The 72089-nt window shown below is 39.9% G+C and overlaps 1 protein-coding gene and 1 long non-coding RNA gene across 3 annotated transcripts; one reads left to right on the top strand and one right to left on the bottom strand.

Annotated features, from left to right (window-relative positions):
* Window positions 1–16829: 16829 nt before the first annotated feature.
* LOC113948009 lies at window positions 16830–48114 on the bottom strand. The gene is made up of 4 exons (XR_003527950.1): window positions 47559–48114; window positions 36874–37185; window positions 29601–29687; window positions 16830–19077 (listed from the first exon to the last, which is right to left on the bottom strand). It is a non-coding gene; the product is annotated as an uncharacterized LOC113948009 (long non-coding RNA).
* Window positions 48115–64869: 16755 nt separating this feature from the next.
* SLITRK2 (SLIT and NTRK like family member 2) lies at window positions 64870–69419 on the top strand. 2 transcript variants are annotated; one of them, XM_027645225.1, is made up of 2 exons: window positions 64870–64989; window positions 65965–69419. In XM_027645225.1, the coding sequence occupies exon 2, from the start codon at window positions 66008–66010 to the stop codon at window positions 68579–68581; it is 2574 nt and encodes an 857-aa protein (XP_027501026.1). In that variant the 5' UTR covers window positions 64870–64989; window positions 65965–66007; the 3' UTR covers window positions 68582–69419. The 2 variants fall into 2 exon arrangements, with proteins under 2 accessions (XP_027501026.1, XP_027501025.1); XM_027645224.1 differs by lacking the exon at window positions 64870–64989 and adding an exon at window positions 65298–65499.
* The last annotated feature ends 2670 nt before the right edge of the window (window positions 69420–72089 follow it).

Raw genomic sequence — 72089 nt, 5'->3', positions numbered from 1 at the left:
TCTATAATTCTCTTTTTTCCCTTTATTTTGGATTTTAGTTTTCTCTACCTTATGCTTAAAAGAAACCACAGTTATTTAACTGGCAGGTCTTCAGAGCTTAGAGACTAAATTGCCTTGGAAACTAGAAGTTTATGCAAGGGTAATGGATTTCAGTTATTTGACAACTCAGCAATCTAATGATATAGTGACAGATATAGTTCTGATTAAATCTGAATTTATTATTGGTTAAAATTTCATTTTACAAGACTAAATTAATGATTAAATATCAAATTATCTGTAGATTTTAATATTTTTGATTTGCTCATCATTCCATAGATACAGATAATAAAATAAAAATTGTTGCAAGAGCTCATTTAAAAATTAAAAGAAAATTACATATTGAAAATCCAATCCTGAATTTTGCATGGGACACGTTTAAACTGGGTTATAAAATATTACATATTTAATCTCTCAGAGAAAAAGCTCCCAGTGATTATACCCAGGTTGTTCAAACTCAGTATTCAAAGATGATGTGAAAGTATCTGGACTACTCCTGTCAGCTAAAAGGACAATAGAACTCCTACAGCACAGCATGGGCAGATCTTTGGTATCAGAAATTGTACAGAAATTCAGCTGTTGCTCTGCATCCCTGGAGTCAGTGCTTTGTGCAGGATCTGTAGGACTTTCCCTACCCGTGCTGGGCTGCAGGATGTTGGGGGTTGTCAGTGAGGCGTCTAAAAAATCCATTTTCCCTCCTGCAAAGTCAAAGCAGTGCTCTTGGCAAGTGCTGTGAGGAGGAACAAACCGGGCTGGTTTCGTGCTGCAAGCTGAAATTCCTTCATGGCAACCAGAGAAAGAAACAACAAGACTAAGTTAAGCAAACTTACCTGGGAATCTTGGGGGAGAGGTGGGAAAGAACAAATATGGTTTGTTCTAATGTACAAGGAAACAAACAGGCAGTTCCTAGACCAGCTTGGGGATTTTTGTATTATCAGAGTACTGCTTGATCTTATTTGATTTGCCCAAGCCACAAGTTTTTCTGAAAGGAATACCTGTGACTGAAGGCACAGTTTGTGCCAAGGTTTGATGGCAGCTTTGCATTTTAAAATTTTCCACCACACTGTCAAAATTTTAAAATTTATTGGCTCTGCCAGGGCTCACTTCCTCCAAGGCGAAACTCTTAGCAAAAATATTTGTGCAGCAATAATCCTGCTCTCAACATGCAGTTCTTCACCTGGGCTGGGGATTACATAAGGATTAAAACAAATTTTAGATAAAATTATAATGTAATATAAAAACTACTGTTCCTGGTTTGGATATGCTTTCCTTGTTACTGCCTATTCCCTTCAGCTTTCTCTTTCCCCCATTACAAATTTAAGTCTATGTGGTATTTTATTTTTTTCTATGTTTCAACATGGTACTATTAATGTTTTAAGGTTTGATCAAAAGGTGAGTAGTGTGTGTAATAGAAAAAGTTTTGGAAAGTATCAATTTAATTAATGCAGCATATACACTACTGGACTCCTTTCCAATATCAATTCTATGTAGTTTTCCTCATAAATATTCACAGAAATCACTCTTTCTTAGCTTTAAAACTTTACTCCAGGATCCATGAGTCTTACCCTCTCACTAATGCTATTGGAGGGGGATTTTTATCTTTGTAATTGTAACAAGCACTGCCATGGTAATACCAGGTTCTATACAGTAAGAGGTACTCATTTATTGAAATGGACACCAGAATATGTGGGTTTTACACTCTTTCATAAATCAGAGCCCTCAGAGTGTTTTGCTCAAAATTTCCTCAAAATGTTACCTTTTAACGGAATTGAACACTGATAATTTTCTTTTAAAAAGGAGTTGAGATTTAGAAAATCTTTGAGCAGGGGCTTCCAAGTTTGGTTCACAAACAGTTGCTTAAACATGAGTGATCAGGTTAGGAATGCTATATAACAAAATCGATCTTCAATGCATTACCTAAATCAAATGCAACATCTCAAGCAAGGGCTTCTTTTGCAAGTCTTTTGCAGGCTGTGTGTGACCTTTGGGAGCGTTTGGGAAGCCCTGGCTCAAAGATCATGGAAATAAAGGTAAATTATATTTTTCAGCTTTGCTATACTACCTACCATTTTCAATGAAGTTGAAGATGTGGCAATAGCATAGACAAGATAAAGAAAAGTTCTTAACAAATTCCCTTGTCAATACACTTTCCTTGGTTAAAATTCAGAGTGGCAAATGATGTGGAAGAACATAGCTCAGATGCACTGTCAGATAAACCTGGCCTGGGCTGTCTGTGTGCCAGCTGGAATGGAAATTAGACTTTTTTTTATCACTGTCTGCAAAGGAAACCTGTTTTTCCATTACTCTTATTTGGGTTATTTCCTGCACTTATCACTTGAAGGTTACATATGGAGTAGTAATGAAGAAATACACCAGCTATCAAGGTAGAATGCCAAAAATAGAAGTCTGAATTCAGATCAGCCCTCTGTCTGTCCTGCTTGCCAGACCCCTGCAAGCATGTTACTCACTGGGAGATGGGGGATAAATCTGAATGGTGGCAATGATAAAAAAAACTCAGTGCAGACTCTATACACCCTTGTTCACGATCCATACCAAAGGTTAGGTAGCTAATGAATTCTTTGAGGCCAGGACTGAGAAGGCATGATGTGCAGTGCCAGACCTGCTAAACCACCTTGATTTTCATGTGAAAAAAAAATTTTCACAGGATTATTATAACCCAGTAAGCTTTCTGGCTTCCACTCAGGTCAGGCTGATTCTAAGGAGGGAGCTCCCTGTGTGTTGTTACATTTCTGTTGTAGAAACCACAACCATTCAGAGGAAGATTATATTAAAGAACAAACAGTGCCACCAGGTAAAAATAAAGGGCTGTTAAAAATCAGGAAAGCAAGCTAGAGTTGTTTTTTTGCACTTGACTCAGTCAGTTGATGTTAGGCATCATGTTTGTTGCCTAAAACTGCGTCATCTCCCCTCCTTCAGCAGAGAAGCTTCCTTGGGTGAATGTACTGAATGTAAATGTCTCTGGGCTTTTGGGTTTCAATCAGCCATTAGCACTGCCTTTTATTTTATCCCCTTAACATTTTTACACTCAGGAAGGGAATACTTTCTTAGCCTAGCAATGGGGGTTTGTATTTGCCTTTTTCAATCCTTGAGTACAGACAATAACCCCCTAACGAGAGTTGGGGGAATTTTTTTTTATTTGACGCATTCTGAGGGAAGAGATTTCGGTGGGAAAAAGGGATTGGTGATGGGTGATGGTTGTTTCTTTCTTGAAATTTTGCTGGAAGCCCAGGAAGGCAAATAACTGTTAAAGGCTGCCACATTCCTCAAGGAACAGTTTATCTCCTGTGTTAAGGGAGAGAACTGCTACCCCACACAAATGAAGATCACAATACTATTTTAACTATAGATTTGCTCAAGCTCTGTCCTTTAGCTTAAACTGTGTGTTGCAATGAGTCAGCTAATACAGAATAAGGTTTAAAGGAAGTTAAAGCACCCGAGAATGTGGCAGGACCTAATTCAGTTTGATGAACTAGTATGCTACATTCAGTGTGAAATATGGATTATCTTGGGAACACAGCTGGATACTTTGTGGACCAGGGTCTTGAACCAGAGCCTGGGAGATTAAACTAGCCTAATTAATACAATCCTCTTCTTGTAGAAATAGTCACTGGAGCTACTTCATGTCCTTCTAGGTGTCTGCCTGGATCTGGTTAACCCCCCTGTGAATTTTAGGAGAACAGGCCAGCCACACTCCCTGCTACAGACTCTCTTTTTAAACTCTCAACAGATCGAGCATTCTGGGCAGTTGCTATGAAACACAAGCAAGTGCCACTGTGTCTCAGTGTCATGTTTGCCAGATGGGGTTAAAACCATCTCTTTCACAGGAACATACTCAGAGATGTTGTGAGGAACATATTGCAGATCGGACAAACAAGGAAAAATTATCAGAAGCACAAAGATTTAAAAATCCCCAAAGCCCTGTACTCCACTCTGTCACTGATAAAGAAGTATAAGATTATAGTTTTCATAAACTTTCTAATTCTCTCAGGAAGATTACTGGAAGGTTCTCCTCTGGAATTGCTTATGTGGTGACATCTATAACAAAACAGAAATAAAGCTTCAGTTCTCCCTGAAGTTCTTATAGGTTAAAGTTGTAGCTCTAGTTCCCCATATCTGATGAATATATGCAGCAGTATTCTCAAATTCCTTAGGTTTTATAGAGACAATGATTCACCCTTAGAACTGCTGGTAGTTGTGCAGTAATTGAAGATAAATCTGAGATTCTGTGGAACAATCAAGAAGCAAGTACTCTTGAGTATCTTTTGATTGTTTTTTTTTTGTTTCCCCAATGTATTTTGTTCTCGTTAAATGTAGATTTAGATGTTTGTGTCAGAGATAGCAATCTGTATACTGTTTATTTTAGGGAGAAGTCTTGTAACAGTCTCTTCCTTGTAAATACTCAAAAGTGGTAGATCAGAATATGCCTGACTTTTATCAGTGTTTATATATCTCTACATCTTGCAAAGTGAGCCTTCTCACTTTACTACAGGTCATATAACTTTTCCTCTGTGTTTTTCACCCTCGTAAAATGGTGACATCTCTGGCAGTGCAGCTTGTGGTTCACAGCACTGACTGATGCAGCCTCAGTGGAAGATGGGGAGGCTTGGTTGTTACATTAATGTGACAATAAATGCGTGTTATATGATTGTGGTTTATGTGATGACAATCCTTATTTCATCCCTCCCCACTCCCAGTTTTGTCTTCTGGGGTGGTCTGCACAGTGCTAATTATCTTGAGCCAAACATATATAGGTACCTAAAAATTAGACTACTTATATTTACAAAAGTGAAAGTAATTAGGCGAATCCTCTAAAGGCTTTGACTCGAATTTCCTAATTATTTCTGCTGATGTCTTTTTTATAAGGTCTCCTTGGGTGCTTTTGTGAATATTACACTTTTAAATATCTAACTGCGGCCTTCCTGCATATTGGGGTGTTGAGTGAACCACTGTTGTGGATGTGCAATACAAAAATATGGTACATACCTTAATAAGCAACATGCTGTACCATAGATTCCCCATTAATAACCATTAAACACCCAAGCTTGAGTAAATCCATTTTTCTATTTGTCGTGTTACATGCCAGAGTCTCCAGGCAGGCTTTGTCCAATCTCCATTGGCAGCATAAGTCTGCCACTTGCAGAACAAAACAGCTTGAGCTTTTCACAGTTCCAAATCAGTTTTTTCTCTCAAAACCATGATTTTTAGAAGGCAATATATTCCTTTCTGCCTAATCCTGTTGCTCTCTGTATATTGGATAGAAGCAATTGAAATATCCTGGGTTTATCCTTGGATTTTCAGCTGAGGAAGAAATAAACACCCAAGCATTGTTATGTGACAATAGTTCTCTGGGGAAAAAAGACTCATACACAATTTTTTTCCCCAGTTCTGGGAAAAATCCTCAAGTAATTTGTCCAGGTCATTTTATACAGTCAGCATAGCTCCTGACATGTGTTCCTTTTCCCCCAGGCAGGGGACACAATAACTCATTACTACTGCAGGACTCCTCCTCAGTGATTTAGTCAAGTTGCTGTCTGACTCCCTGATTAATTCACACGACTTCCTCACAAACTCTTACTTAATAAAGTGACAGAGTTCTGGCTCGGCAGGTTGCCCCTCTCTAGTAGAATAATCATGTGTCCTTCTGCAGCATGCAGGCTGCTGGAAAAGCCTCTGGTTCTGGACAAGCTGTTTGAAAAGTGGTTTGGCTGCACGACAGAGCCACACAGGCTGAACCCCTGTGCTGTCTCCCGAGGAGATTGTCATGGTGGTGCAGATAGCCCATTTACAACCCTCTCTCTTTGCTTCTGTCTCACTGGGCAGCAAAAATACTTTTTCAAAGGCGAACACAAAAGGCTGTCAAACAGAAAGGGAAAATAAACCACTGATGTCTGAGAGTACATCCCAAGTCATGGATCAGTGGCCAAGTGTGTGTGTGCAAATCAACACAGGTTTAAGAGCTACTTATACAAAAATGCCACCTCAATTGTCCTGCCCTGCATACTCTGCACCTTGGTTTCATCAGCCCAGGAGTCCTCATGCCCTTGTACCACTTCATGTACAACCACTAACCCAGGCTGCTCTTTGCCCTTCCCTGCATTCTTCCAAATTATGTGTTTTCAGCTTCTGCCTAGTTGCCAGTTGGTATCTCAACACATATCTTTGAATGTTCTGTTCTTTATCAGCAGCCTTCTCCCTCATGGCCAATTTCTATTTCATGGTAATATGCAGAAAATGGATATATAGGTAAAAGAGCTAATTAGAAACTTTGAATTGAGTCTTTGGAGACCCAAGTTTTGCAGTTTGATTTAAAAAAAAAATAAATTGTCTCCTGAATATAAATCTGACAATATATAAACTTTCATAACATCTTAGATCAGAGCATAGAAAGAATCTGTTTCCTTCAAATGCAACAGAGTTATTTTTACCTATTGTAAAAAGGCTATTGGACAAGATCACCTTCAGAGGTAATTTCCAACCTCAATCATGCTTTAATATTTATACATCTGAGAAAGAAAAGTCACTTCTAAGGGTCTCTTATCTTGCTACTGTAATAATGCTGACAAATTCACCTCCTCTGTTTCATGCATGTTGTAAATGTATCTGAGAGAAGGCAAATTAGAAAGTTTCCATGTTTCTCAAAACAAACGAATCTGCAGCTGTGAGGTGGGACTGGGAATGCTGTAACATCAACAGATTGCAGTCAGTGGGTCTGGCACCTATTAGTTATTTAATTTGAAAGGAGTCTTTTGACAGGTACTAACAGACATGAACATGCTGTGTGCAAACTCTCAGAGTTTTTTTCTTATTCCTCTTTTACAGAAAATGTGCAAAAGGGAGTGGTTTGTTGATTGGAAATGGCCATTCCAGCAGGGAAACGTTTCCTCCCACAGTTAGACATTATGTCTCAGAGAATCTTTACAATCGCTGTGAACAGCAGTTAGGAACTCAAGACTCCATTTCTTCCTATGAAATTAATTCTTTCTAAAATGTAATCACGGCCAGGCATGGGCAAGGATCACATCTCCAGTATTGTGAAAACAAATAAGAGAAAAACATTGTCTGAAATAACTGCTAGTTATGCAAAGCATATTATATGAAATGGAATTAGTAACAATTTCAGTGTTACAGCACAAAGAACAACATTGTATTATTTATGGACTTTTCAGTTCAGTGTCTAATCCAAACAACCTTTGGAGGGAAGCGTTCCCTCCAAAAATACTTTTCTCAAAAATAAATTGAAATTTTCATTTATTCTTTTTGAGGTGATTTTTAACTCAGTTTGTAATTAAAATATTTTCATATTCTAGTTGAAATGGTTCTAAAATTGAAGGTTGAAACACTGTTTATAACATGCTAACATCAAGTGATTGCAATTATCCAATGGTACCCTCCCCATTGTTTTAACTGTAATTGTCCACAAATATTTTGTAGGCAGCATGGAGCAGGATATTGAAAACTTTTCTAAACTGTGCCTTCTCTTCCATGGATTTATTACAGGAAGGCTATCAGATGATAGTCACTAATATGAGCCAGGCAAAAGATTTGGGTTTTGTTCTTTCATACATTTACCCCGTTGTGCCACTTCCCACGTTTTAACAACATCTCTGATGATAAATAAGAAAACAACACCTTTGCAATGTCAGAATAAAAATGGAAGTAAATGTAAAACAATAGAGGCTTTTGTGAAAATTTAATTTGTGTGATTTATTCTTTAATTATAATAAAAAGTAGATTAGAGAGGGTGGGGGTGGAACTGGGATCACTTTCTCTGCAGGCTTCTGCTATCTGGAGCCTACAGAGAGTCAGTTTTGAGATAAAGTGGAAAGGAAAAAAAATATAACTAACTGTAAAAGATTGTTCATATATTCTCTTTATAGTTATCCTCAGAATTTTTCTGAGCTCTGATTCTGAAAATATTTTAGTTTGGATTTACATTTCTACCAAGCTTTTCTGCTCCGCATTGCTGACCTGATTTCAGTGGTTTGGGGACCTCTGAAAAACCTCAGGTATATGTTTTTCTGTGATAGAAACTCTGTCTAGCTGGATCTTTGTCTCCAAAGGCTTTGGATGAGGGCATAGAATACTTTGGGTACTGTAACAAGTTCTGCAGAGCATTCATACTTCATTTATATTACATATGGACTTTTATTTTATCGGGCAGATATTAGAGGTGGTAGTGGCTGCAGCAGAGGTAATTTTATGTCTCTTATATGAAAAATGAAGATCTAGGTAGGTAAATACTGTGTACTCAGGCAGTTATATTCTAGAGTCAGCTGGAAAACATTGTTTCTGTTCCATATGGATTGCTATGGCAAAACATTGCAATAAGATTGGAGTTTCACCCTGACATGTGTATCACTAATGAAATCTATCATACTTGGTTTACTCAGTCTCTTTTTAATTTTTTTCTTTTTTTTTTTTTTTTTTTTTGAGAGGTAGCAGTGATTGAGCACATTTTAATTTATTTGCTATAATGCATTTATTTTAGAGAAAGCCACATTAATGAAATGCACGGAGCAGTTCAAGCAAAGAGGTTTGTGAGGAACTGAGCTTCAGGGAGAATTTCACCTCTGTTCTCATATGACTTCTTTTGTCATGGCTGTGCTTTTCTTGCTTTGTAATGTCGTGTCATTCTGCAAAGGGACTGAAAACAGTCCAGAATCTGTGAAGATTGGGAGCAATGGAGCCCACAAAGATCAGGACCAAGACCCTGAATTGAGCTGAAGATCTGTCATCACTGACACTCAGTGTCTGCCTCCTGCACCTTCAGGTGAGAGTGTCATTCTTCAGTACCTGTGGATTTGAGCTGCAGAATCCAACCTTTACCTGCATGCAGCCACAGAGATTCTAATCTTGTATCAAAACTTTACTTAGCTTCCCCACCTGCTTAAAAAGTATAACACTGGGCAGTTGTCCTGCTTTCAGTTGAGATAATTTTCTTCCCAGTACCTGCTATAGCACTGTGCTTGATTTAAGTTGGCAATAGTGTTAAAAATACACTGATGTTTTGGTTGTTGCTGAGCAGTGTTTGCACCAACTCAAGGACTTTTCAGCTTTTCATGCTGCCCTGTTCGTGAGCAGCCCTGGGCTGCACATGGAGTGGGAAGGGACACAGCCAGGACAGCTGATCCCAACTGGCCAAAGGGTCATTCCAGACCATAGGACATAATGCTCAGCCTATAAATTAGGGGGAAAGCTGGCCAGGGGTCACTGCTTGGGAACAGCCTGGGCATCAATCCACTGGTGGTGAGCAATTGCACTGTGCATCACTTCTTTTTCTTGGGTTTTATTTCTCTCCTTTGTTGTTGTTTTCAACTTTTAATTTTTTATATTTATTATTAATTATTAATATATTTTATTTCAATTATTAAACTGTTTTTGTCTCAACCCACAAATTTTCTTACTTTTAACCTTTCAATCATCTGTGCCATCCCAACGGGAGGAGAATGAACCAGTGGCTGTCTGGGGCTGAGTTGATGACTGGGGTTAAACCACAATAGCAGTATTTTTCTGGAGCTGAATTAGGCTGGTGGTGTTCTGTATCATTTCTGGTCTCAGCTCCTACTATTATTCCACTTTCTTGCAGTACAGATGCTGTAAGTGGGAAACTTTCAATCAATGTTTGCACTAATGCAGCAAAAAACAAAGTATTTTCTTTTCTTTGCAGCAATATTTCTTGAACTGCTGTGAGCAGTCAGGGCTCCAGTCTCTTCCCATAACTCGCTTTTCCTCTCTCTCTTTCCCACTCTGAAAATCCCCGCATCACCTGCACCTTTTACTCCTGGCAGCAACTCTGCTCATTTGGGGACCAGGGGTGAGAACTAATTGAAATTACTGAGGCCAGTGTTGGAGGACTGAGCTAGGCTCAGCAGCACTGAGGTACTGTGATTTTCATGACTCATTTATGATCACTAAAGAGCTCTAAGCCACACTTTGAGAAATGCTGTCTAGGAACTCGTCTCTGGTCATTTACTCTAGAAACTAAGGTAAGTTATACTTAGTTAAAATCAGTATAAATAGTCTCAGACTTTTTGAGATTGGACCCAATTCTGAAAAATCTTTATTCAATACATTTTTAAGTTAAAACGCTAGTAAATGTTACTAAAGTGTTAGCTTGAAATGTCATCAATTCTTTCATTACCATCACCATTTTGTATTAAGTTTTTTTGACTTTCATAACTCAGCAAAAATGCAGATGTCATTCTCATTTGTCTCCACAGTAGGAAGAAAAAAACAGATAGAAGCAAGACAGACAAAAACATTTGCCCTGCATAGAACAGGGTAAAGAGACAACCAGAAAATACACATTTTAAAAATTAATGTTTATATTTGATTGAGAAAGGCTGACCTTTATCGTATGGGCATGTATTTTTCCTAATCTGCAAGAAAGCAAAGCAATGACTGCTGATAGAAAGATCTAATAGATCAGAGAACTTACATCTAATTTCCATATATTACTTTTTCCATTTATTGTTTATTTTTATCCCTTCTGTTTTGCAGCCTGCAGTTCAATTGGTTTCATCTTTCTATATGATGTCTGATGAGACAGAATATGAGTTACTGAGTAATTTCCATGTGAACTACAGTTCCCCAAATCTTCCTTCCAACCCTTTTTGTTTGCCAACTTCCATCATAATCGGTCACAGGTATGCTGAATTTATATCCATCTATACTTCCTTTCTTATACTGTTACCATGAAGTATCATAAAGGGCCATGACACAGGGTTTTTTCTCTATATTCCCCACAGTGGATTTCTAACCTGTGACTAGAACTGTTGTTGTTGTTGTGATATGATGCTGCAAAAACATGGTTTTCCTCATTTATCCAACACTGCCCAGTAGTCTACTCCCCAAATCCATGGAGCAAAGACATTTCTGGAGTAGCTTTCCCAGCTCAGGTGAAGATCGAAATGCAGACAAAGACAGATAGACAGTAGTAATACTCCTGTGGTAGTAATATTCCACAGGTATATTCAATTGAATTAACAGATCTCCAGATTTAAGGCAATGGTTTAGAAGGAAAGACATCCTCCCTCAAGCTACCCATATGCAAAAGTATAAGTAAAGAAAGTTCCCAGTGGATTGCATAATTTACAGGGTATCAGAACTCCTGCAAACCCAGGAGAAAGGAATTGAATTTCAATGATAAGATTAAATAGAAAGATATTAAAATAAGGAACAAACATGACCAGCTCATCAAAGTATTTATTCTGAAAGAAGTCTACAGGCCCATATGGGCATTAAATCTCAAGAGACTTATTAATGAATTCTTTTATTTCAATATTTTTGCCTAATTGCTTGCACAGTTTTCAGTGCACCATTATGCTCCATTGCATCCATGTTCTGAGAGTGGCTACTTAGAAAAGTAAAAACCAACATCTTCACATGATCAAACATACCAAGAGCAATCACTCTGAGATAGCAGCTCAGTCACACTTTATATCCTGAAAATATTACAAAGGAGCAGTCTAAATTTTACTGCTATTAAAATAAAGGGAAAGAAATATCTTTCCTCCATTATTTTTAAGCAACTGAAACAGTTTTCAGCCCTCTTCATTGGTGATCCTGAAAACAGGGAGCCTGATGCAATCAAAACTTAGAAATTGGGAATGTGGGAATAAAAGGAGGCAAAAGAGTAGGTGATGGCTGTGAAAGTGCCAATAGGGACAGCCTTTGTTCACTCTTGGGAATAACTGAACTTTAAAAACCTGATAAACATGATGGAGAAAATTGATTGATTTTAAATTTAACAGTGGATATCACAGAGTATCAAAGAGCCATTAAGATGATTAAGGGCTTGGAGCATCTGTCATAGAAGGAGACGCTGAAAAAACTGGAACTGTTCAGCCTGCAGAAGAGGAGGCTCACAGAGATCTTCTCCTTGTCATAAATAACTGATGGAGGAAGAAAAGAAGACGGAACCAGACTTCTTTCAGTGTTGCATAGTGAGAGGATGAGAGGCAACGAGCACAAACTGAGGAAATTCCACCCAAAGGAAACACTTTCTCAGTGTGAGGATGCCCACACTTTGGAACAGGAGGCTCCACGGAGGCTGTGGAGTCTCCATCATCAGAGACACTGAAAATCAAACTGGTCATGTCCATAGAAAGCCTGTTCCAGCTGCTCCTGCTCTGAGCTGGGTTTGGGCTGGATGGCCTCCAGGAGTGCCTTCTCACAGCATGCCATCCTATGAGTCTCTGAGCTGCCTCATTTGCTTAAAATCAATTAGTTTTGTGGCACTGTTTTATCAGTGATTTGAGCTGCTCAATTTTTCTGCAGTCGTATTTGCATGAGTTGACTCATTAGCAGGGAAACAACTCCTAAAGTCTTCCAGCTACCATACAGGTTTTTTTTTTTCTGGTCAATCTTTTAGAAATATCACTTTGGCAAAGCTATCACAAGATTGACAGAAGGAAGGTAGGTTTGGTTTACTTTCAGATGATGCTTCTGGGAAGCTGTAGCTGCTTCTAAGCTGCTTCTGACCCCTCTTTATTTTAGGGCAATTTCAAATTGAATTGTTTTCTAATAAAAATGTATTATTCATTTAAAACAATAGTTTTTCAAAAACTTAAATTTCCTTTGAGAATATTTTCTGGCAGATAAGTTTTGGCTGCCCTTAGCATGTTTTTCTGCTTTCTGCACTGTATTTGCCTATTTTCTCTCATCTTACAGGATAAAGTCTGAAACTAACTTTCTTTGGTATATGTTCATCCAGTATCTAGCAGGAAGTGCCCAATACCCTTACCCGCATTCAGAGAGAAAATTAATAGTGATAACAGTGATAAAGTTGATGTTTAACAGGTAAATTTTCCAAAATACTGACATTTATTTGCCAGAGTTTTTTAAGTAAGTAGATTTACCTGCCCTATTTGCTGTCTTGTTGTTTATTCTTGTTGTTTAACACAGATTCTATTGAACAGAAAGTCATTATTTCTAAAGTCTTATTAAGATAAGCTATACATTTTTATTTGTGAATGACCTTAGAAACAGGAACAAGTGAGACAGAAGTGCAGCTTATCTTTATTGCTACCTGAGGGGATGGATGGGAAGGGAAATGGAAACTAAAAGGAAGAGGTAAGAAAAGTACAGTTAAAATATAGTTAATATATGAAGTAGGTTCTATAGAAGGGGTGGAGACATAAGAAACATATTTAACGATGGTAGTACTTAAGTTTTGCTTAATAAACTGTCCTTATTTTAATAACCCTTTTTTTTTCCTGGGTTCAGCATTGCCCACCTTTGCTTCCAGGGATCATCAATAATCTATTCAGACAACCAGAGTGCATGTTAAAGTATAGATTAAAAACTAACAAGCCAACATTTGTATGGCTTATTTGACTTCTACAGACATACATGAAATCACAGCAACCTTGGGTGAAATCCAACCTTATTGATCAGCCCTCTTTAAGTTCTTTTTTAACTTAATAGGTTGACAAATTTTTGTTAGGTTCTCTGGAAATGGATTAATTTTGCTCATAATGATTAAAAATCAGCAAGGCTTTGAAATGTCCATGTGTACTTTGCCAATGCAAGGCAAGCATTACAGTGAAATTATCTCTGGGATTTTCAATCCTGTTAGCAGAATGTGATAAGGATACTTGATCAATTGTACTCTAATACACATTGATGAAAATAGCAACATTCTCATCAATTTGCTAGATTACTAAATTATGCTACCTACTATCTGAGATGTCCTGGGTACCACTGAAAATTAAATACTATTTGTGTATGTGGATCAATAGTTGAAACATCACTGTCACTGGCATTAAGTGCTAACTAATGTGAATCAGAAAACTGATGGCCCAAGGTAGCTGAGCACTTGAGGCTGGGACATGTGCTCTGTTCTATCTCTGAAATGTGCAGCAGAGTTAAATCAGACTCACAGTTCCCCCGAGGGGCAGCAGTAAAGAGCTCATTGAAGAACTGTCCATTTGCAGTGGGCTGGCTGCAGCAACCATCCCTGGGTGGGAATACCAACATCACCTACGTGTGCTTTCAGTCCCAACACCCAGTGAGGTGCCAGAGTGAGCTCTGCAGAGCTCCATGAGTCACTTCTGATGGAACAGGAAGAGTTGTCTGTATGTTTGCAAGAAGAAACAGCAGTCTAGATGCTGTCTACTATTTTCATGGTTGCAATGGAGTCCAGGGTCACTTGTTGTTTATATCTGTTTGAAGGATTTTCTTTATGCTGGAAAAAAAGTATTGTATTTGGAGATTTTAAAATGCCAAGAAGGAAGCAAACTGAGGAGAGCAGAATTAGTATCTGGACTACTATTTCATCCTCTAAAAGATGTATGCTTGGCTGACATCTACAGGATTTAAAGAGTGCAGGTTTCAATCTTTGGTGAAAGTTAAAATGGATTTGTGTTCTGGCACAAGCACATATGTACTACCTTTGATCCATTGTCCTCCATCAAGAGTATGATGAACATGAATCCTAATGACACACAGAAAATAAGATTAATGCTGCTAAGTAATTGTAAGTTTCTTTTGAACAGAATGCATTGTTTGCAAGTCTAAGTAACAACAGTCTTGATACTAAGGCTAGGCTAGAGAAAACTGGGAAAGGTGCTTGCACATTATAGGTATAAGGATCTGATTTTCTTTGTATTTGCAAAATAATGACTAGCTTTTGGCTGTCAGAGCACATATGTGTCACAAACAGATGAACTGAAGTCTCCTTCCAACCTCATATTTTATGATTCTATGAATTGTGGCTCTCTAGCTTTGCCTATGAATTTTCCAGTTCATTTATCCTTCAGATGTATGATATATATCCAGTGGATTTTAGCTATATGAAGAATGCAGCCTGCAAGATCAAGATTATTTGACATTTTTGCATTTGCTAAGTACTTTGGTCCTATAAATTTTTTGTGATACAGTCTCCCATGTAGTAGCCATGTAGCCTGAGTCTAAAGAAACTATAAAATATGTTACCTTCCCTAAGGATTATATTCAGCTCTCTGGCTGATAATGGTTTTTGCATCTGTTTGTGATAATTTCCAATGGAACCTGGAATTTCCAGGTGATAGGACCAGTTTACACATAGATTCTACTTGAATACACTTGAAATGAGAGCAGAGCTTTTTCAATCATGCTGGAGCTTTAAGACCAAAGACCCAAATTACTTGTAAATGATTTATCCAATGAAAATATAATTTAGCTTTGATTGCTAATCTCTCTGTAGGAAATAAAGAGGCTAATCTCTGGAATCAGAGCAGTAAACAGGGGTGAGCTGAACCTTGAAGCTGATTATCAATTCCTTGCTTTCAGTAATTTTTGTTTTCCAGTAAAACAAGTCTGTTGGAAGAGGATTGGGCAGGCACCCCACTGCTTGCCTAGAGTGGCTTATGGCAATATTAAGGTTTGCATGAAGATGATCTTTTCTTCAGGAGCCAACCTGCCAGTGGGTCTCAGTGTGATAGATGATGTGTGCACTGGTAAGAATGGCTTTTGTAGTGAGCTTTTGACTGTATCACCATGTTTATTTCACATGATGAATAAATTTTATTAGGAACAGGGGCTATGGATATGCCTGGTATTAGTAGTTCATCACGGAGATGTGTTTTGTGTTGCATTCCAATGCAGGCATAAATACATCCCTGATGATTTCAGAGACTGAAAACTGCTCCCTATTTTTATCAATTCTAACCCGTTTTTTTTTCTTGTTACTTTTTACTGAGAACCCTGGGCTGAAGAAACTGCATGTTTCTATCTCACAGAGCTATTCAAAATATGTGCATTTTAAACATAGATATTTTTCCTAGCTTCTCCTCTACCTTTCTTGTAAAAAGCTGAATTTTTTAGATAACTGATTTGGAGATTTAGGGACCAGGGAATAAAGTTTTGCTACAATTTACAGTTGCCTGCTCCCTGATTGCCCCGAAGAATAACCTCATGGAAGAGCATCCATTTCATATCTAATCCAATTGCCTTTGTGTAAGTGCCAGTTTAATGATGAGAATAACATTTTGCTCATTTGAACAAGATGTTAAAACCTTGTTCTGTGTAACAACATTTCAGACAGAAGAAGAGGAAGGCCTCACTTTATATTTATATACTTAATCATGACCTCAGTTCAAGAAAGCACCTCTACAAGACAGATTACGAGGGTGTGTTCAACATTAACCATGTTCTTGAAATCATAGTAACACCAAAGTCTTCCAACAAAGAGGATGATTACATCATTTTCAGAAGTTGCAGAGTGGACATTTCTGCTCTTTCTTTGGTTTTTTTCTTATTTTTTTTATTCAAGCTAGCATTATCACTGTGAGTTCAAATATTTGGCTTTCATCTTCTAACACCAAAAAACGTCCATTATGCCTAAAAAACCCTGAAATGGCTCTTTAGCATCTGTGCACCCTCATATGATGTCAGGGATTTTATACTGCCTATTGTACCAGAAGCAGTAACCTCATCATTGATCCAGGAAAATTATATATTGTTTAATTTTCATACTAAAAAGAAGTAAAAAGTAGAATTATGTTTGATAATGACTATACCTGGAAGATATTGTGGAAGGTGTTGTAATTCAATCTGCCATTACAGGAGTTAAGCTATAACGAAAAGTTGCAGAAATTGAATTTGCCAATTTTAGTTACGTGCAACTTAATTATAATTGATTTAGTGCTAATGCTGGATACCTCAAGCAGAAGGCTGACTGGGTAAAGTATTTCTTATAATCCAGAAAAACTCTTTTTCCACTCCAGTTTTATATTGCATGCAGTATACTTTTAACACTGATACTTTGATTATTATAGCTGTACCACGAGTATTGTCCAAGTACCACGTGAAATGTTGTCTTGTATCTACAGATCTCCCTTCCTCCCTCTCTTCATCAGATCTGGCTGTCAAAAATGGCCAAGTAATTGGGGCAATTAAGGTGCCCCTGAGATATAATTATCCTTCATAATTTCTCTATATGTTTAAGAAAAATGATTGGCTCACAAAAACAGGTCCCCTACGGTACAATGAGAGAGAGGATATCAGAAAAGAACAAATCAGCTTTAAACTCTTGCACTTAAATAGTCCCTAAAATAACTTCAGCCCAAACACTTCCTCCTGTGCCAGTAACTTACATCACAAAGCAACATTTTAAGTATGTGTAGACAAATAAATGAGGATCATCTGTGTTCAAAGTATCCTTTGGTGTATTAGGGTCCTGGTAATGACTCTCAGTTGCTAGTGTGAGGAAGATAAATGTGGCAGCTGTTTTCCCATGCCCCACTGACTCACTATTCATCTAGCTAAGTACATAGACAGTCCTCGGAGAACCTCTCCAGCCTCACAGCTCCTCTCTGGCTGAGCAGCCTTATTCCCACTGCCACAGAGCAAGAACTGATTTAGAAAAATAAAACATCTTACCCTCATTATTTGGCCAGTTTATAGGGCAGAGGCTGGATGATTTCCTCCACCATGTGACTGCTGGCCCAAGACTACTCACAAGGCTGTGGGGGCAGGACCATGTGCCTACAATTCACAGAAATGGTCCTTGGCCACAAACGTCTGGAACTCCTCAGGCATTTCATTGTCCAGCCCAGAAATTTTAATCTTCCACCCCTGCATCTCCATCTGACTATAAATTATAAATTATAAATTAAAAAGTTTGACTTCATATTGTGAAGAAAATATAGATTAATAATATGCATCATTGTTATTGCTTAGTTTGAATGAAGAGCTGGTTGTAAAACAGCTTTTAAACACCAGTGTACTAACACAGCACTCTCTTATTTCAGATTTCCAAATACAAATAAAATACTAAGGAGTTAATATTTCACTCAGACAATTGAGTTGTAGCCTTTACTTCAGTTTCCAAAGTATGCATACATTTAAAAGGATAAATATGATACAATAGTACAGGAATAGGTGCATTCATGAGAAAAATGTTTATATCACGTTTATATCTTCCCCTGGGCAAGAACATCATCTTTCCCACCTCCACATCTCAGCTGTATGTTTCTACAAATCCATATTTACACAATTATAGAACTGAGGAAAAAGGTGTTGTGATTGCTTTAAATTCATGTCCTTTCAACCCAGAAACGGTTCTTGTACTTTCTTCACTGTGGCTATCAAATCATGGAATTCCCTGGCATGAAATAAATTATCATTTAAAACACCTATCCCTACTGAAAAATTCAGGCTTTAAAGTCATAATAAGGCACTATCCTCTCATAGGGGACAGATTGGAAGGAATCAGTCAAACAGAAATGAGAATTTGGGAAAATGGCTAACTTCTGTCTCTACCCAGATCTAATTTGCCTTCTATACACCCTAAATACCATAGGTGTGCAGATTAAAGATTTCAGGAAGAATTTACTGTTGCTCAGCACCTTGCATATTCATATACATTCAGCAAAGTGTATGAATGCACAGTTTACACTCTCCCAACTGAATGAGATGCTATTTTAACATCTGCTTTGGCTGACTGCAACACATATCATAAGGCAGTTGATGATCCAGCACCCAACACATATGTCACCTTCGAATAAGCAAGCAGAGCAAATAGTAGCTACTTCTTTCACCCTTTTCTCACCTGGAAAGTATTCATGCTTGGGTGTTGAGTGAGATTGAAGTGCTGCTTACTGTTCCAACAGCAGAGAAAAAAGCTGCCTGTTAACAGCAGAAGAAAACAATGTGTTTTACAGAAGAGTTATGTCCAGATTCAGCCAGCCTGAATTATACCTAAGTTTTGCTCCTCATGCCTCTTGGTTACTTGGGTCTAGAATCATCTTATTAAAACCACAAGGCCCAAAGTGGCTGATCTGAGCCAGTCCCACATCTTTCAGTTGTACATCACACAAAGAGCCAAGAGATCACCTCCATTTTCCATGGCAACCATGGCCTTGAAACCCCTTGTCACCACCTACATACATCTTCTCACTCCAGAAATCCTCAGGGATTTTTAAGGTTTGGTTCTGGAAGATAGAAAAAGGTATGTGCTTGCCCTTTGTATTTTTACTTCCTCTGTGCACTTTCCTGGTGTCTTCTTATTCACTTGCTGTTCCTGGATTGAACTGGCTGCAAATATAAAAGGGAAAAGAAATGCAGCTGACTCCATTGGCAGGCATGGACAAGAGCATGAAAGACAGTTACTTGTGTAGTCAGCCAGGCTCAGATTCTTTAAACGTTGCTTGTCATTGTCCCCACATTAAATGTGTCATACAATTCATATCTGATTTCACTGCTTGCTAACAGAGATTAAAAATTAAAATATTGAAGGAGGCTCTGAGATGTGTTCAGTTCCTCTGGAGAAGCCATTCCCAAGTTAAATATGTTCAACGTATTTACCTTGCTCTGAGCCTGCCACAGTCCTCCTGTCACTTTATTAAAAAGAACTCCCCTTGGGTAAATTTGACCCATTGTGCTGGTAATGCAATGGTATTTGAATCAGAAAAAATACATTAAGCTCCATGAGAGGACTGTGCTCATCTTCATATAAAATATTAACTTCCCATTTGTCTGTGGGAAAGGAAATATCTTAGAGCAATTTCTTGGGTCTCAGAAAAATATCAGGTAAAAAGACAATTATATTTCCTCTGAGAAATGCTCCAAATTGCTGAAAGAAGTATCCCCTAATGGTCAACTTCAAAGGATTTTTACAGTCACATGGAAAAAACCCTCTGAGGTATGTGCCCTGTTCACCTGAATTCTGTTTCAGTTTGTTTTGCATCATCTTATTGAAGTTCCGTGAGGAATATTATTCAAAGGGGTTTCTAAGTCCTTTCCTACTCACTGGCTTTTGTCAGAGGTGACATCAGTCAATACAAGATGTGAAAATATGTTGACCAAACAAGGATTTCCATATGTTTACATTTCAATTTATATACTTATCTCTATCAATCATCTATCTGTCTATACATCTATCTATAGATATACAAATATTTTTACATTAAAATAGAAAGGATTTGCTCTATTCCTATTTCTCCTTGGCAGAGGCTGAAGGTGAGCTAAAAACAGAAATTGTGGTCAGCTCTCCTAGTTTCCAAAAAAATAAATGGCAGCTTGAAGCATCCTCGGGACTCATGGAGAAGCACAGAGAGAAGAGGTAAAGGCTACACCCAGCAGCAGGAGACATAGAAACCCAGAGCATCCCTTCCTCCCTTTGTAAGTTCTCAGTTCTTTTGCTCCCCAATTACAACTACCAAAAAAGTTAAAACCTATTTTAAAAAGGTTATTCCTTTCTTACGTCTTCATATGAACTCAATTTTTTTAGCCTTTATAAGTGGTTCGCAAAATATACCAGTAATTTTGGTGAAAAGATAAATTTATAGGTTTCATTTATTTGAAGTTATATCACCTTTCCCTTTATATATAGTCTGTGTGTTTATATGTGTTCTCTTTTCTGATTAATTTCTGGAAAAGGAATGGGAATAAAGTAGTCAATTATAAGCAATTTACAGGCTTATTTTCAAAGAGTTTTAATGAGAACTCCAATTTTAGAAAGATGTTGAGCTTCCAAGTGATATTTAAAACTCCTAAACACAGTCTCGACCATTTAGTCAAATGTGAAGTAACATGGTAGTGATAGTATAAAGCATAGAACATACCTGGGACTATTAGTTTTACTAAGTATCTAAAATTCCCATCAATGCAGTACAGCACAGTTGAAATTTCACATTTTCTTTTTAAATCTCAAGATATTTCAAATATTAGGGTATTTTTGAGTGGCAGTAGCAAAAAAAAAAAAAAAAGACAAAATTGCCTCATTGCTGTCTGTCATGAACTGGAGGTATTTGTAATTGTCTGGTAATTGCCTTCAGTAATTGAAAGCCTGCCAGGTACTTACTCTATTATTTAAAATCTTGGGTAATTTTTCTGTAATTTTGATCAACATGGTTATCACTCTGCCCTGGTTTTTACATTCTAAGGATTGCATGGCCTTCTGTGCTGCAAAGAGAGCAGATTGTGATATCTGAGTGCTAATAACATGTATAATGAGAAAGTCATGTATTAGTAAATTGTCTCTTACAAAAGAATTTTTTTAAAGCACCACCTCCTGGGCTTGAATGCCTCAAAAATGTTGTTCTTGATTATTACTGGGAATGACACTTAACTCCATTGTTTACATTGAGTATTACATATGATATTGTGAGGATTAGTATTAATTATATATGATGTCATGATGATTAATAAAATCAGAGTCTCAAGTATGCATAAAAAACCTTAATCAGTTGTATAATTTTGCCCTGAAAAAGTCTATGCAGTTGAAAATAAACTAGTGCCTCACCTCTGCTGTTCAGGCCTGAACAGCCTGTGCAATTAGAGATAAGCTAAACTTGTAAAAGTTTTAAACAAGTGCTTGGTTGTTGTCACTTTGAATCTCATGAACTTCGGTAACTAGCACAGTGCAAGGTAAAAATGACCATCTTTTCAGAACTGAAGATCAAATACAGTGTCCAACAGATGCATAAAAATAACAAAATTAGTTCAGCAGAAACTGTTAGGAGCCACCTTAAATATAGGACTATTTGGTCTTAACTTAGCCTGTTTGAGCTGAACATTCCTAAGATTAGACTTTTCATGCTTTTGTATTTGATAGTCCATGTAAGCATGTCTAGGCCACTCCAATCCGTTTCACTGGGATATGTAAAAGGTGGTGGCTGTATCTCCACTTGGCTGCATGAGTTGTTTTGAAAACTAATAATGAAAGTTTCTGTGAGGCAGAAGTGCCATTCAGGAGACTGGGAGCTCTTCAGCTGATTACTGGGAAGCATGGGATGCCATCACAGTCACTGGAAAAGACTACAAAGCCTTCAAATGTTCTGTATGAATCCTGATTTCCTTGGAAGGTTACTTTAGTCAAACAAAGTCTCTTTTTTCCCCTACCTTGTTCAATAAGTGAACAAACCTTTGAAAAGCTTGCAGGTGATCAAAATATTCCTTGAAATCATCTCGAACAGAATGTAGCCACAAGGTAAAATTCTTACAAGAGCAAAAACTGGTCATGCACGATTACTTCCTCACACACAAAATAACTGACTCGGAGTTCATATCATCATTAAATAAATAGGAACTAACAAAAAGTCTTTTTTTCTTTCTCTGTCCTTATTACTGCAGAATGTGTTTTGACAATGTTTTCTTAGTTAATTTGGACCCAACTCAACCTTGCTTTTATTCTGTGTAATGATTTTCAGTAATGCAAAGAGGCTATATAGGCCTGCATTTTGGATTTCATGGATTTTTACTCTCGCTTTGGTAGACACATACAGCACAAGGGAAGGGGATGGGATGTAGGTCTCAGTGCTGAGCAAGAGCAGCTGCTCTGCAGTAACATGGAAGGAATGCTGTATTGTTGCATGGCTTACCCTCACTCTATGTCTGTCATGGATGGATCAGATAAACTTGGTGCAAACTCTAGATACGTATTTACTTCTCATTATTTACAAGAATATAGACTGCCTTCTGATTTGCTATGGACAACATTTTGCTAATGTTAACCCTAGAATAACACCTTCCTCTCACATAAAGTCAGTGAAGCTCATTGCAGAATGTTGTCTGATATGACTGAGGATTTCTGAGTTGTCATCTTTCATTTCTGGTAGCTGGCAGCTTGCTCTGTTGCTCACCAGGATACACACAAAACCTTTGGAAACAATGCTGCTAAAGAAAGCCTTTAGTGCTTTTCCTTTCAGTCCTGGCACTTGACATCCATTATACTGGTGTGTGAATGACAGTAAATAAGTGCATGTTTAAGAAAGAAAAAAGTTGATAAAGGCATTGCTACATCTTACTCAGGTCATCAGCACAGTTGTACTAAGTGCTTTAATGAGCATCTGTTTCTCCTTCCTGCTATCAGCAGTCAGTTCATCTTTCCCCTGCATCACATCACAGCCCCACGGCCCCACTGTTCTCCCTGTCTCCATCCCAGCTGAATCCTCCCATTCCTGAACAGTCAATCACTGCCTTCCACAGTCAGTCCCTTTGAAGCTAATTTCCCCACTCCTGAAAGAAGATTCTACTGAAAATTAAAAAAATAAATAAAAAAATACAAAGTTCAAAAAATGTAAGCTGTATGGAGAATGGGATAAATGTTGATCTGTAAACCTTTAACAACTGGGGCCTTAATCAAAAGGTGTAGAGTCATCATTCTCCTCTAAGACTGACCACGGAGCAATGAATGCACAGAGCAATGCAACATCTTCCACATGTTAAAATTAAGAAATGAGTCTGAAATCCAGGTTCTGATCTGACTCTCACCCTTTTGATCTTAGTAGTCCTACACTTCACCAAAGTCTCTGAAAATGCCAGATGAGCTCTGAAAGGGAGGTAGAGCACTTTAGAGCTGACACCACTATCAATCCTGCCCTTCTCTGCTTTCAGTATTTGAAAATATTATGTTCCAAATAAGGACAGGTAAAGATTCAAATAATGATTATTACAGCCACTTGATATTCATTTGGTATTGTGCTATTATTAGCTGTTTGGCTGAACAAAGAGGTGTTTCTGGGAGATAAACTGCCTTTCCTTAGGCTGCTGCTCAGGTACGTTGTCACTAAGCCCATCAGATACAGATGGGTTCAGAGAGGAGACAGGTCAAAGACACAAAGAGTTGGATAATTCCCTTTTTTGCTCTCCAGACAGGGAGTAAGCTATTTGACAAGCAGGTGCAAAGTTACTCACTCCTTATGCAAGCAAGGAGCAGGAGAAAACACTGACTGAGTCACAGTTTGTCCCATGGTCTGACTGCATCCCCTATTTCACTGCTCACTCAGGGCCAGAGCAGCCATGTGTCAGCCAGCAGCTTCCTTAACTGCACAGGCAGGGAAGTGCTCAAATGCATCACATCCACTTTTCCTTCCCACTGTAAGATGAACTGTAATCTTGAGAGCAAGACTAGTTACGAGGCTCTGGTTCAATGTCGGGTTATAAAACCCAGAAACATATTCCATTCCCAGCATGACACTAATGGAATATCTCAGTGGTGAGTGGTGGTTTGAGGGCTGGTATATGAAAGACCAGAGGTATAAATGATACTTATGTGCTGCAAGCTTCAAGAAAAATGACAAATGCACTGTAGTTCCTGTGATGATGATTGGCTGTGAGTGGAACACACAGACCCGTTTGGGTGCTTTTTGCTTGTTGAAAATACTCATGACATTACTGGGGGGTGAGGAGGATGGAACAGGGGGAAGGAGGATGTCCAATATTTCCTTCCTTTTGTTTTCCTTTAAAGCTGAAAATGCCACAATATAAGAAGACCTCTGAGCAAGTGCTGGGTTAGACCCCATTGCTGGTGCATTTGGACAGAACGTTGTAGGGCTCCTGAGAGTGTTCCCTGGGACATGATGAACAGGTAAACTCTTTCCAGGGGCCTGCAATGCCAGGCATGGGTTGCCTTGTTCTTGTTCAAAGAGTTTTCTTTAAGGCAACTATCTCTATTCAAGACAGTGTCTTAGTGGCTCAGTAGCTTCTTTAAAATAGAAATTTTTGACTGCTGTGCACAACCTTTCATCTGACCCTTGACTTGTTTTCAGCCTCCTGTCTCTGGATGCTAACACAAGGGTAACAGCCCTTCCAGAGGCTTAGTTAGCAACCCTGAACCTCTTTACCATACCTGGACAGACTCATTTGATATATTACTACACAACTGAATTAAAATCAGACTTACATTAATTTACTAGAAACAAAATCTTGGTGAATATATCTTGCTTTATAGCTGCAGGGCTCTCTGTACAGAATGTTTGTTCCAATTTACCTTTTTCATAAGGTCATTGACAGCCCTTGTATGCAAACTGTAAAAAAAATATGGGTAGAGCTTATCAGTGTACTCTAAGGTATTTCATGATACAAAATTACAGTGTCTGTGCATTAATTTTGGTAAGTAAATTAGCAAGGAGATAAAGGCAATTTTCTTTTCTATAGTGAATTACTGTAAACCCGATTTTTCACTTCTTTCTTGGAAGATCACCATGGCAGATCAAATAATGTATGATCTAGTAAGGCACATTTATTTTCACTGTGTCTCTCTCTCCTTCTGCTCTTCCCTTCATCACAGGAGTAAAAGTTGCATGAGAGGGTTATATATACAATTGTATTCTGCCATAGTTTGCTATATTTTCCTTCGCCTTTGGGTAAAGATGGATTTTTTTGCCCCCCAAGGAGTAACCCAGACACCTCATAGCCATAACTTCTATTATCTTCTTGCCTGGAGAGCTTAGATCTATTCAACTGTGAAATAGTTTGTCCCTATATTATGCAGCCCTGGTAATTCTCTCTTTGGCATTACTCAGAGATGCCCAGGGTGGAAGCATCACCTCCAGGAAAAGAAGGTAAGAAGTTGAATGTAGCACCAGAACTTTACAATAGGAGGGAGGAGGGAAAAAGCCAAATATGTTCATGTATCTTAGCAAAGTGTGAAATAAGAAAACTGAAAAATTATCTTTGAGAATGGATTAAGTGTCTTTGAATAGAGCGTGGGATATTTTTTAAGAGCAAATCCCAGCTCTTTGTGGAATTTTCCATTATGCAACTGAATTTCATGACAGTAGAGCATTTTTTTCCCACTGTCTAGACTCAATAATAAACCTCGTTTGTATATATACTTATGCACATGTTTACACATTATGGAGATGTCAGAAGAGATGCCACAGTTAAAGATGGTTGTTTGGTTGGAATATACAGTTAAAGCAGTACTAAAATTCCATTTTCTTCACACTTCAGTGAATTCAGACTGAATTTAGTATCCAACTTTGACAATCTAACTCTTTAGAGGATAATTTTATTCTGGCTTTGGTTTTGACAAATAACCTACTGGCTTGCAGAGGAAATCTTCTCCAGCTCTTGTCTGTCCTGTATTTAAAGGTTGGACTAAAGCTTTTAAAATGTTTGGGTTTAACTTTCATTTAAAACACTTATAAACATATGCAGTCCTTTCCACAGCCAAAGAAAACTGTAGGATATCATAAAAAATTCAGTATTTCTTGTTTGAGGATTTTTTTCCATGTATTGCACTGTTTTGTGACAGGTTATGAGTGACTGTGTTGGTGTGGATGACAGGCTGCTCACATGGAAGAGTGAGGCAGCAGATGTTTTTGTACAGCCTGAGCAACACCTGGGTTTGACCTCGACAACAGATTCAAAAAGTAGGTTTTTGAGCTAATGTGGCAGCTGAATAAAGTTTGGATCTGTAAACATTAAAGCAAGTCTCACTGGATTCTCTGCTCAAGAAGGTGGAATTTTGTACATTTTTAATAAATAAACAGAAATGCAACAGTTCTACCATTTTTTTCCCCGCTGAACCAGCAAATTCCCCAAACCATTAAATATTGATTCTGCTACTTGGGTCAAAAGAGATCAGTCCATATCCTTCCAGGCATTCTCCAGCTAAAATAGTGTCTTTTTCTAGTCTAATGCTATCTTGAACGTAGTCCAATTCTGACATTTTAAATGTGATTTACATTGTGTTTTTCAGAACAGTTTATAGTGAACCACACAGAGATTAATCAGTAAGTCCATTCCAATCTCCAGCTACTTCTATTTTACCCTATTCTAAGTCAACTTTTTAGGCCAGGACTGGGGGTAAACAGAAAAGAGAATGTATGCGAGTGCTTGGAGTGACTGGAAGATAAAAAATGGACATGGTTTTGTATTAGCTGATTAAATTTTCAGAAGAAAATTTAAATAACAGAGACTTTAAGGGGTGTGTGAAGCAAAGGCAGATTGGTATTTGTGTGGAGCTTGCAGCTAAGGTAGATTCCACTTTTTCAAGGAGAAATATCTATGTGATTCCTTCCCACTTTCCTCCCTGGACATCAGATGGGCATTCATGAGTGCAAAAATGCCAGTGGACCTATCCAGAGCTCCAAGCCCTTCCTGATTTTCATCTGGTTCTTCCACAAGAGCAATAATACAGTCTTAAAAATATTTAAATGTCAGATGGTGTTGTCTCAGGCGGCTCTGTGGAAAATTTTACTTTTATTTTTTCTTTCTCACAATAATTTAATTTTGGCTGTTTTTCTGCTAAAACACTGATAGCATTATAGAAGGTGAAATATAAATTTGACAGGTAAAAAACATTTTAAAGGCATACAGTTTCATGCTGCATCACACAACTTTGTTATCAATTAATAGACAATAACTTCTAATACTCTGAAAGACTTTCAAGGTATTCGACAGCTCAGAAATGTTCATCCGCATAAAAGTAGCATCATTTTTTTAAAATGACTGATTTGGTCTGATATGGAAATATCTGGTCCTGATTATTTCTGTCAGTGGACCTTGGGACTGCGATGGATGTTGACGACTCCTCAACCAAAGAAGTGTATTTTGGTAAAGGCTCCAAAGAAGGCAAATTCCTGAGCTGCAACTGGACCAAAACCTTGTCTAGTTCCAATCTATTCTCCGAAAACCCAGAGAGGAGCAGAGTGACCCAGTGAGCCTCGACATGTATGAGCTTGGAACACCGATCATGAGATTAACGCTTCAATAGCAGGTGGATTTTCCAGGACTCATGTATCAAGGAACAAAGTTGTGGGTACAAGGAGTGTCATGCCTACCTTCTCCATTGCATGTTATTTGAATACAAGACAATCACTGTATTCCATAAATGTGGCAGCCTAAGTGACCCTTCCTTGAGCTCTCCCTACCAAGCATCCTGACTGCACAGTGGTTGTCTCCTCTTGAGCTCGGCACCTCTCAAGGGATCTCCTCGAGGCAGAGAGACATTTCACCAACAGCAGATTCTGGTAAGTGACTGATATTGTCACATTGTCACATTGATATATGCATAACCTTGCATGATAACTTTGATTTTTGTCTTGGCGATTTTGATTTTTGCAGCTTTGAATCACTGCCTAAATGATTGTGCAGTGCAGTAACAGAGTGAGCCTTGCCATGGAACTTTGTTAATAACTTTGATGGTGGTTCTTTAAGCAATCTAAATCACCCATTCACAACAAATTGGTACAGTCAGCAGGATCCTAAATCAGGATTCGTGATGGATTCGTGATGAATCCATATAGTCGGCAGGATGGCAATTAGTGTCACTGATTACTTACGGAAACACGAAATAAGTCCAAGTCCCAAATTCTCAGAAGGGGTTCACAGCCACTGGTATGATTTTTGTTTTTGTGGTTTTTTTTGTTTGTTTGTTTGTTTTGTGGCTTTTTGTGGTTTGGTTTTGGGTTTTGTTTTTTCCTTTGTTTTTGGTTTTTTTGGTTTGGGTTTTTTTAACAGTATTTATGGTCTTAACATCCACTGCTTAATCATCATGGTAATTAAGTATTTTATGAGTAGATTAGATTTGCTCTAGAAAAGAATAAAGCCCAAATGCATGTGCTAAATAGAAGTAGTGATATCATACTTGATTAGGTGTTAATTTGGTGAACACTTAAGTGGGAGTGAAAAGATGCAGTTGTCTCCTGTGAGAAGACTTCCACTGCATGTGACAAATAAACATTTCAGCATCAATCTCCCCATCATCAGGAAGGAAGCTGTGACCTAAAGCCTCAACACAAGCATCCTCCTCTTAATTTTGTTTTAGACCTGAAATCCTGGGAGACAAAATAACTGTGTAGTAGAAATGGTGCAATTGTGACATCTTCCCTCATTACAAATTAGGTAGTGAGGTACTTCAACGTGGAAAATCGACTTTGTGCCATCTGCAAAGTCATAATCTTACTCTTAATGCTTTGGTAGTCTAATTAATGTAAATACACAAGACTGAATAATTGCTTTGAGGTCACCTTAATTAGAACTTCCATCTTTTAATTGGCAAAGAGATTAATTAAGATATACCCTCAACTGTCCACTAAATCCCATCCTTTCTATTTTATAAAGAATTATTCCATCCTACGCAAGTGCAGGTCAAGAATACTAATCCTACCTCACTCTTCCATTCTGCCAGTGGTTTTTCTACAAAGGGAAATCTTCCTGGCACATGCACACTAAATCCCATGGAAACACTGGCACCTGTCTCCCTGCATTCCCTGTGTATGGATGAGCCATGGAAGAAACAGTTGGTGCCACTACAACTGCTTCTCTGGAAGTCCAGAGGAAAAGAAAGGGCAGAGTAGAGGGAGCACTACCCCCAAGATGGAGGGACCCAAACAGAGACCAACCCTCTTGGACATGTCCAAGCCTTGGCAGCTGCTTGGCAGCCTGAAAAAGAGGAACCATGGTAGGATGCTTAGAAATTCCTGGGAAGGGGAACGATAGGGAAAGACCCTTAAAACCTCATTAGCGTGAGAGTTTCTAATGCACAACTTTCTTTTACCCAGAATGCATGATTTCTCATTAATTTCATGATCTCAGCACTATACACTAGGTTAAGTACATCTGCACTGAGTTTTCAGAGGAAATTAAGTGAGAACTGGAAAAAAAAATTGGAAGGTGGCATTTTCAGCCAAGTGCCACTGCCAGGTGTAAAGATTTCTGCAGCTATTTACAGCCAACCCTTGGCACTGCTGCTCTTTTGAGACCTCTTAGTTCAAGCTAAACTCAGGCTGCTTTTCAGTATGGCCAGCATTTTTGCTGTCTGGGAAGAGGCATACCTCTGCAAAAATCGAGATTTCTTGATGAAAACCAAAACCTTAACTACTAACCTATGGCAAATCCATTCCTTCTGTGCTGCCAGCCATGCAAAGACTGCTCGGGATAGTCTGGGGTCAGAGTGATTAAATTTAGAAGTCCTAGCGAAGTAAAAAGACTAGTTAGCAGATTTATTGCCAAATCAGACACTTCTTATTTAAACTCTTGAACAAAAAGTCCATATTTCCCCTTCAAATTCTTGATTCTGCCTTGTCCATTCGATGTTAGATGCCTGGAGGTGCTGAGTTATACTGTAAAGAATGGTGTCTGTCAAAATCTCATTTATGCAGGAGGTGGACCTGGAGCTGTGATCCCACCAGAACTCCACTGCCTTAGAGAAAGCCAGGAAAGCAGGTGAGCTGAGACTGCCACAGGAAGTTATAGCTTCTTTCAGTGCTTTCCTCAGAGGAGAATATAGAAATAGCTCTCCCATAGACTGGTATAATCTTTTGGGAGGGCAGCAGTGATATAAATATGTTCATCCTCTTTCATCAAAAAGAACACATTTTTACCACAGCTGCATATAAAAATTAGGTAAGTTAGAAAGTGGTGTTGAGAGGATTTTTGTATAACAGATTCAAGCTTCTGTATGAGAGCTCAGAAACTGCAGGTTTAAATACCCTTTGTTTCCAACTAAATTGGCCATGCTCTGCCATGAGCAGAAGCACCTCTTTATAGTGTTTCCTTCAAACATAGATTTAAGAAACAAAAACTATACTGCACCACCACCATTGAAAATATGCTGCTTCAGCCTGTGAAGCTGGGGCAATGGAATTAAGAACATTGTATAACACAGAAACACTATAAAACAAACCCTTGCAGATTAATAAAAATATATTTGCTTCCAAAATTTTTTTGGTGACCCAGCAAAGCCTCAAGTAGCCATGTTCCTTGCTGTACCACCTATACCTCTCTGTAATGAAGACTTGAGGAAAGGTGGAGAGGAAGAAAAAGCACCTGAGAGTACTATTCAGCCCGGAAGGCCAGTATATAGAGGTAGAAGTTGTGAGCAAAGACAATGCTGCTTCTTGTTTGACTCCTTTGGCATTCACTGAAATAGGTCTGTGTTCTCTGAAAATAATAATAACAGTTCTTCTTCAAAATGCTGCTGCTCTTCCACACATATTTCCTCTAAGCAGAAAACCCTGCAAAATCCTGAATGTGTTGGTGAATGCTGTGGTCAAAAGAGCAATTGTTACTTCCAAGTTGCCTTGTCATCTAAGTGACATTGCTGAGACAAAGGCCCCTGAAGGATCCTGGCATCAGGGACCTCCCACAGGTACTGTGAACAAATCAAAGGACTTGTCCAATAAGGAGTATAATCATATTTCCCTTCTGAAATGAAGACCTCTCTCCTGACCTTCTATCTCCTCAGATTAATTCCAGCACTGTTATAACACATTTATTTGCCCTCAGGGGAAAGGAGATGCCTTCACCAGAACATTTCCACACAAGGACAGTAAATCCTAATGGATTGGGGTTGTGGGTGAAAGCCATGCATTAGAAACCTTCTCATCTACAACTCTCCCTCTCCTCTGGGCATAAATATCCCTTCTCCAACAGGGTTCTTGAAGCACTAAATCCTGTGGGGCTGAGTCAGAATGTCACAGGGATGAGCTACAGCCAAGTGTGTGCCACACACCAGGCTGATCCAGCACTGGGTTGTGGAACTGCACTGCTGCAACCCAGCTGTCCTGAGATGATATAGCACATCATAAAACCAAGACAGGTACCCAAAAAAAGCAACTCTTAGGAAATATGTTGGTTTGGACTTGTTTCGGAACTTCTTTACTTCCTTATCAAATGGAAAATATGTCAAAACCAGTAGGAATTTTTTAAAAAAAATTGCCATTTTTCTGATTAATGACAGTGACACTATTGATAGTTATTGACTATCTCTTCTCTTATATGGATTTGCACTTTAATGTAGACTCTTGTCTATCTTACGGGACTGGATAAATAAATTGTCACAGATATGTGACAATTGAATATAAAACGGACATCTTCATATAGATTACTTTGCTTGATATCACAGAATTCATAATCTTTATTATAGATCAATCATCTCCTGTGCAATTTTCATTAAAAATAATCCTGGATATAATTCTACTCTCTTGCCTAGGAGAGAAGCAGAGCAAGGCTGAAACTAGTTTGAGACCCATGGTCTAAGACTTACCTTTGCTTTTAGGCAGGAGGCAATACAACTGGCACTTTTGTGCTGCTCAGGGATGACTTCCGAGGTATTTGACAAGAAATGTGGGAAAACAGTGAAAATATATCTCAGTCCAGTTGAGATGGATGCTTCCCTGCTCCCAGGGGCTCCAGCAGTGAGGCCCAACTATCCAGGACCATAAGGGAGTTACTCAGCACCTTGTCAGCACACACAGCTGAGCTCTGGACCTTCTGCTCAAGGAACTGAAACAAATCATCCTCAAAAGTCTGTTCATGCACAGTTTGAGGAGCTCTCAAGATTTGAGCCCATCCACCTCTCTTTTTTTAAAAAAGTTTTTGTTAAACATATAATGGTGTTTGGAAGCAGAAATTCAGGCTCTCCTTCTACCAGGACTGGTTTACTTTATTTTGGTCAGAACTGAAGCAAACTGAAAGCTAATTATTTCCTGCTTCAAGAGCAATAGAGTGTTTATTGGAATGTTCCCTACAATCCTATTAGAAGTGTTATAGGAGCCCAGTAATAAATGAGTTTCCAAATAATTAAATGCAGCTTTCCATATAGACAGATAGCTCAAGAAAATGTCTATTACTTTTTTTTTTTCCCTTCTTCTGCACCAACACCAGTTGTTACAAAGCAGGAAGAAGGTATTCACTGGAGTTTAATATAAAATACCACCACTGTGGAATGTTTTACTCAGGGTGAAATTCATCCTCAGTGAATTAATGTTTAAAGCTAAATGGGAATATTATTAGTTCCACTGTCTAAATGTAATTTCATTGGGTGCAGATTTCTCACCTTTTTTTATTTAATCATTCTAAAATTGGCAATGTAAAATTGGAGCTTCCACCATTTTTAATAGGATTTTTGATAACATTTATCTCTAATTGTGTTTTAGAGAATTACTTTCATTCTTGGTCAAAATAATGTGAAATATAACAACAGTTATTTGTATGTCAGAAGGAAAAAGAGGAGAAGTAAGCACTCTCTGCTGGCCTGCAGAGCCAGGGCACTGTAAGAACAGGTACTTCCCACCCTTGCCCAAGGGCATTGTGATGCTGAGCACATCCAGCACTCTGGGTAGAACAGCTAAACCCCACAGTCTCATGCACCAGCATCTGCATTTTATCTTCACAGTTAGCTGGGTGTGAGCATGACTTTTAAGCTGCAGTTCCTGAATGGAAAGTCATTGTTAAAACATTTTCATCCTGGACCTGTGTAAGTACCTGCTTTGACATGGAAAGTTACAAAGGCTGAGAGGGTTTGCTTAAAAACTTTGGTGTGTCTGCCTTTATCTTCATTCATAGCAAACCCACCTCGAGCTCAAGTCTCAGCAGCTGGTAGATTTTTGTTCTTTCCAAAAAGTGTCGGCTTCTCCACCCGAAACAGTGTGCACAGCCTTTGCTTTGAAGCTTATCCTTGGTTTTATTTTCAATAAAATCACTTTTATTGAAATCTCTCATGAGGGTACCAACTTGCCTCATCAAATGCTCTTTAGTAGTATTCTTTATGATTTTCTTCCCCTCTAATTTATACTGGGGAACATAATTTAGGAGAAAAATTAATAACAGCAGCCCCTGAAGACAGTGCGGTCAAACTGAGCCAGATTTTTGCTAATGGCCCTCTCACCTGACTTCCCATTGTGCCTGATTGCCTTCCTGTCATTCATGTGTGTAGTCTCTGCTACCTGTCCAGCTGGGAAATCTCATATCTGTGCAGAGTAGTGGAGTTGGAAGAACAAATCTCTTGATCAAATTCACAGAGAACAAAACAGCAGCAAAACTAAGAACTGGATTTAAAATTTAATCCAGGGTTTTAAGTGTGTATTCTGCCTATAATTTCGTAAATGTGACAGTTGTTGATTACTTGAACTTCTACTAATATTGGACTAACATGGGAAAAATTACTAAGTTGTTTTCTATGATGAAAACTGAGTAATTTGTGGGTATGTGCATATACTCACTACACTTGCTTTCCATGATCATACTAGGTAAAATTAGAAAGGTATAAATATTTATGCAGAATATTGCTTAGGGAGGCACAGCATGACACAGGCATTTGTATCTACACGAGTTTGGGGCATACTCATCCCATAAAAGGCTGATGCTCATGAGCCACAAGAGGAGATTTAACCTCAGTGCTTCTTCAGATCTCCATTATCCAGGTGCTTCTTCCATTCAAAACCCACAGTTACTGGGAATGATTATACAGTTGTCACAGAATTTATTAGGCATACAGGGATATTAGTCATACACATAAAATACAGTGCCCTTTATTAAAAGATATTAGTGAGCAACTAAGTTTTGGAGATTTTTTACTTTTTAAGAAAGGTGCAGTTGAAATGGCTGGTGCTTTTAGAATTCATGGTTCAGTTGTGATGCAGTCATTCCAGCCAGGCCATAATACTGAATGACATTTGGGTTAGAGAAGTGCTGGTACTGCAGTAATTGTCCATCCATATAGATTTTTACTGAATAAGTTCCATTTTAGTGTCTATATATATTGACCCCAACCATTTTAATTTTAAATGTTCTATTCAGAAGACTGCAAATGCTGATGATATTTAATATGACATTTTAAAGACAAAAGGCACCCATGCTAGGGAGAAGTGATGACACCAGAGTGACGCCAATTAGTCAAGGGTTGGGAAATAAGAGCTACTTTGTAATGTACATGTGAAGAATAACAAGGATGTTTGTTACCTTCTGAGTGACCAGGCTGACTTTATAATCTAGATTATACATCTGCATTACAACATCTGATCTAAGGTATAAATCAGATGTTTTTGCCGATCTGATTTTTGTTTGAATTACACCATGTTTCTTCAAAAAAACCCCTCATCTTTATTCTTACTAAGTTCTGAAGTCCTTAAGAAATTCAGAAATGGCTGCCACTAATATGAAATGTGAAAGATATTATTTCTATTCCTCTGTCTCCCTCTCCCCCTTCCCCTCCTCACCTTAAATATATGAAAAACACACCATGTCAGCAAGAGTCTGCTGTTCTCTCAGGGGTGTCAAAGGGGAGCTACCCCATCTGAGAAGGGGGAGTGGTGAGCATGATTCGGCTGGGAAGAAAACATCCTCTGTAGCATCATCAAATGATGAAAGCCGTGGGCCCTGGATTTTACCAGCCTTTGAATCTCCTGCTTTCAATCCTTTTGATGGAAAGACTTGGTATAATTGTGAACCCACAGGCACGTCCTTTTGAACCGTGGAGGCTGCAGACAACTTTCATGCTGCACAGGGTTTGCGTGACTTAAATTCACTACCAGGAATGTCTGGGGAGAGAAGGCTTGGGACTAGAGATAAAACTGGTACAAAGACACCAGCTGGATAATAACTGTGTAGGGCTTCAAACCTCCAGAGTGGGCAGTAGTTAGAAGCATCTTACAACGGACCAGAATTTTTTTTATCACTTTCACCAAGTCCCTCGTGCAGCCTTACGATTAAAAAGTAGGTTATTATCCCTTTCAAAAGCATATTAGGGTAGCAGGTTACTTAGTAGATAGAGCAGGAATGGATAGAGCAGGATAAAACAGACATCCATCTCAATGCTGCTCTTCAGGTCTTAATGAATGTGAATGGAGACTTTGGTGACCTGGCAGAGTTGAGTTCTGAAGGTCAGCATACAAGCTACTGGGTGATCTTTCTGTTTTAATTCATTTGGATGTTTTGTAGATCTGATGTAGTGCTGAGGCTAGAAGCTGAAATATGTAAAACCAAATTCTTTTTTCTGGCTGTTTTCTAGGTCCACGCAGTTGTGTTAGCTCTAGACTGCCTTCCTTGCTTCTAAACCATTTCAATGTCACTATGAAGACCAACAGAAAGGTCTGACTTGCACTGTGATAAAACTGCATTAATCAAAGTTGTGTTTCATTACTTTAAACTAAACTTGGGGATTACTAGAAATAACTATAGCATTGCATTTTGTGCTGTGGAATTCACTGCATGCATTTGAAAAACTAGTGTGCTGATTACAAATATTAGATAGATTACTGAGAAAGCAGATGTAAATGCTACTTCATGACTTTCTTAAGCCTCGATAGTGAAAAGTCAACAGTGAGTGCAAATAAATATGACTCCCATGTTTTTAGTTGCATTTATCAAAAGAGTGAAGCCTCCAAAACTGACATCAAAGTTGTCCCTGCTCAGTGGCTACCCAATGTCAATGATTCAGCCCTTTGAACATAAAACACAGAGCAAGGAGGATTTAACAACTGGGCACTGAAAGTACATGACAGGCAAAGGCCAGGGTGTCCCTGACCCAGATGAAGATGTACAACCATGTGGCCTAAAGCATTCCCATCACAGTTCTATACATTTCATTGATTAAATTAAAAAAACTAAGGTTTGTGATCATGACTTTTAAAATGTTTCAGACTTGAAACATTTTTATTTGAAGTGGCATACTACTGCAACACTTCATTTTTGTGCTACTTCACCCAGTGTTATTTGGACATCATACAGTTGTTTTGTTTTCTCAAAATATTTTTCAGAGATCCAGTTCAAAACCGCAAGATGATGTTCGGTTTTTTTTTTTTCCTCTAGCATGTGGCAGTTATGATGAATCAGAGTTTATTCTATGTTCTCTTGATCACCATAGTAACCTGCACTCTCTGTATTTCATGAGAAACAAAAAGTTATTTATTTGACAGGGATGGATTTCTGGGAAGCACTGGTTTATGAACACCAGCAAAATATTTTAATGGGACTTATTTGCTTCTCAGGTTGTTACATGTACCAGTAATTTGCTCTTCATTGGTCATGAAGACCTCACAAGAAGAAATCAATTGTAGTCAAAAGGTGTTATTATAGCTATTTTCTGCTCTCAGCAGTTGTTACATAAAGCTAGACAGTGCCCTACTCAGTCCAGACAGTTTACATATATGCAAAGCACAGTAAAGGTGCTTCACTAGCTATTGGGTTTCTTTTGCATTCTCAGGAACAAAAAGAATTCCTAAACTGCAAAAAAAAAAGCAATTGATTGTTGTTACTTAATTGCTGTTTTGTATCAGAACAGGTCTATTCTTTTCAAGCCCAAAGGGTGAGATTGCCCATCAGTTTTTAATAGTTCCTTTGGTGGTGCAAATTGATTTATTTTATGAAATTACTCACTTTCAGTGTGTTAATTGATCTTCCTGACTGGTTACTCTTAGCGGGGATCAATCCATTGATCTGCCTCATAAATGACTCCACAAAATGCAGACATGGCACAGGGGCAGTAACTGGTGTCCAGAGTGGTGCAGAAGAAGCTCAAGAGCACTTTCTTCCCAGCCCCTTGTTCTGTGGGACTCAGCCATCAAATCTGCCTTCTTATTGAAACTTTCCTTAAGCAAATTTTAGTCTTAGGGAAAAGCTGTAGGGAAACCAGGGTGACTGCCCATGCAGGTTTTCCTTCATGAAGAGAGTTCCTGCACTTTCAGTACCCTGTGGAAACACAACACTATATGACATCATCTCAGAAAGGTTTTTAAAGAACTCCATCAGAAAAAGATGTGATCATTACATTTCCAATCTCTACCTGCAATGAATGCTTCATTATTGAACATCGTTATTATATAGTTATAAACCATTTAATTTTTTCCTACTTTTACAATTTACCTAAACTGTAATTAAAACCACACATTTTTGAATCTCCAGTCTCTCAAGCATTCATATATTACACCTATATTTTCTTAAACTTTTTGTCATTCTGCAGTGAACCATAGTTACAATACAGACAAATTTAAAGCTTGAATTTCATCAGCTCTGCAGGGATTGTTTCACCCAGAAGACTAAAGTTATTTCTTCTGACTCAGGAAGAATTTTAATATGAACTCCGAGACGTTAAATGTACCAAAAATATAATGGAAAATACAGTTAATAATTCAGAATTTTTATTTTATTGGAACCATAGTTCTAGCATTTAACACACTTATTTTACATCCTGTAGAAGCAGATGCAATCAATACCAAGCACCAAGCAGAACGTGTATATCGATTGCACAAAACCCTCTTTCATACTCACCTTATCAAGTAGGTTTTCTAAGCTCTATTCTTAGGAACACCATTTGGAGGATGTGCATGTGTATGTGTAAAATGAACTGTTATTATGACTTCATCTGTGTGTGTGTTGACACTGTAGGCAGTTCTGCTGAAGTAATAACTTGGTTGTATCCAGAAGGAGAAAATCGGATCACCAGATCATTATTCAGAAGGAATTGCTGAGTAAGTGCATTGTGTTTTTTTCTTTCCTGCTAAGAGATTAAATACCATACCTGGATATTATTTCATGAGTACCACACTCAGAGTACTTATGAGGAAGATAAGGGAAGGCTGGTAGCACAAGCAAAAATCAGAGGCATTAGGAGTTAGGAAATGTTCACTGTGATAGATTCATTTTTCTATCATAATGAGCTCACTGGGAATGCAGTGGGTTTGCTCTACAAAACAGTTAATTAAAATTTTAGCTATGTTTTTTTATTTCTAAAACCTGCAGAAGACAGGGGCCTGGTTATGGTGTGCTTGATGGTTTAACTGTGGAGATTAGGCTCACATTTTTCAGTGGCTTTATAGCAAGTTAATACTGGATCAACTCCATTCTAAATGTTCAAAGACACCTAAGTCTCATTTTCAGATTTATTTAAGGCAAGTCTATATAGGCAGGTGAACAAAGAGACAGGCTTTCCCTGGGTGCACTCTGAGGTGGCCAACACAAACTAGTTCTGAACAAGAGCAACATAACTCAGTTTAAACTACTAAGCCCAGCTGAGCTTTCCTAACAGGATCAGCCCAGATGCTTTTGCCCAAGTGTAGGATCACAAGATTCTTGTCTAACTTAGAGCACAAACAGGTAAAATTTGCATTGTCCTTGCAGCTTTATCAGCAAAATGGGACTACAAACATCTAGCTTTCACAAAGTTGTGATACATTTAAATAATGTAATGTTGTATATATATTTGATACAATAAGATGATCTTGGATGAGAAATTTCACAGATGCAAAGCATTAGATCATTAAAGCCCACAGTTTATGCCTTCACATTCTGATGATCAATGTATGGTTGTATCTTTTTCCCAGGAAATAAAATAATTATTTCTGAGGTAATGGTGAACAGCTGGTAGAGAACTTACATATATGAGTTTTACATAATTTATTCATCAAAGAATTTACAGAGATTTTTAATTTCCTTTGCAAATGTCATCAGTAGAGAACACTGGTGACAGATATCACATACAATCCACCTTTTGTTATTTCCATAGAGCCACAACACACAGGTCACACACACCAAATAGAAAACTTTAGCTCAAGAAAATAAATACAATTGTAGAATGGATTTGCTTGCACAGATACATAGAAGTTTTCCAATAAAGTGAAAAGGCACTATTGAGTCTGATATACCCACCCCCAAAAATACAGGCTTTGCAGAGTCAATACTATCTTGATTTAGGTTTTAACCCAAACCAAAAGTCTCAGACTCGGCTCCGTCCACTTATTGATTTGTCTGGCATGTTGGGTTGTTTTTTTTCCAGAAATGCTTTTCTGCTCTCAAATTTTAGCTAGCTCTCCCAAAAGAATGTCACAAAGAGCAATTCTGTTCCTTACAACTGAGCTATTGACTGTCGTAATAAAAAGGAAAGACAGAAGTCATGTCAGCTTAGCTTCTCACAGGACCTTACAGTGCTCCCTCATTCAAAAACACTTATGTAATCAACAAGCAATGAGTAATGAGCTGCAAAATATCAGCAGCCCTTAATTTTCTATCAGGTATGATAAAAACTTTATAAAGCTGTGCTATTCTTGAGGAATAAAAGACCTTCTAACTACCACCAACACATCAGTTCTTTGATATTTTGCCACAATACCTCCTTTTTTTTAAATTTTTTTTCTCTTCTGCTACCTGACATCTAAATGCCTATAATTTTAGACATCAAGACCACATGCCAGAAAAAAAAAAATCCACAGGAAGAGAGCTGAAAGATATTATTTTTTCCATCTGTAGACAGTAGTTTCACCTGATGTGCAACTTCAACACCTTCTTCATCTTTTTATGAGGAAGGAGGGGGGTGAGATGAAGGAGCACAAAAAGACAGGACAGCTTCTTTAATAAGCCTTAACAATTTTGCTTTTATTAAATTTGTGCAGAGAAATTGAAAACCTTTAGGTAGGGGCAAAAAAAGCCCTGATGATGAATCACAGAGGAAACCAAGAGAGGAAATAAAGCCATGCTTAGAAGAGATTAAACAAGCCATAAAGTTTTTAATAAAAGTAGGATATAGGAAATAGAAGGAGACATAAGTGGTTGATTGAGGTGCAAATGTATGTGTGGGTGGGAGGAAAGTGAAGGGTGAATTTGTCTGGGGAGTAAATCCATTTAGGTCATTATAGTTCAATATGGCCATGATCCAGAAAAAGGCTTGAGCATATGTTTGGTGTTAATATGTGAGTCACTCCCTCAACATCTGAGCTCTGCTGACTTGCTTAGGCTCAGGTTTACGTGATTTCATTAGAATTCTCTCTTGAACTATATCAGCCCACCTTAAAGCCCATAGGCCAACAAACTGAAAGACTGAGTGGCTTTGGATTGAGTATCTTCTTGAAGGACCCATTTCTGCACACAGAAAATTGCACACTCTGCTTTCCATTATGGCACGAGCTTAAACAGAGAAACATACACAGAGGCTGAAGCAGAAGAATGTCAGTGGCAACCAGAGGGGATGGATCAGAGGACTATGCAAGCCTTTAATTGCTGGAAAACTGTGCTAAAAAGCTATAAGAGATGGCACTTGATAATCAGATTTAACTGGGCCAAAATTACTCTGCACTTAATACTTATTTGTGTGGTTCCATCAGTGGTGCCTGTACTTGCAGGCTGCAGGGTCACAGCTGAGAAGGACCAGCCCAGGACCACCAGCTGTGCCACAAACATGCCCAAGGACACGGCAGGGCACAAGTGGGGGTCTCCAAAGTGCCTCTGTGAACACCCTTTATATTGCAGCCATTAACTGCTGATAACAAGAAATGGATTCTTTGATTGTTCTTTCTACCCTGAGTTTTGGTGGGATTTCTGGCTAGAGCAGAGGAATGATTCTAGAAGAAATCTGATTAAGTCCATGATTCTGAACCACTAATGTGGGTTCATTACCTTGTGAAAAGACCACAAGTTTAAATCTCACATATTTTCCCCCCATCTTCTCATCTCTAGCAGTCCATTCTTCTTCCTCTCTAAGTTCCAATCTTACATTTTCTAGGGTAGAAAAAAATACCATACTGCCTCTTCAGAAATGAACAAAGTAGAAAAGATTAGATACACCCAATACATGTCAGAATCACTAGGCACCATATTTATTTCTCTTAACTTTGTTTCCTGAGAAATGGGAATAGAAAAATCACAGCTTTCATTGAACAATAAAGTTAATTTCTAGTTCTCAAGGTTTCACAGAAAGGCATTAAAACATAAGTCTTGCGATGTCACCACAAATATTACTTTGAGTTCTTGAATTTTTCTCACTTTTGAGCTGGCTCTCTGAGGATGCAACTATTTACTTATACAAGCAATTTGCAGAATAGAAGGACCTCTTTATCTAATATGTCACTGAGTCCTTTTTCTCCTAGGAAGTTGTGATGATGCACAGGAGCAAACTATACTAATAAAACCAGCATGTTCACGAGGTATTTTTTAAATTGCTGTATCTTATTAATAAGCTAATAGCTAAAATGTTTCTTTGAAAAAAATTCAGAAGTTGAAATTAAAACCTGTGTGTCTTTTTCAGCATTTTTATGTTTCATTTATTGGCAGACTCTCAATCAGCAAGATGAGGTGGCTGATAATTATTCAGGGTTGCCAATTAACCTACTTAGCAGGTCACACAGGTAACTGGCACAGATTGTGTCAAATCTCATTATTGGGATAATAATTTAATCAACCAGTGCATTGACTGAAGGCCAGAGAATCTGGAGAATAAATTAAACAGGAAAATAAAATCAGTACCTAGACAGACATTATATTTAATACACGAAAAGAGTTTATCACACAAACTTATAAAGCATACCACTCACTAGTAGAAACCCAGTAAAGTCTGGGGTGTAGGGTTTCAATCACAATAGTCAACATGAGTACAAAAAAATGGTAAACGTTGCCTTGCTTCTATGGATATGATAGTTTAACAAATGAAGAAGCTGTGAACATGAGTGTTATTCTTCAGCATTTAAAGAGACAAGCAATGCAATTGCCTTTAATGCAGCATTACAGACCAGACCTTCCCTGGCACATCTGCTTTGTGATCTATGTGGAGCAATCCTGGCCTCTCCTTTCCCATATATCCCAGCCTTTTTCAGTTCTTTGTGCCTGGCATTAGAGCAATGACAAAGGAATGTCAAGTAAGAAAGTCACATAATGGATAAAATCATATTTCTGGATCTTTCAAGGACAGGAGAGAAGAAAAATTACAACAAGTGCAATTTCCAGTCATAGAGTCGGTGAGAAAGCTGCGCTTTCTCTGCACAATAATGCTCTGCATTTACAAGATGACTGAGTAAATAGGAGATAGAAGTGTAGAGTCTGTCTGGAACTAGAAAAACATTTTGTGGGCAGATGGAGAAAGACCTACTGGAAGGAACAATAATATGTATAAAAAAGGGTTTGATACATACAGGTAACATGAGTTTGAAGCAGATACATACTTGTATCTTCTTCAAAGAGGTGCACAAACTTGACTAATGATTATCAGTTTTAATATTCAAAATATAGACTGAAGAAAAAATACTGCTACTAGTTAGTCCTAAATGTGTGAGGTTTAAGGAGCTCCACAAAACAGACAAAAGTACATGCAAGACTCCAGAAAAGATGACAATGTGTTGAACCTGCCCTTGTGTTCATGGTCTATTTCAGTGGTTTACTGTTTACAAGAACAAGAGGGTTATAAAAGAAGCCATCACTCCTCTGAGCAGTGGATCATTCAGTTTAAACATATCTCATAGATGTTATACCCAAGAATTACAGCACACTGTGAGCTGCTCCAGGACTTGTAATTTATTCGCTCGGTAGGGAAAAAAAGTGACTTCAATCTCAGCTCATGATAGGCCTGTAAAATGAAAAACAGCCAGCATGCAAAAATAGCCAGTGTGCCAGGAGTGAATGCTGATCTCCTAACTAGATTTGTTTTGGTTTGTTTTTTTTATATAACAATCAGCAAAACCACATGCTTAAGTTACTAGGTGTGACCTAGACCCCTCACTTATGTTGTCAAATATATTATTTTGAATCATAAAGTATCTTGCCACTGAAGCAGCATATATTATAGCAGAAAGACTGAGCATATCTATCCAATTCTGGCATTACAGAAACAACATACAGCTCTGAAGTGTCTATTTAACTAATCAATAACTTCTTAGAATTTTTTTTTTTTAAAGACTAAAGTAGGATAGCACCATCCATGGATGCTACCCACTGGTTCAGGAGTGTCAGATAACAGAACCTGCCTGCAGGGGAAAAAATCACTTTCATGTAATTAGTAGAAAACTTAACATTGATGAGTTAAACTTTCTCATTAAAACTTCCCTTGATAAAAATGCAAGAAGCCTAAAGATAAGAGCTTTATTTATTTATTTCAACATAAAGCAAGAGCTCAAAAGTACTGGATAAATTCGGTGTAAGGGCCTCTCAGTACGTGTCAGCAGTTACAAAAGGTGCACAGCTCCCAGTCTGCTTTTCTGGATCTTCTGAATATTTCCAGTGTTCTCAGCTCACCACCATTTTTTATATATTAGGTACTAAAGTTATGAATGGCTAATCAAATTACATGGGCCAAGATCACAGTAAAGAGTGACGGTAGATTAAGAAACTCCATTAGAATACTAAATATTACACCACCTAGCTGTCTAGAAAAATCAGATTTTAGAAATGCTTTGATAAGGCAAAACATTATTGACTCAACTCCATTATGGTCCAGAGAGCCAGCATTTCAGAGGTTAGCTTGGGACACTAATATAGTCTGGGCAGCACGATTCCATAGTGTGAAGGCAGGATATATTCTAAGCAGGGTTTCAAGTCCAGATGGAGATAAGCCCAAGAGCACATAACAATATGGATCCACAGGTGCACACTGTGTTGTAGCTGTGAGGGACTTGCAGAGACTGAACATACACAAACTGCATTTTCTTCAAAGATAGCCTGTTCTGCATGAGAGGTTCCCTGAGTGATCTCTGGGAAAAGGATCAATGAGAAACTTTTGGCTTCCTTTGCATTTATTACATTTTCCATTAAAAATAAAATAATAAAAAAAAGGTTTCTACTGTTCTCTTATTTATAATTCACAGTCTGCAATTTTCATGAAAGTAATCCCATTATACTGCTGTATTAGTACCTTTTACAACTTTTCATTTTAAAAAAGTGTTTTCCAATTACACAATTATTCTTCAATTGACAACAATCACATGTGTATTTACTAACTACAAATATCATGAGAAGAATTACTAGCTGATATTAAAGAACCATAATACAGTGTGATAGCATTTTGAACAGATTGAGACAGGCTAAAATATTACTCAACACCTCCTCCCATTAGTGTGCAGGTTTGAATACTCCTGGTCAGTGCTAACCTTTCTCATTCCTCTCCTTGCCAGACTAACCCTGACTCAGGGCCCATTCACCTATAGAGGTAATGTTAATTTGCTGACACACTTGCAGCAAACTGAACCACACACTCCTCAGAAAGTTTGGGTATGGAATGTCTTCTTCTCTTCTGGTGAAAATGCTGACTGCTCACAGCTGCTGATTTCCACTGAGAAGAAAACAGCAAGCAGGCTTTAATCAGAAGAGGGGGAGACAAGGGAAAAGACAGGCTCTGAGCCTCCCAGGGTTAGAGCAACTCCTCCCCAAGGCAGGCACTGCGATGGTTCCCGAGGTCTGCCCCTGCCACCTCCCAAAACAGAGCTAAACCTGCTGCAGCGTGGCTGCTTTGCCCTGTTCCCCCTCCCTGCCCTCACTTCACTCCCTCCACACAGAGTGCTGTCTCATGGGGCAGATCATCTACAACCTACTGGCAGCCTTATCTGAGCATCTACCCAGATGCCAGGGCTGGCAGAGCAAAGGGCAGACTGTTTTTATTTTTAATCTTTTCACAATTGCCTGTGTCTCTGGACAGCAAAAATGGTATTAAATCATTGCAAGCTGTGAAGAACTGGGACCGCTGTATCCCACTTCCTAGGCAAGCATTTTATCTCAGGTTGTATTTTTTACAGATAGATACTATATATTATACTCAACACAGAGCACAGTAATCCCTCTTAAAGCCCTGGTGAGAAGAGTAGTGTTGGAAACTTGGTCTAGGACGCAAATTAGTCCCATATAACTTTCCATGCTGAAGGTGTCACTGGCTGCCTGCATCTGTGCTGGCTCAGGAAACGACAAGTCTTTTGGTCCAGGGCTGCAGAACATGGCTGATTTTTTGTTTGCCTCTCTGGCTTTCCCACTACTCACAGAAGAAAGATTTTATCCCTCAGTAAATGCACAGCTGAACTAATACATTGTCAGGGATTCACTGCAAAAGGACAGTTTACTTCTCAAGATAATGCTAAAGATTCACAAGTGTAAAAGCCTGAAACAAAATGTAGAAAATTTTAAATATAATGCAGTGAATAACCACCAACTTTCCATAATAATCATCATTCAGTGAACTTATTAATAGAATAAAAGCAATATTGAAGCAAATACATGACCTCTAACACAAAAAATGGGTTGCATTTCATATTACTTTACTTAACTGCCCCTTCCTTCTCCCACCAAACAGAAGCTTTATTGACAAAATGTGCTCTGGCAATTTAGCCTGTAGACTTAAAGAATGTGCAGCTCTGGGAAAAACTGAATTATGGGTTCTATTTGTGAGATGAGGAATGGCATGTAATAACTTAATGAACTGGAAGTTTACTAGTTGTAAAAGAGAGAATTAATGGAATGCATTGTCTATCAATCTTTTTTTTAACTCAGAAATATTCAGGTGGGTAAGCGTCACATCCATTATGCATTTATTATCTTACTAATACCAATGTGTGCTAGAATCTCAGCAAGCTACAAAAATATGTCTCAGCTTCTAATTTAATGTGGATTTTATTAGTCAGTTTTGGAGGCTCTCTTCTAAACCCAGCTCTTTAAAATATCTACTCAGATATTTGGCCAGCAAAAAATTCACTTGAACACAAGAGGTACCTGCTCCCATCATCCAAAGGTGCAGCCTCTGCTCCCTGTCCAGACTGCATTCATCAAAACTGGGCAGTGAAAGGAATTCACACACAGTCACAGTGACAGCTGCATTTCAATAGCTATTTATTGCTCTAGAAACACATCAGTGCAAAAGGACGGCAAGACAACAATTTTAACAAGAAACATGTAGAGAAACCAGTCATATAAAATGGAAGAATCAAATCCTTGGCTATTAAAGAAGTCTTCTCCACTTTGTAAAGTACAGGGATTCACTTCAGCTGCAATTTCACATGGACTTATTTATTTTGCACAATTTAATGATTTGCCTCGAAATAGTTTGGACCATGATACTTATGTGTGAATATGCACAATGATGACAATAATAAAGTAGCTTAAAGTCTATTACAATGCTTCTCCCAGTCTCTGCTGGTATTATGTCTTAAAAACACAAGGTAACAAATAGAATTTAGCCCTAAATAAATACCTAAAACATATGTGCAAGAAACAAAAAATGACAGAGTAGTAAATTCAAAGTTCAAGTCAATATATATGAAGGTATATGTAGAAAAAAGCAGTCAGGTTCTAATCTATTACCCTCAATATTTCATGTGCTTCATAGATCCTCGGTTAATGGCAACTTTGACCCTACAAAGGATCAATCTGTTTGCTTTGATTTTCTTTTCCAGAAATAAAAATAAGCAAGGAAAGAAAATCTGCATTAATTTATCCCTCTAATAGGGTCCTATGGGTGGCTTTTTTTGGTTTACTGTTTTTATTTTTCGCATGGCCAGTCTAGCAGCAGAAATGTTACCAACATTAGGCTGTTTAGAAGAACAGTCATAGCCATTCCACTTAGTCAGGTATTAGCATACTATTGACATATTAGACCAATTTAATGCATCTTTTTTCTTCATTCATTTACATTTCATCTCAGAGGTCCAATAAAATGGGATTTTGAACTATCTGTGCTGAGCACAATCAAAGGGCCAGTAATCCAATAATTTGATTTTCTTGCTGAAGAGAACAGAAGAGAGGGAAAGCCATCTTTCCCTTGCTCCAGCAAGTGAGCTGCAGGCCTGCAATAGGCTTTAAGCTTCCTGTGTAAAACATACCCCAAGGGTAACAGAAGGCCACTTAAATACAGCTTGGAGGGCATAAGTGGAACATGGCTGTGGCATGTTGGCTTTCTGCCCAGGACTAAATTCCAACCATTAGCATCAAACACTCATCCTGAAGCTCTCAAACTGAAATTAAATGTCATCTATCAAATGAATAAACAATAATAAATTAAAGTAGTAGAAGTAAATTAAAAAAAAATAAATAAATTGCAGTAATTTTTACTGTGGATCATCTCTTCTGGATTGCTGTTCCGGACTGCACCCCTCGGATTATCTTTCAGCCTATGTTTTCACTACTGGATTTTTGCACATGCAAAACAGCCCTCGAAACACAAATTGAATTTATTCATGGCCCACGTTACTTGTTACTAAAAATATAGTTTTAAATAATGCTTGCTTTTTCCGTGCAAATAATTTTGTTTACTTCTGCTAGTCACAGGTTGAGTCTAAATGACTTGTATCTAAACAAGAATACAAACAACAATTAAGCATGCAAAAATGTACCTTTAGATGCCTCAGGTGGAGCTGCACATTCTGGTTTAGTCTGTCAAGGAAAATTTCAGCAGGCTTCAGAATTTGGAGAGCTGTGAATTTAAAATGGATTAGTCCTTTAGAAGTGCTCAAAGGAAAAGGAAGCTGTATTCTGGGACAGATTCTAAAAAAGGGGGATTTTCAGTAAGCAGAATTTAATTACCTAACAAATTTTGCCACAAAGTCCTGGCTAAACCTTCAATTTTTGTGAAGAAGAAAAAAAAAAACAAACCAACAACCAATTCAGGGAAACTATTATGCTTTATCTGAATCACAGCTATTATAGCAACAAATTCAGCCTTGTGCTGCGATGGGACAGTATTAAAAAGGAGAGCAAAGGGAAATATCTCACTTAATATTAGTCTCATTTCCCAAAACAAGTTGACTCTTACAGGAACTTCTCCCCAAAATTTCCTTAGGGCATGAAATAATTGGCTATTAACCAGTGTGTTCTTGACCCAAAGAATGGAGCAGAAAACATGCAAGACTTGTCTGGATTACAAGGAGAAATAAAAGAGGAAAGTAGAGTAAATACATACTGATTGAGCCCTTGGCTCTCTGCATTTTGCTAGCTGAGACTCGGAGGGTTTTACCTGCATTTGTACCGGGGAGAACCACCTGAGAAAAAGAGCAGGCAGAAAAGGGGGAAGGGAAAACAGACTGGCACCGCCTTTTTCCTTTTCAGATTTATTTTTGCCCTGCCTGCTTGCCCTGCAATCAGCGTGGGGCTGTGAAAAAGAAAGACTGCCACATCCACAGCATCATATTGCCAGTGTAGAGGGCATCTTGTCTCAACCCAGGGCAAAAGAGAAGTTACAGAAAAAGTGTCTGCAAACTAAGGAAAAAAAAAAAGGCAAACTCTTACTTATCACAAATCCTGTGAAGTCTTCTCAACAAGTGATACTTTCCTTCCCTCTTGTAAATGTGATCACCTGTGACCTCCCAAAACCCCGAGGGCTGCCCCAGCACCCCGAGCAGCCACGGGAGGAAAGGCTGAGGATGTCGGCACAGAGAGGCGGTTCCCATGCCCTGCAACGACGAAAACAAGTTGTTAGTATGCACCAGGCACTGCTGAGGGCTGAGCCTGCTGCTAATGAGTGCTGTGCAGAGGGCTCAGGTCACAGTTTTGCTAAATTCTGTGCACTTGGTACACCTGTAAATGCCACACCAACAGGCAGCTGGGCTCACACAAGTGCAGGTCAGTGTAACCAGGGTGCTGGGGCAGGTGTGTGAGCCACTGGTGAGATGTCTGCCCCTTGATGTCATGTGGTTCATTGGAGCTGGAAAGTGCTGTGCAAGTAAAGAAATCCTTCAGGGGCTGGTCGACCTCCCCTGCACCTCTCTGCTGCTGGAACAGGGTGCAAAGCCTAAATGCTGGCTCATGGTGGTTTATAATGGTCCCCAGTAAGTGTACACTACAGGGGACAAACAGAAGGCAGTAAAGTTGCTGGGATGGGCTATGATCTCGCTGGCACCACAGACATGTGATGCACTAGCTTGGTAGGATCAGGAGGGGGGTGGTCAGCTGCCATGGAGGGCTGCTATGGATGGATCCAGCTCTTCAGGGAGGACAGGCCAGGACATCAAGGAGGGAGAGCTGCGCTTTATGTGAGAGAGCAACTGGGACACCTGGAGCTGTTTGTGCCTTGGGACAGGTGACAAGACAGCTGGCAGCATATGGGTCAGGACCAGAGGGCAGCCCACACTGGGTGACATTATGGTGGGTGTCTGCTACAGGCCACCTGATAAGGAAGAAGTAGATGAGGCAAATTACTGGAAGCAGTCTCATGCTCAAAGGCCATCAAGGATCAGAGCACTGAAGGAACACTGAGTGCTGCTAATGAAGTAGCAGAACACACACCCCCCAGTATGCTCCTGGTAGATCCTAACTTGGCTCCATCTGCCTTAAACAGTGCTTTTCATCCTCTGCGTTAGCGTTCTGCTGATGGTCAGAGGATGGTGAGTTCTACCTGTACAGCACAGACCTCCTCAGCAGTCCCCATGTTTCCTTGCTGTCTTACACCCCACCAGAATGTTCTGCAGCAGAAAGAAAGGTTCTGTCCTCTCCAGCCTTACCCTGCTGGTCACTGTTTGATGCCCTGGAAGTGTAACACATGTAAACACGATGTGAACACATCTCTTTCCACATGGGCAAAAAGGAGGTTGTCTGTGTAGGAAGTGTGTGTATGTACACCTGCTTTAAAAAAAGCTCCCCCACGTTTCCAGGTTAGATTTCACCCTATTTCAAAAGCCTTCACCTGCCATATATCCCAAAGTGTCTGAATAGAACAAAAGGTGATTGAAAAAACTTTACAGATTTCAGTAAAATGAAAAATTACTGTAACCAGTGTTTCAGCAGTTTACTTAATGCCTGAGTTCTCACCTTTATTGAGGCTCTTCAGGATAGAGGTAAGTGGTACTCAGCTGTAAGACAATAAATTTTCATTGGTGATGAAAGACAAGGCTGAAGCTTAATGGGAAAGAATAGTATCCCCAACGCAGTGCTTCCTCATTCTTACATCTGTGTGGCAGGAATTTCTCTGTCTTTGTTGTATTCAGAGTCCCCTATATCACAGAAATATGGCAGGCAGAGTAAGTTTTGCCTCAGTTTTACATACTCCTATAATGGTACAAAGATAAGACAGCAAACAGAAAGTCCTGTGGTATATTCTAGAAATGTGGGACCATTTCTAGAGAATCTGAGGGAGGAATTTTAATATATTTTAATATTGGGAAGAGTCTATGATTTCAAACACAAATTAGGACTCTTAATATTCTTAAAACTCCATGGTAAACTCTTCAGATTCAGTGAGTGCCTCAGGATCTTGCCTTGCTACATTCTATCAGTGCTTTGCTTATTCCACATTTCAGTAACTTTAAATACATGATGAATTCTCTCATGCTACAAATTTATCTTCATTGAGCTATCTTTTGATCTTGGGCATTAACTCTGATCAGCACTAAGGCAGAGACAGTCTATCCAATTAGCAGGTGACAGCCTCAGAAGCTCAGGACAGAGCACCTCTGTTGCACTGCCTTCCAGGAGGTTTGACCTCAACAAACATTAGATGAACCTGGCCATGGTATTTGTCTGCCTACATCAGCTCCTCTGCTCACTTTGCCTCACTCTGCACTTTGCCTGTGAGCAAAGTAATATACTACTTTCAGGAGGTGCCAAAAAAGGATGGCTTTGGGTCCCTAACTTGCTAAGCTCTGTTAATACAGCTTTGTTCTGACACTAAGCAATTACATAAAGCATCTTGACTTGCTCTGTATAAAAGCAACCCATCATCAGATGCTCCCTTGTATGGAATCCAAACAACTTGTTTTCTAACATCAGCAAAACCAAGTCTATCTTTCAAAGGAGATTGGTTTTGTGCTCTCTGTAGGCTGTTTTGATACTGACGGCATCAAGGAATCTCTGTTTCACACGACAGTTACACTTGGGGCAGTGACCATCTTGTTCTGTGTTTTCCATTATCCAGAGCAAGGGGCTTCTGAGCCATAGTCAAGGTTCCTGGGCACTGCACAGATACCAGCTGTAGTACTGGGTTCATGTCAAATAAGCCTGGACTTTGTTTTACCAGCAGTTTCAAAGCCACAGAGGGAATCTATGACACAGCTTCCATCAGACAACACTAGTTAATTGTGAACCCCCCCACCCCCTTGCTTTGTACCTCCAGTTAATCTGTTTGTATCTGCTTATGTCAACTGATGCCTCTTTGATTTTACATTGCAAAACCCCAAAGCCATGAAAGCAAGAATGCCAAGACTTGAGAATGTGCTGTAAGCCAGATGAAGTCAGTCACTTTCCAGATGTTCCTGGATGCCTGAGGATGTGTGAAATGGGGCTGTGTTGAAAAACTCTTCCGTGACAGCAGGTGTGAAATGCCTAAGTGTGAATGAAACACAGCCAGAATGGAAAAGTAAAACTCCAAGATCTAGTAATGGTCCCAATAATTTCTGAAGCTAAGCCTGACTGACTGTGTGACTGTATTCTTTCAGCACCTCAAGCAGGTCATTAGTGCTGAAACCGATGCGTGGTCATGTAAACAGAGCACTAGAACACCAAGAGAAACTCAGGGACAGGTGTTCTTACAGTAGCTCCTGCTTGCTTGCCTTGGCCCACTTGGGAATCACCACACTGGCTTCAGGGGTCTGCAACAGGAGAGTGCATGGGTCCTAATCATAGCAGAAGATTGGCTCACACTGCCTCTAGGGACAGAGGGGCAGAGCTACAGAAGTGTTGGTATCTCTTGCTTTTCAATAACCAATATACAGAAAAGAGAGAACAAGCTGTGGCTGCCCTGCTACCATATGCTGCAGAGAGCCTCAATCCACTCCAAGAAACAAAGCAAACTGCAGCATGCACTGGTTCATAAACACCGTATCACCTCACCTCAGCATCACACCAGGACAATTAGTTTTAGCACTGTTTTACATAGTCATGGCTTCCAGTTCCAACATTTGATTACTTCTGATCACCCCAGGATCCCCAAAACTCTAAAAATTCAGTTTACCCCATTTTTCTTTTGCATTCCCACAGCAGTCCGTCCTCTGTGCTTCTTCCACTTTGGCTACTTTTTTAATTTGTAACAAGACTGATAGGAAGTCTATCTTGTCAGTCTCTGTCCAGTCTTGCTTTTTCCAGGCCTTTTACATTCAGTACAACAGATCTAAAACCTAGAGCTGAGATCACAAGAAAAGAAAAAAAGGATCCAGAAGAAAATCCTCCAATCCATCGAGAACATCAGTCTTTCATGACTGAAGTCTGTTGTAAGTAAAGTCACAGAAAACTGCTTTAATCTAACATGGAGCAAGGAACACCATTAGAATGAGAAGAGCCATATTATTACTGCTTAAATTATAGTGCCTTCCTTGAACTTGCTAAAACCACCACTTGCATGGATTATTGCTAAGGGTTAAGGGAACTGAATACACAGTACTTTCTGAAGGGATGTGGGGGAAAGGGCTGGAGGTGAATGTAACACAAGGAAACCTGGAATGGGGAGGAGGACTAAAAATACAACTTTACTCCTCTGCAAAATCAATTCAACTAAAATTGAGTAAAAGAACAAGATGATGTCTCCCTCCTACAACACATTCCATTCTTCATGTATACTGACACCAAAGGGTAAGCATGATAAATAGCTCTATTTTCAGTCACATAAAGAAGAAAGTTATAAGATTGACTCCAACCAACAGTTTTCTCCTACCTCAAACCTTTCATGGTCTTCCACAAGGAGACTGTCTTTGCTGGAACTCTTAGGTTTTGAGAGCCCTGTTTAGGGGCACAAAAGTGATTTTTCTACTGGCACACGAGCAGGTCACTTAACTATTGTTACTATAACAATACAAGAAGCATGTTTTCATGCAGCCAAAGACAATCTTCCAGAGAGAGTTGAAAAAGAGAATATTTACCTTTCTGAATCAATAATAGGGTCAACAGCAGCTGCATAACAGGAACCTGAAAATAAGAACTGGTTGCTGAAACTTCCACCCCCACCAGAGTTTTTGAATGGTCATGTCCTAAACTATTGCTTCCTTCATTTTCCAAAGATAATGTAGCCAACTGAAAAAAAAAAAAAAATAAATTGCATTTAGTGCCTAAGTCTGAATAATGTTAGCACTCAATTAAACAAAAATAAAGATTAGCTCATACTAATATAGAGTAAGTTCTGATGTCTAAATTTTAACACAATGTGCCAGCACTATGCTTATTTTTGTTTAAAATGAGAATTAGAATCTGTCTATCAAAAAGGTTTTTAATAAACTCAAAAGTACATGATATTTTTCCTATAAAGAGAAAAGTGGTCATCACCAACAGAGATGAAAGTAATTAAAAAGATTCTTAAAAATAGGGGGAAAAATACAGAAAACAAATTCAGTTAATTCTTCTTTTCAGGATCTAATTAACCTTCAAATCCGAGTCTCCAGCCTTTCCCATGTGTTTCAATGCAACGGAGATTGTCCCTTTGCTACAAACTGTAGGTCTGATTTAATGGAGTTTTGGTTGAGGATAAAGACAGAAAAGTCAGTCTGTGGTACCCTCTCTTCGCACTGAAAAGTGTCCAATTCCAAAGGCGAATGCACTCAGCTCAGTCATCCCAATTAAAGTGTCAGCTGCTATTCAGCATAAGCAAAGATAGCACAAAGAATTCAAAAGAATCAGCCATTGCAGCATATTTACAAAGGCAGCACAGCAATTGATGTTGGTCAGGGACAGCAAAGGAAACCACATGTTATTTAAACAAACAGATGTCCATACTTACATGTATATATTTACCCATACCGAGCTCACATACACACATGTATATTACAAAACAAAATTATAAAAAAAAAAAGAGTAAAAACCCTTTGCTCTCTCTAGATCATCCTCTTGAATCTTTGTATGAAAGCAAGTGGAGCTACAGCTAAGGCTGTAATATCTGAGTGTTGAAACGGGATCTTCTTGCTGCAAGTAAAAAGTGTTAAAAATAAATAAATTTTCAATGATCTTTTTTTTTTTCATGAGTGTCTACAACAACTCATCTCGTATGCACAGCACACTTAAACCCTGGTCTTACACTGATGTCAGCCTGCCAAAATCCCTCATGGCTCTGGAGGAATTCCTGTGCTGAGATGAGGATCCATCCTGATGCCGACCGGGTCATACCCTGCAGTGGTGCCTGGCACAGATCTGCTGACATCTCTGGAGGTTCTGCATCAGTGCTCATGGTACTCTGCTACATTCAGGTCAATTCACCTGAAATGCTCCAGCTTCCCTGTTTCCCAAATGCCTACCAGTTACTATATTTTTTTATCAGAAAGAGTGGAAGTGACAGAGAGAGTTCCCTGCCAAAGGTTATCTCCAAGCTCATCGTGTGTGTCCTTCTGCTGCCACATCCAATAAATCGCTGACATGGCCTGTTCCAGGCAGCTTCCCCGGGACTGGTTTCATGGGGCCAGCATGAATTTCTGCAGGTTCCTGCAATAGGGAGGGCAAGCTGAGCTGGCACCACAGCTCTGTGTGGACCCAGCCAGCCTTCAAATGCTTGTGAAACGATCTTCTGAAGTTCAGCTTTCAGCTGCTACTGTTGTTTCCAAGAACAAAAGAGACACAGGCAATTGGGCTCTGCTCAGCAAGAACAAAGCTCACCCAGAGCATTGGGCATCTCCCCAAAGTCCTCTCTGCTGGTTTGAAACATCCCAGAGAAAGGCCAGGGATGTACTGCTCCTCTCAGGCTCCCAGAAGAGCACCTGTACTGGTGCTGGGACCCACTGAAGGGACCACCCCCGGGGGTTTGGTCTAGGTGGATGTTCTGGCTCACACAGAAGGAGCTTCAGCCACTTCTGATGATCCCACATGGATCAAAATTACAGGGGAGGCTGCTGTGTAGTGAGGTGGTAATTTCTGGCTCCTCTTATTTGAGAGCAAATTCACTTCCAAAAGTTTAACACAAGGCATTCACAAACTCCTTCTTAAGCCCTTGAAGATCCACCTCAATTTCCTGTGCAACAGCTGGTGTGGATTTACAATAAATAGGAATAAAATGGTACACAGCCCATGCTCTTGTAACTGGCACAGTGATGGACTGTGCATCCTTTTAATTATTTGTGAAGCCAGATGACCCAGGCAAGCAGCAACAGGATGCCATCCCAAAGCATAATTATTTTATAGCTTCTATTTATTTTTTGGAATATCAAAATTTATGACAATCACTAAAGCAGATTGATTAAACCCCAAGCATATACACACCATGATAGAGAAATTGTTTTGCTGTCATTCTTAGGAAGCATCTATTTGAAAAGTACATGGCAAGATCAAAGAGCTCTCTATTGATTAAACTTTGAAAATAAAATTGCGCCACTTATCATATGCTGTTTGCAAAAATGCCAATCATTACAATACTCACATAAGCATATACTGCGTCTTCCCCCTGAACTCATTAAATTTATTGCTGAGACTCTATCCTGAGCTGCCTACATGTGGAAAAAATATCATTCAGATAACACATTAACATTTATAACCAGTATTTAAAGCTGCGAACGGTGCCATTGCAAATGATGAGGGTCTTGTCAGCATTTCCAGTATAAGACACATTTCAGGGAATAGAGGGAGGGAGGGAGTGGCAACAACTATTTTAAATGACATCAACAAGAAGCCTGACATCCAAGTTGTCAATCTAATTGTACCTATCTTTCAGAGATAGGTGCATCTTCCATGTCCACGTTCAGTTTAAAGAATTTTCAATACATCATTGTAAACTACCTGGCAAGGGCTGTCATTCTGCTTGTGTATACAGCATCCCACACAATTATAATTCTAGATCTAAACCTTCATATTACAAAAGCTCTCAAGGTATGGAACAAAAATTATATGACCCCCTTCTCACAGCTATACTTGCACTCTACAGAAGAAGGAAAGAGATAAGCAAAACAGCTAACAATGCAACAGTGAGGCTGGTCCATGACTCATGTTATCAGATGTTCCTCCAGTATCAAAATACCAATAATACTGAGTAAAAATTTTAATATCAGAAAGGGTAAAAAATAACTAAAAATCTGGTTTTGCAGGGAGAAATTTGTAGGTGCAATGCACCTGCCTCAAGCCCAGTTCTCCTACAGGTACAGAGTAAGCTGTGGGTTGCAAAATGAGACCTGTGTACTTGTTGATGTCAAAGTATTCTGCTAAAAGACAATATATTTAAGATACTTGTATTATTAAAAAAATAATTATCAAAAGTAAAAAAGTAGTTGTCATAAGGCAAGAAAGGCTTCAGAAACACACAACATCTCTAAAAAGGAAGGTACTGAAATGCTTATACTTGACATGATCTGGACCAGCGGCCAGTTCCTAAGTAAACAGCCATAAAGGAATGACCTCCTCCCTATTTAATTCCAAGTACATCAGTAACACCAGCTAGAAATAATAAAGCTAAACACTTCTATCTGCAAAAGGAACAATATTTCTAGTCAGAAATCTCAAATGCTAACCAGTGTAGTGGTTGCAAAGCAAAAACATGGGAGCAAATGCGTGCTCAAAGGGGTTTTCCAGGTTCCAAGCCAGAGCTGATTACCAAGGCTGACTGAGCTGTCCTCTTCTCCTCCCAGCTTTACTTGCTGCTCAGTCACAGAGTGGACATAAAAATCTCCAGCTGTGCAAAGGTTTTTATTGCTTTACAGGAAGCAGACTGATAGAGGGTAAAAGAAGAGGCCGTGTAAAGGACAGGCAGTTATTCAAAAATTATATGCTTTGGAATGGAAAGAAATGCCACAAGTGTTATGGAATGCATAAAGACACTTCATATTGAGGCCAAATATTCATGCCCTCTTGCCATAGCTGTTCCACCTCACATGGAATCTCATGGACTAGAAAGGCACCACACAAGGAACAAGATCCCCTGTGTAGCAGTTTGGCGCACACTTATCCTCTGAGTACTCACCAGATTCAGGTGTTCCCTGGCCCACCCTGGCATATAGGTTAGAAGGGAGATGACTAAATATCTTCAGCATCCTAGACCACAATGACAACAATATAAAGCAGAAGTCATACTAGATGCTCAGGATTTGTGTGTGTTTCTGTGTAATTCCCTGGAGTAGAAGTCAGCTGGAATCCTGGCCCCATGAAGTCAAAGGGAGATTAGTCAGAGGCTGAAGTCCAGGTCAGGATTTTATGTATGTTTGTATTGTGCTTTGTGCAATAACAACTCAGGGAGCTACTTGAGATGCCAAATAAATTCTAAGGTTTCTGTGGAGTTTGAAATACTTTATTCTAGGTGATTCTCCCCAACATATTAATGCAAGCACCATTCTCATAAGTTCTAATTGTCTCATCAATTTCTTTTCATGCCACTTGGAGTCGTACATCACGCTCCAAAGTCAGCATCTGTACTACCAGCCTCCACAAAGAGAAATATTATAGGGTATTTTTCAGGTAAATGATTACTGCTCAGAGACAGCAAAGTTTCTGGCTAGAGTGATGTGGAAAAGACTGCAGGAGAGCAGGAAATATTTTTCTTTAGTCAAAAAATGAAGTCTTTAATTGTCAGAAACTTGACTTTTCTATTCTTGGAAAAACAAAACAGAAACTATTTCTTCCTAAAAGCTAATCGCTGTGGGGTTTTTGGGTTTTTTTCCCCCTCATTTATTTTACCCCCATTTTAGAGGTAAGGTTTTTGCTTTTTCAGTGTAATCTCTTCTTTCCTATTGACTCAAGGTGGCTTCTTGGCCTGCACTGTGTTCAGTGAGTAGCCATAAACTGGCTTCACCTCTGACACCAAAAATCACCATCTTGGGCCCACAAGTTCTTTTGCACCTACATGACTTTACAGGGTGAAGTTATCACGCTGAGCCTTTGTAGAAACCTTGGAACAGCCCTGCAAACAATGGTATCTGATCTCAAGTGAAAACATTTTCAAAACAGTGGGTTCCTCCAATCCATTATTACTCAGTATTGCAGGAGCAACTCGTCCCCCTCCCTGCTCCTGGCAGTCAGTTGGGTGAGCAGTCAAACCACAGATTTTCAGTTTTGAGCCAAACTCTGATGTGGATTTTTCTGATAGACAGCAGCGGGTAAGTGTGATGGATGAACTTTGGCTGGATGTCAGGTACCCACCAATCTGCTCTACCACTGCCCTCCTCAGCAGGATGGGATGGGGCAGAGGAGAGAAATTAAGATGGAAAAAAATCTTAATGGGTCAAGATAAGGGCAGTTTAATAAAGCAAAAGCAAAGGTCACATGTGTAAGCAAAGGAAAACAAAAGATTTATTCTCAGCAGGAGTTGTCCAGCCAGTTCCAGGGAAGTAGGTCTTCACTAGCAGTTGCTCCAGAAAACAAACATCCTAGTAACAAATGTCCTTCTTTCTCTTAGCTTTTATCACTGAGCAGACATCATATGGTCTGGAATACCCTTTTGGCCACTTGGAGTCAGCTGTCCTGGCTTTGTGCTCTCCCAAGACCTTGCTCCTCCCCAGTCTACTGGTGAGGGGGGAATGTTGGAGAGACAGCCTTGATGCTGTGGGAACACTGCTCAGCAGTAGCCAAAACACTGGTGTGTCATCAAACCCCTTCTAGCTGCAAATACTCAGCACAGGACTGGGAGGGCTGCACTGGGGAAAATGAATTCCATCTCAGCCAGACCCAATGCAATGAGGCCAGGCTGAAAGCTTTCAGCTGCTTGGGGCAATTCTCAGTCACTTACTTCCGCTGAAGAAGTGGGAAAATAAAACCTCTAGCAGCACCAGCTTTCATCAGACCTGGTTCAAAATTTTGTGAAAGAAGGGGACCTTGGCTGGCAGCCAGACATGCACACACATCACTAAACTACTGTTAGAAACCAGGTGGAAAACACAAAAGTCAGTGACAACCCAACACTTTTCTTCAGTCGGCAACTGTTCGTAAACATCTCATGGAATGAACTTGGTGGAAAGACCTTTTGTGAACACATGGAGTCATAAAAAATGCTGGGTTTTTTTCTACTCATCTCATTTTTTTTCCAGAGCAAAACCCGAACTATGTGACCTCTATGCAGAATGACAACTCAATGACACGGCTCTCACTCTGCATGTGGAATATGAAACACTCACTGTGAACTGCTCAAAAATAATCCTCAGGCCATGATTATTCATAGAAATTATTTGGTGAGTAATTTCAATTAAATAAATTCAAGGAATCAAGAAAAATAGGCTAAACTAATAGAATGCATTATTTATGATGAATAATTCATTTCAAGAAACTTTCTCCCACTGTTGCAGAAAGCCAGCTCAAGGCATAGGGCACTGAAGTCTCACTTAAGTCCTGTTTTGAGGTCTTAATTGGGGGCTTTCATGATGAATCACTCTAGGCTGGCCTTCTGCCCAGGACTGAATTTCACCCATTGCTCCTGCTCCTCACATATTGCTGGATATGCCATAAGCACAGTGAGATTTGTGTTCTTTCAACATGACTGTCATAAAAATAATGATATGGAGAGATTTCATTATGTTTCTTTTACTACTAATAAATAAAGGGAAGAAACCTCTCACATCAACTCACCAGACTTTCAGCAGTGAATATTCATCATACACATACATCAACTGCATTATGCAAATATGAGCCCCACATCCATTGAAGTAAAGCAAGAAGACCCAATAATTTAAACAAGACTCTCTGAATCACTAAAAACACTTGTGTGCACTTGTGCTTGCATGATGGGACATTTCCAGTTAAAAACATTCACAGGATGTAACACATAGATTATGACTCTGAGGAAATCTGAAAAATTGCACTTATAAATGGTAGCGGTAGATATTACTCTAGACATTCAGGCACTTGGAATGCAATAAATGATAAATCCATTGTCATTTTAAAGGGAGGAATAAAAGAAAAACAAACCAAAAACCCAGGCTTTTTTTTTTTGTTCTTGATGCTCAGAAATGCCAGCACAGAATATCTATCATCAGAAAGATTCATCTCGTTGTTCCTATCAGAGAAAGAGAGCCATTGACACGATGAAACAAAGCACTTCCAAAAATATTTAAACCACTCAGTAAAACATAAGTGCAGGCTTTGAAGTTAAACATTTGTTCAGGGATCTGATCCAAATCCCACTGAAATCAGTAGGAGTCCTTCCATTGACACCAAAGGGCTTTGGATCAGACATACTACTTTGCTGAATAGGATGAAGACATCCATAAATATCAACTGTCTTGTAGTACTTTGCTGGGTCCTGTGATAAAAGGTGTGACTGTAGAAGGGGAATGGAGATTTATTTTTCTATATAAGAAAGAAAAAAAATTAGGCTAAATCTAAAACAATGTTCAGTCTTAATTACATAGTCATGAGTCTGTCAGTGTCCCCAAAACACAGGTTACCTGGAGTGCTTTCTGACACACAGCTTCTCTATCATATTTCCTGCTGAAACCAATATTACTGCTATTATAACACACAAAATTCTCTTCTTTAGACAGTTAGGATTAATGATACAAAACACCAGAAACTGATAGTTCTACTGCTGTGGTTCGTACCACCAGTGTAGAATCACACTGTGCTGTTACAAAACAGATTATCCCAGATATACTGAAACAAACGATGATAAAGTCTCTTTGCAAAAAAATTATGTTGCAGTGAGATAATGGGTCTCAAAACTGCTTCCTAGGAGGAAGCAGAAACTGAGGGAAGAGTTAGAAAGCCTGTTGATTTTAAGTCATAGTTCATTAAATTTTTTTATTTATACAGTAGGTAGTCATGATGTGTCAGTAAACAGTATTCTGAAGTAGGCCAGTTCTCCATATGCTTAAATGGTTGGGAGAAATGAAGCTAAAAAATTCATCTGGAAAACAAAGAAATTTGTTACAGTCGATGGCAAAGGCAATTACTGATTGCCAGAAAAAGGCAACTCAGTAGGCACCACATACTCTGGAGCGCCTCTGTGCCCACAGACTGGCTCATCCACCAGCTCCCCTTCCAGAGAGACTTCATCACAAACATGTCCCTCTTCTGGCTCTCCCGGGCACACGTTGCTCCAGTTTGCTGTTGCTGGGTAGCAGGGGTGAGCAGGGATGGAGCCAGGGCCATGGTGGGCAGAGCCTGCCAGCTCCTCCCTCCCTGTCCTGTGTGCTCACACTCCTTCACTCATCCCCTGCTCGCTCCTTGCCCAAAGAAAGTGAAAGCCAGAGACTCCTCTTTCATCCTGTCCCTTACAGAATACTTCCCAGTGCTGCTGGATGAGATAAAACCTTGGATTACAAGTAACAATTATTTTGCATACTGCTCACTGCTAAATCTGGAAACTGTTTATTACCTTAACAATTACTTTTAAGTGAGGTTTAAAAATATCCCACTTTACAGTATAGGAAATATCCCAGAAATGTACGTAGTTATGGAGGGAGAATGTCTCCAGCTCCAAATAGACACATATACACAGAGGCATACAGAGAAAGCAAGAACACAGGGTACTTTTTGAAGAGCAGTGATGATTGTCTCAGAACCTAAAACCTGACATAGAGGAGGCACCTCACACATGCAGTTCAGGATTACAGAAGAAGGAACACATTAGATCACTAAATACCTAAATTTACAAATTCCCATTATTTTACAACATCAGTCATGATGTTTTGTTCACAGAAATAAACATTGGCATCTATTTATGCTATATGAATAAACTCTTCTTTACTTGTTAGCAGCACCCAGGCTATGTTAATAGTTTCTAATGATCAATAAAATTAAATCCTTCCCTCCATCCAATTCACAAAGTTTTTTACTTCCTTTCTTTCTGCCTTCTTTTCTTTATTCCATGAGACTTTGTGGATATATTTGTTCCTTCTTCATTTATATATAGAGAAACAAAAACAGATAAACTGATAGATAAAGATGTGTAAGTAGTGTTTAGCATCCACCTGCAAATACAGTGTGGAGAAAGAAAATTATCCCCACACTTCCAGACTTTTTCTCTTTCTTGATGTTTACTCTCCCAGAAGGACAACAGCATGATGTGCACTAGGCAGGAAGGGTAATGATCTGTGCCAAATTTTATGTGCTTGTGCTTCGTGCCATGGTCTGGCTTTGTTTTTCCCCTGCCAGCAGATCAATAAAGTTGTGACTTCAGGACCATGCAAGAGCCAAGAGCTGCTCTGGTGTCTGTAGCAGCACGGGACTAAGAGACTACTTGAAGTGGGATAAGGCTGGTATCAGGCAAGTATTCAGTTCATACTTGCTCTGCAGCAGTCTGGAAGTGTCCTATGGGAATCAGGTATGGGATAATTAAGGGTTCTTAAGCCAGCAGACAAGGATATTACAAGGATAAACATTTCAAACTGAAGGTAGATAGATGCAGAGTTGTAGAGGAAGCACAATTTTTTACACGTGGGAAATGAAACCTATTGGAACAATTTACCAAACATTATGGCAGATTTTCACCATAGGCAATTGCTAAAATATGCGTGGATATGTTATTCGGTTTCAGTTTTATGTTTTTCTCTTCCTTCTTCCTGTGAGTATGATCTAGTTTAAACAGGAATTAATTTCAATTTAACTGATGGCCTGGGTTATGCAAGACCCAAAAGCCACAATGGTTCTATTAAGCCTCATAATCTGTGAGTCTGTACTCAGTCTTCATAATTGCATAGAAAGGGGAATGAGGGAATGCAGCAAAGTGTTTGGTAAAAAGGAAATCTTCACAATGCTTATAAATCAGGTATAACAGAGTTTCCCCAAACCCTCATGGGCTGCTGTATCAACCTGCCTCCTGGCCTTCCATTCCTGGAAGCTCCCAGATATTCACAGCCTGAAAACATTCCTGCATTCAACATGTAAAATAAAAAGGCAGTAAAACAGGTGGAGGAACAAAGCTGTTCCTTTATACTCTGTTTTTAATTGAAGGGATTATAAAACACTTCAGGCATGCTGAGAAATCATGACTTTGTTCCTAAATAAAAAGCTGTAGCTATTATTTCTTTTTTAAACCCTTGTTCCTCCTCCTACAACAGTGGTTATTATATGCATGCATTTGCAGTGTAATAGAATCAGTATCATCTCTGTGTCTTATTACTGTTGCAATCCCCTAACATGCTGTTCCTTCCATCCCACATGAATCTGGTAATTACTGCTGAGCCATGCCATGCGTACACTTTCCCTTCCAAGGCAGCATCAGCAGTTACCACAAACACATTTCCTACGTACTAGTAAACAGCAGCAAGTGCGACAGTACATGTTGCCTCATAAGCCAATTCCAGGGCATGATCCTTGCTCTCCAGAAAGCTGCACGTGACTAAAGACTCATAGACATGAAACAAATGTACAGCGTGAGATGAGGGGAAAATGCACTGGATTTCCTTCTGCCTTCATTTTTGCTGTGTGTTGGAGTGAGCCCTGTGAGTGCTGGCAACACTGTGCAGGGCTGCTCAGGCAGGTTACAGGAACGTGTGTGTGCCTCTGTGCATGTGTCAGTGTGGGCAGGTGTGTGTGAGCATGCTACTTTCAGAAAGAGACAAAACAAAAAAAATCAACCTAGGTCTACTTTTACCTCCTCTTTTTAGGCTCATGCCCCAAGACTGTGTCAGAAAAAGCTGAAAACAGGATTTGCTACATCCTGTAACTAGTCCAATTCTGCTCCCCAAACACCATATCCTACCGTTTAAAGCTGAAAACAAGCAAAAAATTTCACTGAATAATAATCTGTCTGCTGGTGTATTAGTGTTGTAAAACCACAGATCTGCCACAAACATCTTTCCTGATCTTAGCAATTTGTGCTCCTGAATTCAGCTGGATAAAGAGAGTTAGAATGGAGGAGCTCTGAGCGCATTTCAGAATCCTAATCTTGTTGAAATTCACACAGCACCACAGCAAAAGCATGCTCCAATGTGGGATGTTCCTGCTCTTTCCACAAGTTCTCCAAATTTTAGATAGGAAAAACTGCAACTGCTCCAATCCCAAATGCAAACTCCAACACTATTCCTGCCCAGGAGCATTGCAAAGGCATCTGTGCTGGCTGCTGCAGGATGTTACCTTTTCCAGTCTCAAGAAGAGAGATAAGAACAGACAGCACATTTCTGCTGGTCCTAAAATGTAGGCTCTGATACGTAATGGCTAAAGAACACCACGAGATGACAGTGCCACTTTTGCCAAGTCCAACACTCTTTTGGCAGTAAACCTTTACATTCTCAAGACTAAGTAAAGTGCATACAGTTCCCGATAAGAATCTGTCAATAATGCACCCTGCCATACTAGCACTTTAAAAATTCATCGTGGAGTGTCTTTTGCTTTTTTTTCCAGTGTGAACCCAAAGTTTTACCTTTCAGATAGAGATCAAGAGCAGCCAGCCTTTCCCATCAGATCTGTGCCCGGGGCACGGGGCTTAAGCGAAGTCACAATAACCCACATCCACCATCCTGCTCTTTATAAAGGAAGCCAAACGCTACACCACAATACTGCAATGGGGCAGTGAGACTAGTCCAGCCAGTGGGAATGATGGCGTTAGATGTGCTCTTGGCTGCTCAGCACTCAGGGACGCATTCCAGAGAGTGTAGGGATTCAGGCATGAGACTGCCATTGCCTGCCAGCCCGGCTTGGTGGAAGGTGTTGAACTTCCCTGAACGTGTAGAAAACACCAACGCGCTGGGCAGAGCTCGACGCGGCAGTTTGGGAAGGGGGCTGCTGCAGCCGGAGCGGGGGATAGATGCTGATGCCAGACCCGGGATTTGCAGCACCGCTGCTGCGAGAGCCAGATTGTGTGTGTGGGGTGTGCGTGTGTGGGGCGTGCGTGTGTGGGGTGTGCGTGTGTGGGGTGTGCGTGTGCCTGTGTGGGATGCCCGTGTGTGCGGTGAGTGTATGTGCGGTGCGGGCGCGCTCTCCGGCTGGCTTGTGCCGAAGAAGCTGCTTGACTTGCTCTCTGTTTTTGAGGGCACGGATTTAGGGACCCGGGGCTACAAAATTCTCCGGACCCAGGTAAATCCGCTCTTTACCTTATTCCCCTTCCCGGCTCCGAGTGCCCGCGCTGTCCTGCAGGTGCTGTCAGAGCGCTCCCGCGATGCGCAGCCGAGCCGGGAGCGGAGCCGGCTGCGAGAGCCGCGAAGGGAGGGGGGGGGACTGGGACAGAGGATGGAGGGGAGGGTGGGCTGGGAAAAACGTGTCCCCCCCGCCCCCGGCTGACGTCAGCGCGGCTCCGCGCGGGGCACCCGCAAAAGCGCCGCGCCCGCCGCGCCCCGCGCAGATCCCGCGCTGAGCCCGCGCTCCCGCAGCGGCGCCGCCGCCGCCTCGGCCCCCGCCCGGCCCAACTTCCCGCCGGGACGGGACGGGACTGGACGGGACTGGACGGGAACGGCGGCGCCCCGCTGGGCTCCTCCTGAGGCGCTGTGCGGGCGATGCCTCTCGCCGCCGGGCTCCTGGCTCCCGGGGCGCGGCGGCTCTCGGCGGCGGCCCCTGCCCCCGCTGCCCGCTCGGGCGCCCCGAGAGCAGGTACGAGCGCGGGGGGCGCGGGCCGGGGGCTCCCTGCGGCGGGGAGCGGCTTAGGGAGGGTTTGCCGGCGTTTGTTCTCCCAGCCCCAGTTTAAGATGCTGGCGGTGACCGGGAGCAGGGCAGCCGGGATCGGGATCGGGACGGGCAGCGGGGACGGGATCGCGGTGCCGGCGGGAGGCGGCGGCGGCGGGCGGAGAGGTCGGACGGGAAGCGCAGCTCCTGGACCCCTGTTTTCGGGGAGCTCCCCGACGGGGCTTCCCCCACAGCAGCTCCACAGGCGCTTTCCGAGAGCAGAAGGAAAGGAGGAGGAGGGGGGATTCCAGAGGACTCTGCAAGTCGCTGCCTTGCAGCTCTCCTTCCACCACCCCGTCAACCTTCCGACCTGCTTCCCCCTCCCCGAGCCGCCTCTGGTCCCGGCCGTTTTCACTGGGGATTTCTTCTTTCTCTCCTTACCTGTCTCAAAAGGTTTGACTGTAGGTACCAAAGCGGGGATCGACGGCGCATAAAGATGCTGAAGGGTGTTTGGTTGCTCAGTTTGTTAACAGTGGCTGGGATCTCGCGGACAGAGAGTCGCAAACCTGCCAAAGACATTTGCAGCAAGAGCCGCTGCCCTTGTGAGGAGAAGGAGAACGTGCTGAACATTAATTGTGAAAACAAAGGATTTACAACTGTCAGCCTCCTCCTGCCGCCACCGTCCAAGATCTACCAGCTGTTTCTCAATGGGAACGCACTGACCCGCCTGTTCCCCAATGAGTTTGTCAACTACTCCAATGCCGTGACCCTCCACTTGGGCAACAACGACATGCAGGAGATCCGCACAGGGGCCTTCAGTGGCCTTCGCACCCTCAAGAGGCTGCACCTCAATAACAACAAGCTGGAAGTGCTGAAGGAAGACACGTTCCTGGGCTTGGAGAGCCTGGAGTATCTGCAGGCTGATTACAATTACATCAGTGCCATTGAAGCGGGGGCATTCAGCAAGCTAAACAAGCTCAAGGTGCTGATTCTCAATGACAACCTCCTGCTGTCCCTGCCCAGCAATGTCTTCCGCTTTGTGCTCCTCACTCACCTCGACCTGCGGGGGAACCGGCTGAAGATGATGCCTTTTGCTGGTGTGCTGGAGCACATTGGAGGCATCATGGAAATCCAGCTGGAGGAAAACCCCTGGAACTGCACCTGCGACTTGCTCCCACTCAAGGCATGGCTAGACACCATCACCGTGTTTGTGGGTGAGATAGTCTGTGAGACTCCCTTCAGGCTTCATGGAAAAGATGTGACCCAGCTCACCAGGCAAGATCTCTGCCCTAGGAAAAGCTCCAGCGATTCGAACCAGAGGGAAAAACATCCTGTCCTCTCAGACCCTCACATCTCCAGGCTATCGCCCACAGCCAACTCTGCCATGAATCCCACCAGAGCCCCAAAAGCCAGCCGGCCGCCCAAAACCAGGAACCGCCCCACCCCCCGTGTCTCTGTGTCAAAGGACAGACAAATATTCGGACCTATCATGGTTTACCAGACGAAGTCTCCAGTGCCCATCACCTGCCCAGCTGGCTGCATCTGTACGTCACAGAGCTCAGACAATGGCTTAAATGTTAACTGCCAAGAGAAAAAGATAAGTAACATCTCCGATCTCCATCCCAGGCCAACCAGTCCAAAGAAACTTTACCTTACCAGTAACTATCTGCAAGTCATTTATAGAACCGATCTCACAGAGTACAGCTCTCTGGATTTGCTACATCTAGGAAATAACAGAATTGCAGTGATACAAGAAGGTGCCTTTACAAACCTCACAAGTTTACGTAGACTTTATCTTAATGGCAACTACCTTGAGATCCTGTACCGGTCTATGTTCGAAGGGCTGCACAGCCTGCAATATCTCTACCTAGAGTACAATGTCATTAAGGAGATCCTGCCACGCACATTTGATGCTCTGAGTAATCTTCATCTGTTGTTTCTCAACAACAACCTGCTCAGATCCTTGCCTGACAATGTCTTTGGCGGCACTTCCCTCACCAGACTCAACCTTAGAAACAATCATTTCTCACACCTGCCTGTGAGAGGAGTCTTGGACCAGCTCTCAGCTCTAATTCAGATAGACCTCCAGGAGAACCCTTGGGACTGCACGTGTGACATCCTGGGGCTGAGGAACTGGATAGAGAAAGTCACTGACCAGAACAACCAGCAGTCAAATCCCCCCGTAGTTATCAATGAAGTCATATGTGAGTCTCCCACCAAGCACTCTGGAGAGCATCTGAAATTCCTGAGCAAAGAAGCCATCTGCCCAGAGAACCCCAACCTGTCAGATTCTTCTCTCCTCTCCATGAACCAGAACACAGATACACCCCATCTCCTCGGTGTCTCACCCAGCTCCTACCCAGAATTACACACTGAAGTTCCACTATCTGTCTTAATTTTAGGATTGCTGGTTGTGTTTATTTTATCAGTTTGTTTTGGGGCAGGCCTGTTTGTCTTCGTCCTTAAGCGCCGGAAGGGGGTGCAAAGCATGCCCAGCAGCGCCAACAACGTAGATATAAGTTCCTTTCAGCTCCAGTATGGGTCTTACAACACTGAGACCCACGATAAAACTGAAGGACACGTTTATAACTACATTCCCCCTCCCGTTGGACAGATGTGCCAAAACCCAATTTACATGCAAAAGGAAGGGGATCCAGTTGCCTATTACAGGAATCTCCATGAGTTTAGCTATAGCAGTCTTGACCACAAAAAGGAAGACCCCACCAGTCTTGCATTTACCATCAGTGCAGCTGAATTGCTGGAAAAGCAATCCTCACCGAGGGAACCAGAGCTTCTGTATCAAAATATTGCAGAAAGGGTCAAGGAACTGCCCACTGGAGGATTAGTTCATTATAACTTTTGTACCTTACCCAAAAGGCAGTTTGCCCCTTCATATGAATCAAGACGCCAAAACCAGGACAGGATAAATAAAACTGTTTTATATGGAACTCCCAGGAAATATTTTGCAGAACAGTCTAAACCCGAGCATCCTTTACTCCAAGGAAAGCTACAAACAGAACCAGACTACCTCGAAGTTCTGGAAAAACAAACTGCAATCAGTCAGCTGTGAGGGGGGAGTGGGAGACAAAGGAAATTTTTTAAATGAGCTCAGCATCACATTTCGTTGAGTCTGAACTCAGTGCTGATATCATCTGTCGCATTCCCAATATTTCCACTTTTTTAAATCAGAGAGAGGGAGAGAGAGAGAAAAGGAACCCTTGCAGCATAGCAGGGATATGGTGTTGCTTTTGCAATGTTCTCTTTAAGTTATTTCTCTCTCCTTTTGACCCTTCTGTAGGAACTGTCACTGCAAATATACCTTTCTGTAATAGATCTTGCATAATTCTTTTTGATTTTGAAGGAAATGAGGAAGGGGGTCTTTGGGTTTTTTGTTGTTTTTCTTTTAATTTCAAAGTGGAAACTTAATGTATTATGTAGAAGATCTCCAAAGATCTTTTTTCCTGGACTGTGACTTTCTTTTGTAAATAATAATATACGGTACTGCTATTTCAATTACCAACTATAGCCACTGGGCGTCACTTTTTTGTGTTAAAGTGCCTTTGCACTTTAAGTACATTATTACTTAATTGTTGCTCTTAGCTTTGATAAATTGAACCTATTTTAATGTGTTGTATTTTTGAAATTAAAAAAAAAATTGTAAAATAGATCTATATGTCAGCTGCATTAAATCAGAAGGTTTGATTTATAGGAAAGATGCCCTTCTTTAAATGACTCTAGTTCTAGGACCTTACAGACTCAAATGTAAATTATTGGGGTATTTTTCCTTTTAGGTTTGTTTAGAGTGATTCACTGAAACCAACTGAGAGGATTTAGCAATGGACTAGAGGTTATTTATCAAATGCCTCAGCCGGGAATAACAGCTCATTAATAAAAGATGTTTAACACAATGTCATAGTGAACTGAACAATTAATGTCCTTCTTAATACATTGCATTGCAGTTCTAACACAGTAATGTTCAGTGGCTTAAGATTATTTTCATACTTAACAGAACATTACTCATAATATTTTATGCATTAAATTAGGTATTTTTATACATTTTGTGACAGAGTTTATATTTGTAACTTTTTTGGACTGAAATTAATATGTCCTCTTCCTGCCAGATACATATTTTTTTTCATAAGCAGGGACACCAGCAGGGGTCATCCCACACCTCATTAAGTTTATTAACATACAGGCAAATGAACCAATGCCAAAGGTAAAATTTGAGCCTGGGTCACTGGATTCCTCCAAATCGAGGTAGCCAAAATCAGTATGTGCATCACACTAACTTTCAGTAGTCTGAATTATGTCTGGTTTTCAGTCTCTAAAGCAAAAGTAATACTGCAATAATTCTAATCTGCTAGAGAAAAGTACCATTAAGTTCATGATCTTAAATTTTGTAAAATGTTTTAAGTTAACTGAATTCAATTCTCAGAGTTGGTTTTCTTAAGCCCATCAGTGAACAACTGCCATGAGTCTTCTCCTTTCCCATTAACTCAGGCCTGTTTTGCTTCAAGCTTTATGTTATCACCTCCAATTTACATTTCCTTCCTGGAGAATATTGAAACCATTTTTATTAACAAGTACACAGTCAAACTTTATTAAGGCTTATTAGCTTCTAAATAATTTTTAGATGCAAACATGATTGTGCGATTTAAACAAACAGCCCTTATTTACAACAAAAACAGTTTTGTTTTGTCTATTCTAAATCCTTATGCAACTGGGATGGTGATCTGCATATAAAGTAGGCCAGGCTTTTCAATTCCTTATTAAAGCAATTGATGGAGTCTGAAAGAAGCACACTGTTTCCTTTTCATAAATAGGTTACTGCACATAATAATCCTTTATTATCATGCGGAGATTGAAGTGGCCTCTGCTGACTGATTTTTAGAGCTTTACTATAGTTAATAATACAGTATCTACAACTCAGAGAAATTTTCAGCAATAGCATTTAAGCTATAAATAACTACAATCAATGTTGTTCTAATCAGGACTTTGCCAAAAGGAAGTTGCCTTATATTTAAGAGCTGAAGAGGCTTTGCATGTGTATTGCCAGATATCTGAGTCATTCAGCAAACTCTCTTCTAATGATTTTTGTGACATTTGGGTACATTAATATGCTAACATGTCAATTCTTTATGTTTAGAGTCCATAGCATCTATGGCTGTTCATTAGATCAGGTTTAAAGCTGAAGTGCTACAACGAGCTACTGAAGAATCAGTCCTCAAAATGGTCTCACTTCAAGAAGGAGGCGAAATGGTATCACTTTAGTTGAACTTGGAACATTTGACTGGAATAGCATCGTCTTTGAGCAAGGTACTTGCTTGAAAGCTTCCAGTACTGACTGTCTTATTATGGCTCCTTTCCCTGGGCAATTAAAAGCATTTATTACTGAAACACTAAGAAAAGTATAAGTATTATTTTAAAGTAATTAACTCTTTGCAGGTATGATTTTAGTATTGTCTGCAAAACAAGTACCATGTTACCTCTGGCAGCAGCTAGGATACTCTTATTTATTATTCTCCAGTGAACCAGAAGCAATTACAGGTTTTTTTCCTCAGAAAAATGGAAATTTTTCCAACGGAAATGTTTTTAATTTTCTTGTGTTTGCAAACAATAGAGATGGGGAACTGATTCTTGTAGTAACTTTATATTGTTTATTTTTACTACTTCAGTGTCAGACAATTTTCATGTTTGCCTTGGTAGCACAGCCACACTTTACAGGGGTTGATATTGCTTTCCTTTTCTTAGCTTTCCATGTGGAGTTTATTTAAGGACTAGGTTTTATTTTGCATCACCAGTACCAGCTTAAAAATCATTATTGCTGTAGATCTTTTAGGTTTGTTTTTATACCCTTCAGCTGACATCTATTAAGCAATTCTTTTCATAGAGTGTCCAGGTGAGAGAGAAGATTTTTTTTCAGTTACACTTAAAGAGATTTGTTTAACAGGGAAAATGTGTCGGCAGCTGCTGAATAGAAGGTCTCCACATTCCTTCAGCTGTGCAGCCCTGGAATCTACTGCTTGTTAGGGGGAGAGCTGCTTGCCCAAGTAGTGGCTTTATAATGAGTCTGAAAAAAATTTCTTTCATAGTTTGAAAAGTTGGACTGTGAAATTATGTAACCAGGTTAGCGAAGTATTTTTTTTCCCCCTCAGGAAAATAGGATGCAAATAGTTTTCTTTCTTCATAAGTTTTCTTTTGTGAAAGTGGACATAATGACCTTTACAGAAACAGTAACTGTGCAGACTGAAGCACTGTTGAAGCTATGCAGTTATCTCCAGTGAAAATAGGGGGAAGTGCACTTCCAAAGCATAAATACATTTTTAAGGCACCTTTCTAGGTAAGCATTAAGTTTAGCAACATACTTCCTTTTTTCTCCCCACAAAGCAAATGCCACTTTTTGCAGAAGGGTCTGTACTTTGTCTCTGGGTGCTCAAATCTGCTGCAGAGCCACTCCAAATGCCCACTGGTAGTCCTTATTTCTGCAATCTCTGTCTCCCATCAGACTCCATCATTTTTGGGCTCCAGCATTTGCTCAGTTCCTACCTCACCTCTATTAATTGCTTCCTAAGCCCTCA

This window comes from Corapipo altera, unplaced genomic scaffold (assembly GCF_003945725.1).
Source record: "Corapipo altera isolate COAL_440 unplaced genomic scaffold, ASM394572v1 65, whole genome shotgun sequence".
Taxonomy (NCBI): Eukaryota; Metazoa; Chordata; class Aves; order Passeriformes; family Pipridae; genus Corapipo; species Corapipo altera.
The sequence above is the reverse complement of the archived record's forward strand: the minus strand, read 5'-3'. Positions and strand labels throughout refer to the sequence as shown.

What these genes read in the sequence shown, in the direction of transcription:
- SLITRK2 (XM_027645225.1), top strand. Translation starts at nt 66,008, where the DNA reads ATGCTGAAGGGTGTTTGGTTGCTCAGTTTGTTAACAGTGGCTGGGATC.